Raw genomic sequence first — 72,089 nt, 5'->3', positions numbered from 1 at the left:
ACAATTTAACGGATTCTTCTTAATTTAATCCCAATAAAAAATGTTTTCTTACCTCTCGTTAGGAATACTCTAAGTTTGTTCTAACGCCAATTGAAATTGAAGATGCAATCGTTCTTTTTCATATCAGCTTTTATATATTTTATTCCTAGCGTGCTGTCTTACAATTTGGTAACATATTGCAATCGTATCATTTGATACCGACAACAAATATTATTTATTGTGAATGTTTACGAAATCCAGGAAAATCTGCCAAATTGGCTGTAGATACATGTGCATACTATAAAGTTCTATATATTTTTTTCTGAGTATAAATTGTATAACGTTATGCAGCAAAAATAGACCATTTTCATTGCAACACCACATTTAGAAACAGAAAAAATACTGATATAAAAATGGATTAAAAGATTGTTAAGTGTTAATTTTAACCGCTTTAGGTATATCATTGAATTTTAATATATTTAGTTATCATCATATTTTCTTAATATAGAATAAGCTATAAATCAGAAGTTTTATTTTCCAATGAATTGCTGATCTTCTTGAAAGCAACGGTATTTACAGTCGCCGCAACATCCGGTATTTTTATATAAGTGTAATGAGACAATTCTTGTGATACATATGTCCAATTATCATCCAAAAATCCAGTTAATTCAGGCCTGTGGTATTACATGATTTTCCTTAAATTTTGGCTTTACACCATTTTTAGTAAGTTCTATGAGATTTTTTCTAAAATTTTATCTGAAGTGACCAATCAATTAAGAGCTGAAAATGACATTAAAATGGTAGAGGTTACTTTTTCCACACATTCTATATAACATTTTGCGCATATAAAAACTGAAATGTAGACCAAGAAAAAGGTTTCGAATGAGAACGGTCTGCAGAGAAAAAAAATGCATTGAGAGTATTTACTTTTCAATGCCCAAAACGATTCAGAGAGATAAAATATGCACAGTTAATGTCAATTTGTAATACAGAAAAGAGACGTTGATCATGTGCAGTAAATATTGAACTCTTGTAAAAATATACAAGCATAATCACATGAGGATTTTTCCTGTGTCTAAAACATTTCCAGAATTATGTGCATTGAAAACGCTGTAAATTCAGGTAAATTAGACGGGTTTTGGTCTTTACTTAACTCTAGAGAGAATCGCGTTTCATGAAAGTGTATACATTTAAGAGGGAACGGTCACCGAGAAACAAGGACGTAAATAACGATAGTGCCTGTTGATCAAGTGTCTTTTCTATCTTAGAAAAATTAATCTTTATCATTCTTTTTTATTTTATTGGCAGGTAACGAATCAAACTAAATTTGCCAACTTTAATTTTTAAAAAATGATTGTTGTGATTATATCAATGTCAATTTACAGAGGAAATTTACTCCGTAGATTATTGCTATCTTAAAATGTTGCTATGGTCATAAGTATTGTATTAGTGATTTTCTTGGTGGGAAATTAACCCCGTAAAGTCCTGCTATCATTGCTTTAGCTTTGAAATACTGTATATGATCCGTATCAATGTCATTCAGTTTTGAGAGGAAATTTACTCTGTAGGTTCTAAAGATTTTAACATTATGTCAGTGATTTTTTTATGGGTGGGATTTACCTTAAAGTCTCACTATCATCAGTGTGGTTGCATTAGCTTTGAATTACTGTGTATAAACTGTATCAATGTCATTTTTGAGAAGAAATTTGCCCTGTAAATTTTTGTTATCTTAAAGATGTTGCAAGTCAAAAATACTGTATGAGTGATTGTCTTTGAGGGAAAATTTCCCGTAAAGTCTTGATATTGTTTTATGTAAAATTGTATTGTTAATATTCCCTATAAATGTTTTCAAATCAGTTTTGTTTTGACGTTTGATCGTCTTTTTACTGGAAAAATGCTGAATTTCTTCTAATAAATATCTTACAAAATTCTGTTTTTTTATTTTGTCAATACCTTAGAGCAAATTGCTTAATACAGAAAAAACATCTGTTTTGATTTTGGAATGTGTTCAATGAAGTGAAAAAAAAAATCATTGTGTCATTTAAAACTGTAGTATATTCAACACAAAATTCCGTCCTATCAAAAACTTTTACAATTAATTAGAAATCTATGACTCAGTAATTCATATCGGGAAACTCAATACATGTACGTCTCGTTTCTATGTTTTATGAACACCCATCTTGGTTTGCAGTTCGTGTAACAACTTTTCATAATTTCATTAATCAATGAATATCTTTTTTAAAATGAAAGATGAATTAAATGTTATAACAACTTTTACACTTGTTATAAATGAAGAATTATTGCATCGAAACAATGAAAAAATAATGTCTCGTTTTCCTACGTGCACATTCTAACACAACTACAATTAGATCGGCCACTTCTGCGGCCGATAATGATGTATACTGATGCTGACTTCCATAATGTGTAACATTTTATATTTTTTGTCATTTTGACACAATCATGTCAAATTGCTTGTTCTGTACTTGTCTGCCTTTTTTGGTTGTCATTTTGACACTTTATTTTTAACTTTTGAATCATATAAAGTCACACATTGCACTCAGAATATATGTAGGTAGACTATAAAGCCATATTTTTAACATCATTTAATCATAACATTTTAAAACTCAGTGTGATTTACAACCAGATCAATATTTTAAAAAGCCAATATTTGTAAGTATAACTTATTTCGCATTTAAAAGAAAATTTAATTTGATTATATCTTTGCCAAAAGTGAACATAATTAACAGGAATCTTTGGCCATGACAGATACCTATACAAACCTCAATAAGAAATATTAGTTCATTTTTTTTTTTACAAATAAGTGCTTAAATTAACAATATGCCTATTTTTATCATGAAAACTTTTATAATCTACCGTACAGATGAATCTTTTCTACATGTTGTACAGTAAATTTGATCCATTTATTGATTATCGTATTTTCAATCTTAGACGTAAATTATAGCGCTAATTATTGTGTTTACATGGATATGTCAGTGGGGTCTACAATGCTAGATTATCAATTGTATTAAATTTGATTTCTACATGACTTGAACCGGAGTAAACTTTGAATAAGCAAGCTTACAAAGCTATAGTCAATGGGCAAAAGAATTATATGATTTCTTTCGTTTGAGGAACGAATTAGACAGAAATCAATTTCTACTTGGTGTGATAATGAATTACTTTTTCGGAATTACAAGGTTTTCATTCGAATACCTGGTGTATATCACGTGGTTCTTTAGAACTGGTCTCGTTAGCAAGGCTATATAAGAGGTGAATAGTGGTTTAAATACCAGTTTAGGACGACACGTAGAGCACGATAAAGTTTAAATCTCAGACTCAGAACGAAGTGGCGTAGGGCGTGGTTCATCGACATGTTTAGCCATTGTAGATGATATGAAATCACAGAAAATAGAGCTGGAGATAGATTTGACAGTGTGGAAAACGAGGTCATCAAAGAAAAGCCATCTTAGATCTTGTTTTTATAAGATAAGTATTCATTTGAGAATACAATTGATCAGTTTTTGAATAAGTGATAAATTATTGATAACAAGGTTTGTAATAGAGAGAATTTGAAAACAAATACATGATTGTATTAAATTATGAGATTCGTTAATTCTAGTCAGTATATGATAATAGAAGTTATTTCCAGAAATAGATAATTTGTTTTGTAGAAAGATGGATTTGTTAAAGGAAGAAAACTGGTGTTTCTGAAAAGCAAAACAAATACGTTACGTTAATTTATTTTTATTTTTCAATTAATACAAGTATAGAATTTATAAGATATTATATTTGCACTTATATCCAATTAAATATATTTGCTTATCATTTTAAAACGTACTAAATGCATCAGCATTATAACATGGACATTTCCTGAGTATAGAAAATATCGATAAATTAAAATTGTTTGAATTTATTTTTCAATTTCAGTTTCTTGCCATTTTGTCAAATGTGCTACTAAAATGAAAAGTTTTAGATATGTTGAAGAGAAAACAGTATATTCTTATGTTTCAGGTGGTTACATGTTGGGGTTGGTATCACGATGAGCATAATGAAGAAGGTGATTTTAAGATCTCCAGAGAAGTACGGTAGATTTTTTCTTTGCGTTTTATGCCAATTGAAAGTTAAATTTAATGCGGACTCCATCACAATGGAAAAGAGAAGCATTTCATATTCTGATCTTTGAGTATAGTAATTCGTTTTTCGATTTATTTTAGTAGATCATTCAATCATGAATCCGTATAGTAGAGTATGGGGCATAGATAATTTTTGTTTGGTATCTATTAACCAAGTATATGTATTAATGACACATACATTTTATAGAAGAAAAACGAGTTCTACTTGTCTTATGATTAATGCAGGACAGGTACGGCTTTGCGAAAGAGAATTAAAGGTTTAGAATATTTGCATTTTGATTTTCATTGTAGTTAAACTAAGGTCTCATTTGAATTATCTACTTAGAATTGAAATTTATCAATTGAGTATTAATTTAAAAAAAAAAAAAAAAAAAAAAAAAAAAGATCAAGAAGGTATAAAATATTTATAGGAATGATAATTCTGCAGTATTTGAAGTGTTGTTAATTGGCTTGATTGAGTTATCTAGAAAAAGAGATCTAAGTATTTAGTTTCAATTCTAAAAAGTTTTGATAACGGAAACCGAATTTTTGTCGGTTTTGATTTTCGAGTAAAAAGGAAATTTTGTCAATGAATTCTAATTTTAAAAATAATTCACCAAAATTGAATTAAATTTTTTCTGAATATTAATTTCATGAGCTGTTTTGCACAATTTTTGTGTTTGGTAGTGTTTGGAAGATTTGAATTTTGATAACGTTGATATATTTCATTTTATAATGAAATGATTTAATGAATGTTTATTAATTGGCAACAATTTTTGGAGTATTTACTTTTATTGAAATTAGTTTTCAGTGGAAAGTGATTTTTATAATACTGTAGCTATTTAAAAGCTGTTATTTTTGAATTTAAAACAAAAATAGAATTTGAGGGGAATTCCAACTCTAACCCAGCTTAGCATAAAATATTTTATGGATGTTTATCATAACGCATCTGTGGTGTTTGGGTTTTGGCGGGATTGATTTCAGTAGACAATGAGAAGTACAAAAATAGTCAAATGAAAATTAATATTTCTGTTTGAAATAATATTGAGTTGGGTTTGAATTTGAATAACTTTGGCACAATTTAGCATATCATGCTTTTATGAATGTTTTCTAACCACTTATTTGGTACATGTATTGTCATTTGGCAATTTATTAAAGATTGTTTTCATTATATTGCTGATACTATGAAATAGAAATTGATTGGATTCGAATGCTTTGCACATTTTATCATAAATTGATGTTATGTTATAGATGTTTATCCAACTACATTTGTGGTGTTGCCATTTGGCGAGTTGGTTAAAGTAGAAAGTGGGTTCTTTATCATACGAGTTTGAATTTATGGATGTTTGTCCAACCACATATGTGATGAAGCCATTTAGTCAGACTGGTCTCTGTAGAAAGTGTTTCTTGGTATATATTAAAGAAAAAGTTTATAATTTTCATGAAATCAAAGAAAAATTTGATTGGAACTTGAAGTATTTTGATAAATTTTTCACATAGTATGAATTTATGGATGTTTTTTGAACCGTATTGTGTTGATGCCATTTGGCGAGTTGGTTAAAGTAGAAAGTATTTCTACATATAGAGTACAGGAAAAGTTGATAATTCTGATGAAAATAAAGTAAAATTTGATTGGAATTTGAACTTTTTGATAAATTATATCATAAAATGAATGTATGGATTTGTATCCAACCACATTTGTGGTGATGCCATTTGGCGAGATTTGTTTGTGTAGAAAGTATTTCTACATAAGTAGTAAAAGTAAAGGTTGATAATTCTGATGAAAATAAAGTAAAATTTTTATCACATCCAATTCTATTCGAATTGGAGGCTTTTATCGAAGAAAGTGTTAATTTCCCATATTACAAAATCCATAGATCCGCCTATAATCCCTATAATCAATTAGAGTTATTCCCCCTGAGTCAACTTCCGTTAATCCTTTTTCATTCACAGACTATATGAATGAGGTTGGTGCAATTTTAAAGGATAATTTTTTGCAAATTTAGATATTTAGAAAAATAGTTAATGGGTATAATACATATGGATGTTTTTGTTATCTATTTGGTAGTTGTTTGCTGCAATCAATTTAGGAGTATTTTTTCATGATTTCCCGATGATCCTTGATTTTATAATGATAATTTTTTCTAGCGTCTGTTGTGGCCATTTTGTATTAGCCGACCACGTTGTATCTATATAAGTTTTCATTAAAACAGATTATATGATGTAAGTATGTGATAAGATATAATGATTATTAAGTCAATTATCTTGATCGTTAGGATTTATATCATATTGCTTTTGCTTGATCCGACACGTTTCAGATTTCCATACCAAGGGGAGATAAAAAAAAAAAAAAAAAAAAAATAAAATAAAATAAATAAATAAAAATAATAATAATAATAATAATAAAAAAATAATAATAATAAATAAATAAATAAATAAATAAATAAAAAATTAGGCTAACTTTATAAAAAGAAATAATAAAGCATGTGAGAATGAGGAGATAATTAATTTAAATTTCTTCTTACAAATATAAAAAATAATATATATATATATATAAATAAAGAATTTTCTTTTCTTTTCTGAACACGATGCCACCGAGAGCTAAGAAGCGTAGAATGGCTCAACCAGCAGCGACTGCCACACAGCAGCCAAGTGGTAGTCAGGCTACGGTGTCTGTGAATTCCCAGACGTACTCGTCGACGGCGTCGGCAGGATGTCCAGTACATGTACCAATACCACCGACCCAGGCTCCATCAACTTCCGTTGTGGCGGAAGCGCAACCCATGTTGACAAGTGCAGGGCCATCCTTTGCACCGACCACCTCTGGAGCAACAATCTCAACTCCAACAGATGTTGGTACCACCCCTGCTCCTGTCCCATCAATACATATGATTGGTATGAATGTTTCTAGCACAGTCAAACAACGTATTATTAGTGGGCAGTATATTGATTTGGCCACATTGGTAACACCAAAATCAGGGTCTGATGAAAAGAAATTAGTTATGAATAGTATGGGTGAGATAATTTACAAAAAAGGTAGAAAATATTGAGCAATGGACTGACCTTATGCTCATATTTGCAAGTGTGTACTTGAGTGCACATCCCGCCAAGACTCTTGACCTACTTAAGTACATACAGACCGTAAGAATGGGTGTTAGCAGGGGGGCTATATCTTGGAAAGAATATGATACGCAGTTTAGGCTGCGCAAAGAGCAAAATCCTGTGTCTTCTTGGGGTGAAATTGACTCGGAATTATGGTTGATGTATATGCATTCTGGGCCCGCTTATAACGTAACAAATGCACCCAAAACCAATAATGATAAATGCTTCAATTTCAATTACAAGGGATCTTGTGACAAATTCCCATGCATGTATAAACACAGTTGTATTCGATGTGGTAGTAACCATCCACAGATACATTGCCTTACACAAGCCTCAAACACTGGGTCCGCACAAATATTTCGCCAACAAAATTCAAGTGGTCAATTCTATGGACAGTCAAGTTTTCGTCCACAAACCACCAATGCAAATACCAACTATAAGGGGTATTCAACCAATGCAAATACCAATTATAGGGGGTATTCCAGCAGCAACACCCAGCGCCCCACCTACTCAAGACCAAGATTCCGCACCCCGCAATCTATGGCGTCTAGGTTCAACGCCTATTAATGTACACGCCCTTAAAAAATGTCTCGTCCACTATCCTAACAGAATCATAGCAAATCGCCTAATCCAAGGGTTCTCTCAAGGGTTTAAACTTCATTATCATGGGCCTAGATTACCAATTCAATGTAATAATTTGAAATCCGCGGACGATCATCCTAATGAACTTAAAGAGAAAATCGATAAAGAAATTGAAATGGGGAGGATACAGGGTCCTTTCACGAAAATACCAATTTCTAATCTTAGGTTATCTCCAATTGGGCTAGTGCCGAAGGGGGATAATTTGGGCTGGCGTCTAATAACGCACCTCTCTTTCCCGAAGTTTAGTAGTGTAAATTCATACATAGATCCTTGTGAAACTGCTGTACAATATTCATCCTTTGATTCAGTGATTCAGATGATTGCTAAATTAGGGAAGGGGGCTTTCATAGGTAAGCGAGATATAAAATCCGCATTTCGACTTCTTCCAATATTTCCCGGCGATTTTGATCTCCTGGGTTTTAAATTTCAGGGTAATTATTTCATAGACAAATGTTTACCTATGGGGTGTTCCATTTCGTGTAAGGTTTTCGAGGATTTTTCTACAATTTTGCAGTGGGCTACGATACAGCGTTCTAAAACATCAACAATGGATCATTATCTAGATGATTTTATATTTGCTGGGAGGGATGCCCATTCCTGTCAAGATCTTATGTCGAATTTTCAAGACGTCTGCGATGATATAGGTGTTCCTATTGCCGAGGACAAATCTGAAGGCCCTACTATGGTTATGACATTTTTAGGTTTTGAGATAGATACTTATCATATGCTAGTTAAGATCCCCAATTCAAAATGCTTAGAGCTACAGGGTATTTTACACCATCTCGTTGTTCAACGCAAGATGACACTCCAACAATTACAATCTGTTTTAGGTAAACTGAATTTCTTTACAAGAGCCATAAGACCAGGTAGGGCATTTCTGCGTCGGCTTTATAATGCTACAATAGGAGTTTCAGAATTACATTATCACATAAGGATAACTCAATCAATGCGTCAGGACTTGTACATGTGGATTAATTTTCTTGAATCATTTAATGGGACTGTGTATTTTTTAGATATTGAGTGGACGTCAGACAACAACATTAATTTTTACACAGATAGTTCCGGTTCGTCTTACTTGGGATGTGGTGCTTATTTCAAAGGGGAATGGTGTTTTTACCCTTGGCCAGAGACCTGGGCGTCCAATGACCTACTTAAAGACATGACCTTTTTAGAGTTAGTTCCGGTGGTCTTGGCCGTCTATTTATGGGGTAACAAACTCGCTAATAAAATGATCATTCTCCATATAGACAATCAAGCTGTAGTCGCTATAATAAATAAACTCACTTCTAAATCAGAGCGGGTCATGAAACTACTTAGACCATTTGTCCTTGCTTCTATGAATTATAATATTCTGTTTCGTGCAGTTTACATACCAAGTAAAGACAATGTAGTTGCTGATTCAATTTCTCGTAAGCAGTGGGCCAGATTCCGACAAGCAGCTCCACATGCCAGGGAACACCCTTGCCCAGTGCCCCTATCTTTCCGCAACATCATCTCCAGCCTGAGTTTGCTAAACTTTTAGACGCCTCAGTATCTGAAAACACACATAAATCTCATCGGGCTGGAATGGCAGCATATTACAAAGTATGTAGACTCATTGATTGCACGCCATGGCCCCCTACATTAAACTCAGTCGTGCAATTCGTTTTGCATTCATCATCATCCGGCCTCGCATATGGTACCGTGAGGTCATACTTGTCTGCCATTTCATTTTATTGTAAATTGCAGAGTGTTCACGATCCAACCCCAGAGTTCTTGGTTACAAAGTTATTGCAGGGCATGAAACGTTTGAGACATAAAGTAGATACTAGACTGCCAATAACGAAAACAATTTTGCTAAATATTATTCAAGTTCTGCCCATAATATGTACCAATGCTTTTGAAACAGCTCTTTTCTCGGCTGCATTTTCCCTGGCATTTCATGGATTTTTAAGAGTTGGCGAATTAACAGTTAATACAAGAGAAGGTGATCAACAAAACACAATTCAATTCGACAATTTGTCCATTAATCACGAAACGCAATCTCTCTTACTGACTATCCGGTATTCGAAAACGGACCAGTTAGGTAAGGCACAGTACTTCAAATAGATAAGCAGGGTGGTGTAGCATGTCCATATCAGCTCATTACTAAATACGTCAGCATCCGTCCAGAGGGTTCAGGTACATTATTTCGACACTTCGATTTATCCCCACTCACACGATATCAATTTACGGGGGTACTTTGTAAGGCAGTAAAGCACCTAAATTTGCCTGGTATCTCAGGATACAAATCTCACTCTTTTCGTATCGGCGCGAGTACTGATCTCGCGTTAAAAGGATTTTCAACTCATGACATTCAGAGATCTGGTCGTTGGAAATCTGATTCTTACAAATCCTACATTCGCATACCAAAGTTTTAATCTAATTTTAGATATACAGACAATATGGTTGGTGGGTTCATCAATAATCAAGCACGCCTTTTTGGAAGCTGTATTAAGACCAGGTGGTACAAATTTGACATTAGAAAGAAAACACATCTCACTGTGGTGGCAGGGTTATAGTGGCCTCCAGTTAAGTAAAACTAAACAAAAGATTAGAACTCTTGGAAAGGTGGGCCCTGTACCTAATTTCATCCTTATACATTGTGGGGGGAATGACTTGGGCAATGTATCGATCAGAAAAATAAGGGTGGTTGCAAAGCAGTTGGTTTTATTTCTAAGGAATCACTTTCGAAACAGTAGGATTATATGGTCATTTATACTTCCGCGTCTCCAATGGCGCTATTCAGCAAATTTAAAAGCTATGGAAAATGCACGCAAACGGGTTAATTCTGGTATAGCTGCAATTGTCTTGCAATCTGGGGGCGCAATAATTCGCCATTCAGACATTAAACCTGATCCAGCTTTATTTTTACAGGATGGGGTACACTTATCCTCGTTGGGGAATAACATTTTTCTAAACTCTCTCCAGGGGGGACTTGAGGCTATCGTTGCCCATGGTCAATCCTGCTTTCCCAATTAGCAAGGGTCCTGGGTACGGCTGTTCGTATATGCCGCTCTACCCCCACCATGGTGGCGGAGTTCCCTGGATGAGTTTCATTCTGATCCTCATCTCAGGGAACTTGTGGCGTATAAGCGGCATTTTGGTAATTATATTGTAAGCTTTGACCTCTGCACCTCCCAGGGTCAATGCTTTCTATATATATATATGGTGAACTTTGAACTTTGATGTTGTGAACTTTGAACTTTTGATGTTGTATGAACTTTGACTTACCACTATATGAACTTTGACCTTTGGTAATGACCTTGATATATGATTTGCTTTGATGTTGAATGTTGTTTGTGCATTTGATTGGGGCATGCTCTTGTCTTGGCTGCCCATTGCCCATATGATATTGTTTGTTTTGCATTTGAAACTAAATAACAGCCGTGCCCATAATATCGCCACACTTTAATAAAATTAATTTCAAGTTACCATTTGTTTGCGTTACACTTTTCTGAGATAATATCACATCCAATTCTATTCGAATTGGAGGCTTTTATCGAAGAAAGTGTTAATTTCCCATATTACAAAATCCATAGATCCGCCTATAATCCCTATAATCAATTAGAGTTATTCCCCCTGAGTCAACTTCCGTTAATCCTTTTTCATTCACAGACTATATGAATGAGGTTGGTGCAATTTTAAAGGATAATTTTTTGCAAATTTAGATATTTAGAAAAATACCCTCCTCACCCAACCCTTATTCGAATAGATTTTTGCGCTGTGTTTTTCTTTCTATTGCAGCTGTCCTACAAAAGGATCACTTAATATCAAATGGTACGGCTGTTACAAGAAAAAGTCTACCTGGAGACCAACTTAGATGAACTTTTCGCAAACCTTGGCCACTGCTCCTCCCAGGGCCAATGTTTCCTAAACAGTGACTGATATATAAACGACAAGTAAAGAAGGCACATAAGCGGCATGTAATTCGTAATAAATATATCGTAAATAACACCTCTGGCGTATAAGCGGCATTTTGGTAATTATATTGTAAGCTTTGACCTCTGCACCTCCCAGGGTCAATGCTTTCTATATATATATATGGTGAACTTTGAACTTTGATGTTGTGAACTTTGAACTTTTGATGTTGTATGAACTTTGACTTACCACTATATGAACTTTGACCTTTGGTAATGACCTTGATATATGATTTGCTTTGATGTTGAATGTTGTTTGTGCATTTGATTGGGGCATGCTCTTGTCTTGGCTGCCCATTGCCCATATGATATTGTTTGTTTTGCATTTGAAACTAAATAACAGCCGTGCCCATAATATCGCCACACTTTAATAAAATTAATTTCAAGTTACCATTTGTTTGCGTTACACTTTTCTGAGATAAATTGGAATTTGAACTTTTTGATAAATTATATCATAAAATGATTTTATGGATGTTTATCCAACCACATTTGTTTTGATGCCATTTGGTGAGATTGTTTTCAGTAGGAAGTATTTCTACAAAAAGTAAAGTAAATGTTGATTATTCTGATGAAAATAAGGTTATCATAACTTGATTATCTAATGGATGTTTATACAAACACATTCCTATTTTTCTTAATTTAAAAAAAAAATGATTAGTGCAATTCATAAATTTTGAACTTAATGGTGGAATTTTGATTCATTTTATCATTTAATGATAATATGCATGTTTTTCTAGCCACAATGATGATGACTTTGATTTTTTTTTTATATAGATTAAGAGAGAGAGAAAAAGAGATCCTATACATATTTACTAAAATATCAGAGTTACAAGATATATGTATCTATCAGTTTTCTAACATCAAATTTGTACTTCCAGGTATTATTGGTTATATTCTTCTTACGTTTAATTCAAGCACCATGAGGTATTAATCGGTGTACCAATAATGACAGGAGTTTCAAAGAGGCACATATCCAAGGAATTGAGATGGGATTCAAGATATTTCACAGGAATGTGTATTTTGTGCTATTTTGATATTGGATGATGAATATACTTCTATGTATAACTGTGTCGAATTCATTTGATATATTTGAAGTCTTCTTCCCTGGGACTTCACGATAAATCGTACGGTATACTCAAAACTCAAGTGCAGCAAGCATTTATCGATGTATGGATAGGATGTGTGCATAACATCAAGACTTTTACAATCAGACTCACATGGTGAATTGCGTTATGGATTTTCAAAAGACGGCGGTGTATTGAATTTTTTTAGGATGGATATATATGTATTGATATTTTCTCGCGTTTCGCTAGTATAGCGGGAAAATGATGTATTAATGACAAGATATTTATACGCATGTTGTGTGGATTGGTCAGAGAGTGACCCATAGAAATTGATTTTGAGGTGTAGTAGAGAGCTGGTTTTTAAAGGTTGGTCACTTATAGCCGCCGACTTAAGCGAGCAACAGCTAATTTTTTTTTTAATTTATGTATAAAGGGTATAAGTGAATATATTTATATACATATATTTGATTTTTTTTTCTTAGGGTTTTATTGGTAGGTTGTGAGGTCCGTCGCAACATTTTTTGCATCCAGCGGTACTTGGCAATGGACACAGGTTTCTAGAGTTTTTTAAAAATTATTTTTATCTCTAGTTTTTCCTGGCCGGCCCTGATGCTTTTCATGTTTATCACAAAGAATATTTTAGAATTATAATAGATGCAGCAGTTTTGGGGGATTATGATGTTTTTATTTCTCATACACAATGTCCTGAGTTCTATATATATATATATATTGATGTACTGTTAATGAAATGCGGCGTCCAGCGCACGCACGGCTGCCTGTCATGCATAGAATGTTGTTGTTTGTTTGTATAAAAGTAATGGAGTGAATACATGTATTTTTTTTGGTGATTATTTAATTGTTTTCAAAATTGAATGACTTATGATTTAAATGAATTTTGTTGGATTGAATTTAAAATCAATGATTTTATACTTTCTTTTTCCCGTTCTTTGTATTTAGAGCTACTGCGTGTCGTTGCTATGTCCAAATGGTGTGTTTGTTGTTTATTGTACTTTCATTTGAAAGTAATGAATGGATTTAGAGTAGAAATATAATTTCTTTCGTTTGCGGAACGAATTAGACAGAAATCAATTTCTACTTGGTGTGATAATGAATTACTTTTTCGGAATTACAAGGTTTTCATTCGAATACCTGGTGTATATCACGTGGTTCTTTAGAACTGGTCTCGTTAGCAAGGCTATATAAGAGGTGAATAGTGGTTTAAATACCAGTTTAGGACGACACGTAGAGCACGATAAAGTTTAAATTTTATCATGATTTATTCAATCCAACATAAACTTGTATATGCAAATTTATTTTAATATTTTGCATATGTTATGTACACTGCACAAATAAAGCTACTGCGTGTCGTTGCTATGTCCAAATGGTGTGTTTGTTGTTTATTGTACTTTCATTTGAAAGTAATGAATAGATTTAGAGTAGAACGCCATTTTCCAAATGGCATCGCGTTGCTTACGTTCCCAATGGAAATTGTAAACGGAGAATACTTAGAGTTGAATTCACTTACCTAATATTTGGTCAGATTTCCCTTCATACGGATTATTTCTTTAATCCGGTCTGGAATGGCTGCTTAGAGGATACGGACATAGTCCATGGGGATATAATCCATACTTGTCTTATTGCCTCAAACAGCTGATCGCGATTAATAATTTACATTCCAGTAATAACAAAAAAGAAAAACATTTTATTGTTTATATTTATATCTGTTTAAATAATCAATTAAAGTAGGATTAAAAAGATTAATTATTGTATTAATGATGCTAACGTCTTTGTACGTTTCATTAATGGAACAGCCACTGATTAAGAAATCTGTACCGGCGACATGCCTACTGTAGTTTATGCAGTGATGAACGCAACGGGGTTTCTTAAGAAATAAAGGAGAAAATATTCAGTGGATGTAAATATAATATGATAAACACAAAAGACTACGTTAAGTAATGTTTTTATACTACCTAACCATCAAGGTACCACTCTGCCTTTTACATTTTTCTGACTTCAAAGAAAAGTGATGTTTGATTGACTATTAGCTATGAAAACTACAAGGGCACTGATTTTATCCTTCTTATTTTCTTGAGTTTCTACAGTTTATTTGAAAAGAGAGCACCATGGAAAAGAAAGACTTCCTGTGTATCTTGTACGTTATCCTATTGGTTGCTCCTGGTCCCATCTTCGCCAATGCTAGAATAAAGAAACAGGAGTCAAGAAATAAACGTCAGGCCCAAGTTCTCTTACCGTTGGCGTCTTATGCTGGAATGGCCGTGTCTGGTCCTCTCTTCCTAGCTCTAGTAGCATTTTACGGTGCTGCCGAAGTTGCACGATATGCAATTCGAGGAAGTATTTTTATTTTTTCAAGAATTCGGATCATTGTCAATTAACATGAATAAAGTTTTTGCTATCATATAAACTATTGAAATATAAATCACATTTGAATAACTAAGTCTTAACATAGTTAAAACATAAAAATGCAACATAACTCAAAATTGTATGTTAATTATGTGTTTTGAATCTTTTAAACAGCAAGGAGTACTGCGGTTGCTACTTACGGTACGTATAAGTCAGGAATGAAGCAAAATATCAAATCGGCCGCAAAAATCTAGATACATTAAAAACTGAAAAATTGCGCACTTTGAAAAAAAAAACAAAGTGCGTTAAATTTGGGACAAAATTAAAGGTCTTTGATCAAAAAATATTTCTTCAAAGTGCGTTAATATCAACTAAATTAACACACTTCAAAAAAATGTTTTTTCTTCAAATAAATCTAAGAAGAGGGATGAATAAAAGTGAGCGCAGATTCCTTTTGTACTTAAAGTGCGTTTTAACTATGTTTCTGAAAATAAAATACAAACATGATTAATACATTAAAAGCATGCTTTCTTCTCGAAACGATAAAACATATTTATTACCCTGCTTACATTACATTCCAAATCTCGTCAAATTCAATTATACATAAAAGTTTAAAATTTCATGGAGTCAATTCCCAAATTTCTGTTTTTTTTTTCAAAGATAGACATAATATTGGCATTTGCTAAAATATTGATTGACATTTTTTTAAACTGTACCTTCTTCTTTGCTTAAAATTTATCTACAGCAAAAATCTCCAGATTAACGGTATTCGTCGACAGAGCCATTAGAGGCACAATTGTTGCATGTCTTGTGAATTTGAATTAGCTGCAGTTTCAATACAAATAAAGCCCTACATTTTGCTAAATTATGAAAGTGATATAAGAAATTAAAATTCATTCTTTCTGAATCATTGGAATTCTCGGCAGTAAAAATACACAAATGGTTTTTCTCATATGACCTCCTTAATGCTAATTGTGACGTCATTAACTTGTGCATTTTCCCGTATTTTCTTAAAAAGTTGCAGTAGACATCAGTTTTCAGTAGAATTTTCTTTCAGAAAACATACTCTGCCAACGTCGCCCGGAAAGATTTTGAGATATGTGATTTTTCATTTTTTCATAGCTGTTTGCACAATATATCCAAAAATTAAAGCGGGCGACGGTGGCAGACACTATTTTCTAAAGGAAAATTAGCAGAAAAACGAGTCATTTTGAAGCATTTTTGCATCTAACTCAAAAATATACCAAACTAGAGCAAAGCTCGTTGCAAAGCAACGAGTAGGTCTTCCGTCCTGTTTGACCGGAAGTAGCTTTCATTTTTAACAAAAATAAGAAATAACGCCCAAAAATGCTTTGAATCCTCTAAAGCTATGTTAATTAATGCAAAAATAAGCAATTTTTTGCTACTTCCGACGACGCACGAAAAATTAATTTTTAAGCTCCCAGGGACATATGTTGCCCAAAAACTTGTCAAAAACGACAGAAATACGCATTTTTCGACTACTTCCGGTTTTGCAGGAAGTGACGACGCTGGACGTATTTTGACGACGTCATTAGATTAAGCATGACATTTTCAACAACTTTGCTTCTTTGATGTATAACAAATTCTCAATACTTTTTGAGTTATCTGGAAAAAAATTTTGGCCCCTCTAGATCCCTTAATTTAGGGGTCAGCCCTTTTTCCGACATATCATTTGAAAGATCTAATTCTGCACAAATTATGTTCTATATATTTTAAAATATTTTTAGTCTAGAAGATAAGAAGCAAAATATGAGTAATTTTGGTTCTTTTAAGCGTTCTAATTTTTGACCCCTATATAGCGCCATTTTGAATAGAGAAATCGAAAAATAAAAACCGATGTGCACAACTTCAATCCTTCACTTATCTAAAATCAGTAAAATTTCTGCTCCAGCTTTAGCCGTCTCTGAGCCTTTGTCTGGAAACGAAAGCCTATAAATTTTCATTTAAAGGGAAATAACTCAAAACCGGAAGTGACTTTTTGAAATTTTAGTCAGCATTCTGATAGAGTTTATAAACGTCTATTACCTCTGAAAATTTGAGCAAAATCCGTTGAGAAATGAGTGAGATATGAGGCCTCAAAGTTGGCGTCTAGGAAGTAGAAGAAAAAAAAAGAATAATAATCTTTACCAACAGAATCAGTAGAAGGTCTTCCGTTGGAAACGGAAAACCTTAATTAATGACGTCATATTTGAGAAAAGGCACTTCATCATACCGTATTCTTTTATGATTTATCATATCCATCTACTCAACTATTGTTAAAGCCAATATCATAACTTTTTAAGAAAAATAATTTTTTAGGGCACAATAAAGCTCAAACCGCACCGTCTTCTTTGAGCGTCCATTGTATTCGCCAAAATATTTTCCCTGAAAATAACAATGAAAAATGCGAACAAAATTTTTTGTCTATTTTTAACCCATTGAACAGGTGTTTGTAAGCAGTGGCCATTTAAAGCAACCAGTTTATGCTACAAGCTAATTACATGTAATAATTAGTTGTTGGAAAGTGCTTACACTACAATCAATATTGCCCGATGGTTTTAAAGGCAATACATATGTACGTCTCTTATAAATTATTTCTCACAGTAAATTTATGTTTCACCAGTTTTGTTATGCTTCATTTTTTGTTATTTTTGCCGTCCATTGTGAATGGACAAAACACATGCAAGTTTTTTTTTTTTTGATTGGCGGCAAATGCCTATTTTTAATATGTTAATTTTCTGACGATTTTCGTACGGAGATATACTAAAGTTTTTAATTAGCATCTTGAATTTCCAAAGCTACAGTATATCACAAAACTTTCTTGCAATGTAAAGACCTGAACATTGATAACACATTTTTTCTCATACTCGTGGGTTATGTAGGCCGTTGGATAAACTTATGCTTCATCCACGGGTAGATGCTTTATCAATGGCACTCCCGGTTTTGACACGATCCCTCGCTTCCAGATATTATTTTATTGAAACTTTTATACGTGAAAATTTTTGCCCTAATACAATGAATGAAAAAGAGCGATCTTTAAAAGCCAGAAAAAATTCGTATCTGTCAAAGAAGTGTCTTATTTTATCAAGGAACCTGTATTGGCTACTTGAAGACAGATATTACCCCCCCCCGCTATTTAAATTGTTTTCGGAGAAAGTAAAGCCTAGCAGTTAAGTTGTTGTTATAAGATTCCTTTAAAATCCTCAATAATGTTTTCTTATATTATACTACGTACATGTATCCCTACCTAGTAATGTAGGTGTAAATTACCATGGATCAACAATGAATCTACAAGTAGGCCCCCAGCCTTGCCTTACACTTTTGTACTGCCATCGTCCAAAGAGTGAATTTTCATGATTCCATGGTCCTTACAACTTTCAATCGAAGTTCGTTTGATGTAAAGCTCAAGCAATTGTCACATAATGTTTTCAAAGACGCAGATAGCAAAAATTCTAAATTTTGAATACGATCTTAGAGGCATGTCAACATCAACGGTGCTACGTCATCTAGTTATACGTCATTAATTTGACTTAGCAATCATTCATGAAGTTTCGCAGGGGAAGTCTCAAAGTCCTTTTAAAACGAATGTCGTATGAGATAAATAGAACATCTATAATTGTATGATTTCATATTGGCTTTATCCTCGCGAATATGTACACCATTTCAATTCGTTTGATAAAGCCAATATCAAACCACACAATATAGATATCCTATATTTAAACCGAAGGTTTAAAAATAATTATTAAATTGTGTTTTTTAAGGCCCAAAAATGATCAAGTTTAAACCTTCAAAAATATTACCTATTTTAATCTTATTTTTTTTTATTTGGTTACAAATTTATTTTAATGAAACTCATTTTGATTTATGATTTATTACTTGCAATAATTTACCGGTACTCAACAAACACTGTAAATTATGTATCATTTTTTAGCATAGATTGAATTTAGCGCATTTCGTATTGTTCTTGTTATCGTATATAAGTACAAAACATTAAGTGTTGTACTTAAAATAGCGGAAGTTTCTTTTCGCCAAAAGCGCTAAAAAGAATACACCGCCAAATGTAATACGTTTACGGTATGTATTAAACCTATGCCCTGTTTACATGGCCAGTTTAATTCGCAGTAAATTAATGCGAAGTAAATGCGAAGTAAACTAATGCGAATTAAAATAATGCGAATTAAATTGCGTTCACACGACAGCTAATGCGAAGTAAACTAATACGAATTAAAATTCTACTTCTACGGCCAGGCGTCAGTAAGGCTATTATGACGTCATTTGCAAATCACGTCACAGTGTTACAGTGTCTGTACACATATTTTAGTGATTAACACAATTTTCCTTAGTTTTTCACTCAAAAATAGCACAAATACTTCAAGCTGACCACGGACATGTGGAATTTGACCTAATTTTGCCATTACACATGTCTCAAAATTTAATTCGAATTAGCTTCGCTTAGCGTTCACACGGAGCTAATGCGAAGTAATTTAATGCGCAGTAAACTAATTCGAATTAAACTAATACCCCATTCATACGAACATGATTTGCATACCTCAGTATATTTTACACATGCGTAAATTTACTTACATGTGCAATTTTTGTCGTATGAACTGATATACTCATATGCAAATTCTGCACAGTTGAGTAAATTTCCACCTGGTCAGGACTAGGTGCAAATTAACTTTTGCATATAATTTGTAGCAAATTATATGCTCATGTGTGTAAATTGTGCCGTATGAACACGCAGCAAATTTACTTATGTATGTATTTTGTTTTGTTTATTTTATAAATTTCAATTTTAAGTGTTTATGCATTGACGTGTAAAATATCAGTCTGTAAACATGGCGGCTAGATTGATTGTATATTGTTTAACGTCCCTCTCGAGAATTTTTCACTCATCACTTGCCGGTGGAGAGCTGCAAATTCTGTCTTATACTCGGCACTCAGGGCCATTGTGCAGGGAGAGGTCTTTTTCATGCCAGCACCTACTGCAACACGAGAGCTCGGTTTATATACGGTCTCATCCGATGGACCGGTCTCCACGTCAAACAATGGGATTCAAACCCGCGACGTAAGGATCAACTCCATACTTCGCGACACTATAGCAGACGCTTTAACCACTGCGCCACGCGGGCGACATGGTGGCTAGAAAGCAAAACAATTGAACAGGGAGCCATTATCCCCTCCGAGATAAATTTTCGAATTAGCAAAAACGAGGGCATCTTGCACCCTTTTTGGCAAACCTAAGTTTATGTCTCTAAAGATATAGCTTTTGGTCGCAAACAAGTGCCCTGTAGGATCAATAAGTAATGTCCTTACTATTCAAGTCCTCTTCTTGGGAATGTTCGGGATCAATGATAGGAACATGCATTCCATCATTCGCTCGTGCCCCATTACCGTGTAGCTCTTGATGACTATCTTCTACCTCTCTCTGTATTTAATTCAGGCAAGCTACTCATATAAAAGTTAATGTTTCAGGAATTTCAATAAACTGAGTAACCTACTTACATGTAGCACCTGAACTCATCACGAATGTCCAGGGGTTCGTAATAATTTCCTTTTAACATATTTGTATTGTTCAAGGATTTTTGAGATCTATCACTGTTAGATTTTTTTTTTCATCCTTTTCATTATTCTGAAGAAAAATAATTATTATATAATATTCAAGCAGATGTTTTACAATGTCCTCGCAACTCGATGTACTGTAGATTTCCCAACAGCAAACAAATTTTTAATTGGTTTCATTTCTGCCGAAGACGTCAACTAGTAGATGGCAAGTCCCGTTTTCTTTACACGCTAAGGCTCTTCTACAATCTTTGGGACGGAAGCCAAAATATTTTCCAAATATAAAGCAATATATGAGCTGTGTTTTTGAGAAAATTATTTTGCTATTAAAATGTGTTATTATAATTAATTTGTATTCATCCTTATGATAAAACCAAAATAAATGTTTCAAAATATTTCAAAAGAAATGTTTCTGTACAGTCGAATATATAGCCTTATATAACAAATCAATAATGCACAGGACGACAATAATGTCATTTTGCTTTAATCAAAGCTTATAAAAAGGTTTTTCCGTCGCAAATATGAACTGTAGTTTATAAATGTTAAATGTTCTATTTTTCTATCATTGAAATAGTTGACTACAAATTTGAAATAAAATTTTGCCATGTCAATCTTTCAGCTCATATTGATAATTTTAATAAGTTTTCCTTCTTCGAGTGTATTTTCTTATACAATTTTTTCTCCTTATCAAAGTCATTAATTAAGTTGTACCAAGAAATCAGTGGAACGGTCCCCCTCCCACTAGTTTTTTGAGGAAGATTTAAAAGTTAGTCTTATACAAAACAATAAGGAAATACCCCTTTTCTTTAAAAAATCACAATTGTGAATCTGTTCATCTCCTTAGTTTATATGAAAATATGAGGATTTATTACAGCACATAAATCTCGTCTGAACGCATTGCAAATTAACTTTTACTTACGTGTGTAGATTTACTTATATGTAAATTTGCACACATAAGTAAATTTTCGTCGTATGAATGGGGAATAATTCGCATTAAATTCTCCGTGTGAACGCTAAGCGAAGCTAATTCGCAGTAACTTTACATTTAATTCGAATTAAACTCTCCGTGTGAACAGGGCACTAGAATCATATTAAGTATCAAGAATGATTTAAGGCTTGCAATTATTTGCCTTCATTTCAGAAAATAACCTTCAGATACTATTTGTTCTCATGCTCTTTGATTTTTTTCCCGCAGATTATCGCAATCATAATTGTGGAAATTGGTTCAAAGATGGATGGTGCAGAGAAGAATGTTTTTCGCATGAGTACAATGATCCTATTGCAGCGGAGATCTGTGATGGTTGGAATTGTTGCAAGTCCCGTATTTGAGACGACATATACGTTGCATTTCATTCAATATTACAAAATAATAAATTGCATTTTTTTTATTATTCAACAGCAATGAATATAGTTCGTGTTCTTCATGGTATCATTATATTATCTAGATTGATGAACATTCTTAAATACCTTGACATTGTTTGTGTGTTCCATGAATGTCCTCTTAAATTGAATTTAATAGACAATTTTATCCCTCAAGTATAAATTGATTTATAATTTACAGGAAAATCAATATTGCAATATTGTATTTGTAAAATTAGAAAGTCGTATTAATGAAACATTTCAAATAAATTATACGTTTTATCTTTCTTTTTGTTAATAACGCAATGAAAGCGATATATTTATGATTTGACTGATCCCAGTTTCTCTCGCACACCAGTGACTTTACTTCTTTTTAATATCAAATATCCTCAAAATAATATAAAATACTTTATACCTACATGACTTTAATTCGTAGGAATACCAATAAGATTTGGGGTTATATAGATAAATATGTGGTGTGCAATATATTGCAGTTTAAAATAGAAAATTTCAAAGAATGCCCGATAGACTTCTTTTTTTGTTTTTATGGGGCTATGATTCTCTCCTTTTCCATAAATATGCTCTCAGAACACGGATTGTCACTTTTAATCTTGTCATTTTCTAATTTTTTTGCTTAGCCACAATTACTACATTGTGTATAAAAGATATATAGTTACAATTAAGACATATTCTAAAATGTTCTGATAATATTTTCTGATAGCCGTGATTTACCTTGTTACATCAAAGATTTGATTTGTTTAGTCTTTGTCTACACACTTTTTAAATTATACTTAGTATGCAGAAAAAGTGTGTGTATGCGAGGAAAGATTCTCCCTCCCACGTCCGAAATTAATCCGAGACAGACTGATAGAACAGTTACTTGATTTCTTAGAAAATGATAAACACATATTGTGTGAGAGTAACCCCCCTCCCCACGTCCGAAAATAAAAACTGACTGACTAATTGACGGAGACAGTTGTTTGATTTCTTAGAAAATGATTAGCATATTCTAGAAATGTATATGCATTAATTGTTCCAGGTGCACTTGTCAATCGCTCTTCGTAGTATAACATGTTCGGCTGTTCATGAAGTGTTTTTCATTAAACATTGTGCAGGTTTAGAAAAAGAAATAAACCGTAGAGTAAACAATATAAAATAAATTTAATTTATCAAAAAAGACTGAAAATCTTGAGTTGATAACCTTTGTATGGGAAGTTTTCCCAGAAAATTCCTTATTGATGATTAATACCGAAACCCCAAGGCACTAGCGCCCCTAGTGTTGATTAGGTGTGAAAATCATTGATTTTGTAAAGAATGCATGTTAATATTGTCTTTGGGTGCATGATATCTCAAAATGACCGACTTAATAACAAAATAGCGTCTATTAAATCAATGGCTTTGAAAAGAATCGCCAAACTCATCATTGTGGGTGTAGCGCGGATTCCGGAAGCCTTGTTCTGCTGGCCCTTTGAGTTGTAGGTGTTGCCTCGTCCCTGTGATCTGTAACCTTGCTGAGTGTGCTGATAGTTCTGAGTCTGGTCGTTGGTGGTTCTTGAAACTCTGCTGTGGAGGTTGGAATCTCCATTGTGGTGATTGTGTGTACCCTCGTCTAGCAGGTGCTTACTGTCAGTAAGAAACTTTCCGTTCGTGATACTTCTTGCTAGCTCTGACGTCATCTTTGATTTCTTGAAAAGCATGAAGAAGTGCAATGCATGTATTATGGACTTAAACTTATATTTTGGGGAATATACTTGCTGTGTAGAGCACCTTTTGTTTGCAAGTTCTGTCTAGTGAAGGTTTGGGAGTGTTGAACAATATGAAAGGAAAGCACTTGTAAAAATAATAATTTTGTTTATTCAGGACTCGTTAGGAATGTATATTTACCAGCAAAAGTCACCAGACACAATAAAAAAAACTCGTCTGACTGCTTGAGGCATTACAAGGATGGGTACCCTAACTTACCTAGCATCTGGTGACTGATAGAGTGGTCAAACACTAGCAAAAATACCCATATATAAATATAACCAATGAATAATAAAAGAGAGAATAAGTCCATATTAATACTTTGATAAAATACCAAAGCCGTCGTCAATGAACACAACGTATAATGCGACTGAGTAAATTTGAATTTATTTTTTACATAAAAAAAATGAATCTCGAAATCAAGTAATGAATATCAGAAATGAATTCGACATTGTTAGTTGTCTGTAAATTTTTACTGTTATCTGTAAGATCCAGTTAATGCGTTCTCTTGCTATGTCGGTCTTCCTATATGCTCGTGAGACCTGGACTCTCACTGCTGAACTAGAAAGGAGAATTATGAGCACTGAGATGAGATGCTATAGAAAGATACTAGGCATCAACTACACAGACCATGTGACCATTGTCCAATGCAGAGGTCCGCAGCACAGTCACAGAAGCCATAGGACCTCACGATGACATTCTCACCATCGTCAAAAAGTGGGAACTAAGATGGTACGGCCACGTTTCACGCTCAAGTGGCCTTGCAAAGACTATCCTGCAAGGCACAGTGAAATGAGGACGAAGGTGGGAAGGCAAAAGAAGAGGTAGGAAACAACATCCCTGAGTGGACTGGACTGAGCCTTGCAGAAACCCAGAGAGCGACTGAAAAAAGAGATTTATGGATTAAAGTGGTGTTCAAAAGTGCCCCATCGACATCCACGGAAGTGAAGGGATAGGTGAGGTGAGGTGGTGAGTTATCTGTATGTGTATATATATAAAGCACAATCAATGAAGACTTAATAAAGACATCTATAAAACATAATCCACATTTTCAGAAAGTGCTAATTATTCCCCCCTTTACTATTTTTAATTTCAAGACAATGATTCAGATTCTAGAGGAGTAAAATAATTATCGAGCACAAAGGGCAAAGAGGACACTTTTTTTTGCAAAATCACAGATCGTCCTGACAGAAAAAATAACAATTATTTTAATAAGATTCATCGATTAAATTGATGAAAACTGATTAAGCAGACAAGTTTCTTGTTTACATCTGCTGAAGTCCAAGCCAAACACAATGAGAGAATTGGAGTAAACATAAGTATAACCAGTATTACTTTGCATTTTAAATCTATTTTTGGTGCAATGTAGAAAAAAATAAATGTTAAGGTATTTAATTGAAAGGGGAGATTGTGCATTATAAGAGGCAAAATGACAAATTACCGTAGAAATATCTTTGATAGACCCCTAAAAAGTTTAATATAAGGGGTATTTAGTTTGACTCTACTGTATCAAAATTTTTGGGGGATAGGACAATCAGACTTGCAATGAACATTTTCAAGCAAAAAAAAAAAAAAAAAAAAAATACGTTCCTGAATTTTAAAATAGAAGGAGGAGGACACCTCAGCCCGCTCATGAACCTATAATCCCAAGGGTTTTGATCTGTTCAGCTTCATGTGAAGAGAAACTGATAAAAAAACCATTGACATAGGAAGATGACCATTGACATAGGAAGATTAGAAATGGCTAAAACCTTCTACTGACTACAGACGATAAAGACCCAATGAAAAATAAATTTTCTGCCAGATGGGATGAGTTCACCTTTTTTAATCGTCAACTTTCCTTATTTATAATGTAATATTCTGCCATTATTTGTATATGATGTTTATATCTACCAACGTATTTGATACCCCAGTGCACAATTAAATTTTAAATCGAAGCAGGCTACTGGCAGATATAAGTTAATGTTACAGGGGTTTCAACAACCTTAAAAGTCAGCAATGGTTTTATCTATGACACTGTCATCTATTATAACCTATAAGCGGGTCAACTGTTTGGCCCTTGTTTTTAAACTAAACTCGTTTACCTGTTTTATTCATAGGGCACACGGCGGGTGTGAAGGGTCAAAAGGGGATACTTACTCTTTCTAAGCACCCGATCCCACCTCTTCTATTTTCGGGGTCCGTATTAATGGCATATTAGCAAAACCGATTAACAGAACTATGTGCATTGAAAATTGCTGATAATGACACTTATGAATAAGGTAAATTAGACGAGGTTAAATTCTTATGAATAAATTGACTTAGGATAACCTCATCCAGATATTGTAAGTATACCGTACACGGAAATGGATACAGAGAAGTTTAATTTAATTTAAGTTTAATTAAATACTTTTTTTTTTTTTTAGATTTTATTGGCAATTTACGAACCAGTCTAAATATTTCAAATGTTATTTTATATTAAAAAAAATTAATGTTTTATGATCCCTATAAATTAAACAGACTATAGAGTAAACAATTCACCAAATAACTCTACGAGCTTTTTGATAGCACCTTGTAAATACAAATATACGAGGAAAATAGATTAAAAAAATATTTCTTAGTCGTGGATTATAAACGAGTAAGTAATAAAATGTTTTGGGTGTAGATTTATTTTGGAGGAGAAAAAGGCTGCGCTTCGGACTAAATATTCTAATGTTGGACTAATAGACCGGTTAACAATGAATTGTAAGACCGATAAAAAAAATTACGCTCTTTGACTTAAATTTGTACATAAATACATATGTAAAAAGGATATTTATTATGGTATATATAATATTTTCACAAAATAATATATATGTTTTGAAAATATTTTGTGACCTCTCAGGATCGATCTGTGTAGAAAATTTAAGAGATCTTTTAATTTTATTGTATCAGAATTAGTTTAAAGACTTTAGGCTCAGCATATTAAAAGTTATCTTTTTAGCAACTGTTCGCTTTTAGATCGGTATACAATTAACACCTGATTAAAGGACATATTGAAACTAGAGGTACTATAACTGCAGGTCAGCATTGAGCTTACTTAATGTTACCCCATATATGTTTCCCAGATTATTATAATGACAAATTCTATGTCTTTTACTGGGAGACCAAAATAAGTGTGGGATCGAAAATGGAAATAAGAGGAGCAGAGTGGCAGTATTTGATAAAGGATTTTTTACGGTACCATTAAATTTTATTCAGTGGTATAGTAGGAGCTGCGGATAAGAGATGCGGATAAAAACATATGTCCTAAAAGAAAGCTTTGAAATGAAGACCATCTTCCTTTCAGATCAAATTTTTCATGATCCTCAATATTTCCTCGATTAGTTTAAACGAGTCTTTTGATGTTCTTGTTTCATTAACTTGTTTGTCAATAATTTATGATTTGTTAATGGTCAAAATTTAATTAAAAAAGGAAAATATTGAAATTTAATCCATGTTTTGATTTGTCAATTTGAAACTCGAAATTTGAATTCTGTATTTCGAAACGTGTATATGTTAAATAGGCTTTTTTGCTTCCGTAGCTATCCATCTAGAGATCAGAGCAAGTTATCGTCATTTGTAGTTCGGCAGAACATACATGTATGAATTAAACTGAAATGCCGAACTCACTCAGGTAATTTTCTACTTTTCTCAATGACAGTTAAGGTGAACTGCACTATCAGTTGATACAAGGAACATTTTGAATGCTTTTCATAGATATGTTGAAACCAGTAGGTAAATACAGAGTGAAAAGAATGTTAGTTATATCTGTTTTAAAATTTTAGATATATTTATATCCTTTCCTTCTTTGTTCATACTTTTCTTTTAAAATGGTGATCATGAAATATTACGTGATGGGATTTTTTTTATAATCTACCTGGCAATTTCATGCTCGACTTAAAGTCCCTTTAACACATACAATATCCCTATATTGTTATCAAGTTGGAACATTGTATGCTGTCTCTGTGTCCGACAAGTAGAAGCTCTTAAAAACATATTGTATAAAAAATTAAGGCCGGTATACACGGTAAGATTTGTATTATAAGATTTGTATTATAATACAAAATCTTACTGTGTATACACTCTAAATACAGTGTATCATAAGATTTTTCGAATCTTATAAAACTGTATTAAAAATAGAGCAATGCTCTATTTCCTAATACAAGTCTTAACTTACCTTTCACTTTCGACCAATGAAATGTAATGACACTAGGGGTCATACTATTTTTATCATTACTACAAAAAGCTCTTGGTAAATAATAATGGCCGACTTTACAAGTAAAGACATAGAAAAACTCATGGTTTTATGGGAAGGGGAAGAGGACTTGTGAAATATATCAAGCAGTGCATAGTCCGATAATAGACACTGCTCCATTTTTTTTTATTTTGACAGATAGAGAATTATGGCGGGGGAAAACACTTTGGAATACGTAGTTTATTTACAATATTATAAGATATGTATTAGCGTGAGTACAAGAAAGTATTATAATACAAAAGTATTATAATACTTGTATTATACTACAAATCTCATCGTGTATACCGGCCTTTACTCTCTATCACTAATATTATCTCCTCTGCGTTTGGAATGATTTATCCACGCCCAGTTGTTAGATGCTTCTGAAAGTATGGATTAACTAGCATTTTTTTATGATTGAGTGACCAGTGCAGGTTTTTTGATATTTAATGCCAAAAAAAAAAACTAAATGCAAAAAAATCTGATAATAGTTATAAACCAGTGAGATGGGCATTAATATTATTGAGACAAGGTGCACCAAAATAACATTCATCGAAACTTAAAGGTCAATTTAAGTTAATCTAACAAAACCATAACAATAGTAAAATGCATATTAGAGTAAAACTCAATAAGATAAGGTTGAGATGCACTGCTTTAGGATTTATGGAGAGAACTTAGAAGAATATAGACATGCTCTTGATATTTCATCATCATTATCGTACACTCAATAATGTTACTCATGGATAAAAGACATGTGTTTTAGTGTAAGAAAAGCCATACTTACTAATTGTACTAAGTATGATGTTTTTCGCCGAAGTCGAATTCTTTATTCATATAAAGACGATAGCAAATGCCAATTGGTAGATTTTAGACCTGTTTTCGTTACTTTGTACCATTGAGAAAATAAGGGATCTTTAATTTCCAATACTATCGTAAAACGGGACCCCGGTTTTTAAGGTCTCATCTTAAAGACCCTTGGCTTTCACATTTTATACTTTACGTTTAGTCTTTACCTAATTTTACAGGGGCGAGATCGTTTATCGAACCCGGGTTTCTCAATTATGTAGTGAACGCCCAACCACTAGGCTACCATGACCAGTTCAATGTTAAGAGGGTTTGATATGTACGTATGCATAATTGAAAGACCAACCTTTATACTTTTAATTATTAGGGATTAATTTAAAATATTTCGTGACTTTTCAGAAGGCATACCTTTCTAACGTTTTGGAAAATTAAACGTTTGTTTGTCAAAGTTCGCATATAAGTTTTACAAAAATTTTTCTAAAGTATAGTTCATGTGTTTTGGATGCCTTCGGGAGTTCATAATGGTTTAACGATTGTAAGGAAACAATCATTCAATGTGATTGACCAATATTATCGGTTTACGGAACTAACACATCGCATTTTAATGATTCCCTGTAACGATTTAAATAGCAATCATGGAATGTATTTTTTTTCCATTTTTAGGTCACCTGAGTTACTCAGGTGACCTATTGCTATCCGTTTTCGTCCGTCGTCGTGCGTTGTGTGTTGTGTGTTGTGTGTCGTTCGTCGTGTGTTAACATTTGAACATTTTCAGTTTCTTCTCTGAAACCGCTGCACCAATTTCAACCAATTTTGGCACAAAGCATCTGTGGGTGAAGTTGAACACAAATTGTGAATTTGGTGGTCCCTGATACCCTGGGACCTGAGGGGTGGGGCCAAAACCACAAAAATTAGTGTAATGTTTAAAAATCTTCTTCTATAATCCTGGACATCAAGCAGGCAAACTGTTGGCATGAATGTAACGAGCATTGAGTCCTCTACCAATATTGTGAAATTCATGGCCCCAGGGTCAGGGGTTCTAGTTCCTAGGGCGGGGCTATATAGATCAAATATAGTGAAAATGCATAATTTCTTTGAAAATCTTCTTCTCTGCTCCTGGGTATTTGATAAACTAACCAAGCACATAGTTATGATGAGCAAGAGTGCTTCTTCCAAAATTGTGAATTTTATGACCCCAGGGTCAGGGGTTCTGGTGTTAGGTCGGGGCTCTATTGGTTATATGGTGAAAATGCATTAATTCTTTGAAACTCTTCTCCTCTGCTCCTGGGTATTAAATAAACTAACCAAGCACATAGGTATGTTGATCAAGAGTGCCTCTTCCAAAATTGTGAATTTTATGACCCCAGGGTCAGGGGTTCTGGTGTTAGGGCGGGGCTCTATTGATCATATTGTGAAAATGCATTACTTCTTTTAAAATTTTCTTCTCTGCTCCTGAGTATTAAATAAACTTAGTACATAGTTATGATAAGCAAGACTGCCTCTTCCAAAATTGTGAATTTTATGGCCCCAGGGTCAGGGGTTCTGGTGTTAGGGCGGGGCTCTATTGATTATGTAGTGAAAATACATTAATTCTTTGAAAATCTTTCCTTTGGTCCTGGTTTTTTTGCCAATGATCCAGGTATATATATATTTGATAAATATCTAGCAAAATGGTTATTTTTTATGCCCCCCCCCTCCCTGGGTTAGGGGTGAGGGGGAGGGGGTACAAAGTCTGAAAAAATTCCCATTTTCAGAATATAAATAAATGCTTTGAAATCTGCTCTTTGGTATAAATCAACCATTTTATGATAAAATTTTGAAATATGTGGCCCCAGGATCAGTGGTTCCTTTGGGATGAGGTGCACAACTGGTTATAAAGTGGAAGTGCATTTCTTTTAATGTTACTCTGATCTACCTCTGGGTATTAAGTAAATAGAGTAAGCATGCTAAGTCTATAATTATGAAAAGCAATGGTGCCTCTTTCAAAATTGTGAATTGCGAATATCATGTCCTCTGGTTTAAAACACGAACCAAATTTAATTGTTTGAAAGTTGTTGCACAATACTCAGGTGACCTATAAGGCCCGTGGGCCTCTTGTTATAAATAATAAACAATGAATATAAATGCATGACTTTAAAACCAACATTACACTGGAAACCAAAGTCCATCTGGCGTAATCGAGTTGTCCTAATGTTAATGAGAAACTGATAAATCTTTTTAAAACTTTCACTGCGTAATGATGTAACATTTAAAAAAAAACCACGCGTACGATCAGATTTTTTTTATTTCGAAAATTTACATTTCCATAAGTGCATCTCATTGTGATTTGTATATGTATCTCAGAATAGTCACAAATCAATATTTTTATAAATAAAATAAATGCATAGATCAATGATTTAAACGCAACTAAAGCGAAAGCGAAAGAGATGTTAAAAATCTGTTTTGTCACATGTTCAAGGGAGCCAGTGAAATTAATAATCTGAATACACGGCACAATAACCGCAGTTAGGTAGACGAAAGGAGAAACCTATATTATTAAATGCCGAACTAAGGCAAAACTTCATTCCTCGTTGAGTATAAGGAATGCAACTTTATCGATTAAAGTGGTAAGATTTTAAACGTAATTCATAGATTATATTTAGTTGCTAGTTACTCGATGAAAAGTGTCCATTCTGGTTTTAAAATATCAAGTTATAGTAATTCAAGGTTTTGTAAAAGGTCAAGGTGTCGCAATATTAAATTTTACGATTGTTCCAAACTATGTGAGGTATAAATTTAAAACTCTCACAATTTATAAATAAATCATAGATAGAAAGTATCACTTAAAAACAATTATGTTAAAGTATATATTTCTAAAGAAAAAAAAATGTTTAAAAACATGGGTGTTTAAAAGCAAATTCATCTGTTTAATTCTGTACTTTTCGCATAAACCATCATAATGATTGCATAAAAATTTTATCTGTATCAATGAAGGGCAAGTTGGACGTTACAAATTGTCTCTGAAAGCCTGTTATTGAAAGTATAATATGTAATGTACCCGATAAAGTCCGCCATTTGCAATGTACTTTCGGTTTCATATCTTAATATTCGGACAAAATAAACAGGGAAAACAACTTTCCAGAGTCTATTAAAGTCCAACTGACCCTTCATTGATAAACATTGTATCTGCAATGATGAATTTTAAGTAAAGTGGATAATTAATTAAGGTATTTCACTCGTCAGCTTTTCAGAAAAATTCACGTAGAACGTCTAACTTCAAGTCTTTTTTTTATTACATATTTAATTTCAACAATGTTAATGTTTTTACATTCCGATTCGACGAAAAAAAAAAACTGCTCAAAAAGCTACAAAGAAACAACATTTATGAGGAACTATTTCTGGTGGTGGAAGGATATTAAGCAGAAAATTCTGCAAATCTGCACATATATTAAATTTAATATATTTGAACTTTAGCCTCACATTCTTTTACTCGGAGAATATTTTCCATTATGATATTTCTAGGAATATTCATTATACCTCGGTAGGTCTTGATTTATATTTTTAGTACAAGTTTTACACCATCCTTCAACAAACTTTGCCAAAAAATGAAGATATGTCAAATAAGTCATGATAAAATTTACACCATTTTCGCCTGAAAATCACATAATTTCACCAATATTTTAAAATAAGCATTACTGACCCCACCTTTTTCTTTCATTATTTTAAAGTACTGGATACTTGAGACTGATCAGCACTTAAGTCGTAAAAAGCTTGATTTAAGAAAATGTTTATTGCTTATTTAGATTTTTAATACCAAAAATATGTTACTTTTTATTGCAAAAAGGTCATACAATTATTTATGCGCATTGATTTGCAAGATTTGTTCAATGATAAATATAATTCAAAATATTTTACGTAAAATTAAATCATATGTATTGCCATGGTTACATCTGTTAAAATATGATAAAGGTTAATGTAATTAACCAAAGATTTAAAATTTAAGTGCAAAAAGGTCAACTTCACTGTACCGTACATTGTACCATTGTACTAACATCCTATTTTCTCTGCGATTTTGAGTCACTTTATAATAGTACTTATCCAAAATATAATTCTCAAAAATCCCTAATTTACAAATTTCACGAGAGACATACCTTAAGTGTATTCAAAAAAAAAAAAAAAATATATATATATATATATATGCAAATTTGTATTTTTAAAAATAATTTCTCACCACAAATATTTTTCTTATGTGTTTATCAATTGATACTTTATATGTTTTCATGATATATTTCTAAACTGTAAAAGTTTTGAAATAATATAATATATAATATTATATATAATAATATATAATAATAATAATAATAATGATTGTTTTATATAGCGCTTTTCTAGCATAGATGCTACTCATAGCTCTTTGCAATATATTATGACTTTATAAACTATAAAGTTTTGGAGCTATTGTAAAAATAAATATTTGGACATGTTGACCTTTGTAAAACCTTAAACTAAGCTTTCAATAACATGCTTCTAAACATGATTACATGCATTTTGATTGGGAATGTACTGATTAAGGAAATAACAGGCTTCTGTGATGTAGTATTTGAGATATTGATCAAATTAAACGCTTTTAGGACGCAAAAAAGACGCAAAAAATGTAAATAACATTTAAGATAATGTAATATGTTGCCATATGATATCCAAAATATAACCATCCTAATGGTTTTGTTTACCCTGTTGTTCATGTAATATCATTATTGACGGAATTGAGCGTGCGCATTTATATCCCCCGTTTGTAAACATCTCGAATCAGTTTAGCTAATTTAAAAACACTCAGTTCTAACTATTTTAATAAAACATGATACATATAATCATTCTATTTGTGAATCTATAGTAATATTTTCCAATTTACTTCACACAGAAGCTTGAAAAAAATGCTTTGCAACATTGTATTACTTATCAATACATTTTCGGCTTTTGAGACCAAAAGTCCCATTCTGTTTATTGTCAAAATGGTATTAACTTGAGCAAGAAGGATATGGAGATAACGAATAGTATTCAATATCAAAGTTCATAAAACAATACAAAATAGGAGCAGAGCAAACACGGACCTCCGAAAAATCAGAGGTTGGATCAGGTGCCATGGAGGAGTAAACATCCCTTGCTGACAGGTCACGCCCGCCGTGTGCTCCTTGTCATAATCGGGAAATAGCGGACAAATCCGTCGTCAATTAAGTGTATGAATAATGAATTAACAATTAGTACGAAAAACGGCAGTCAGCATTTGACTCAATGATATATAGTATTTGCTGACAAGGTCATTGTATCGACCATAGTACTTACGAAATGACGACCTTAAAGAGACTGCTGATATTCTTGTTTCATTAACTTTCTCGTCAATAATTTACTTCGTTTAAGAAAATGTTCATACGTAACTCATAGAACTCATGTCACTTTTAAAACATTTTTGTTTTTTGAATGAAGTAAAGAAACGTAGCTCAGATCAAATTAGAAATGAAGGCGATCGCACAATTTCTTATTTTAATTCTATTGTTAAACATTTATTTCTTTTCAGGTAATATCAAATATGTCAGCCTCCGCTTACGCGTCTTCAGAAGAGACGACAAATGCTTGCAGAGCAAGTCGACTTCTCCTGGGCCCATGTGCAGATCAACTACGTGATGTTTTACGTCATCATGTGAAACCTTCAGCATTCGCGCAAGTAATTGTACAAAGACAAAGAAGTGGACAGCTTCCCTCTCTGTCGGTACCACAACGGAATCTTATACTGCCGAAGAATAGTTGTTATAATGGAAACTACGATGATATGGATATTTCTCTATTGTACATACTGCTTAGAAATATTTGTAACATACCGCCTCACAACAAAGGCTGGGGAATTTATCCAGATCTTTCCGACAGATCTCTCTCAGCTAACATTGAGAGAATTCGTTTTGCTAGAAATCAGTGTGGACATTCTACAAGTTCCGTTTTATCAAATGCTGATTTCAACATTATCTGGTCTAATGTTAGATCAGCAGTTGTAGACATTGATGCTTTCCTTAATAATGGAAATAAGTATGAAAGAGAGGTGGATTTTTTGAGATACGAAACAATGGACCCTGTCCGAGACAAATATTACATAAAAGAACTGAGAAAACAGACGACCAGAGAGGACACGGCAATTAGAAATATAGTTCGAGACCTCAAACGTAATTTTGATAATTAGATTTTAGAAAAAAATGAATTGTAGTCATCAAATATTTATAGCCACCTTTTTTGCTACTTGTGCAGTTACATGAACTACTTATTTCTCTTGCAGGTAAAATAGAAAGGAATGAGGCAGACCGATGTGATAATCAAAACAAAGTATTAAAAATGATGGGTAAATACTTACTTAATACTTTTAAGTGTACTAAACTAATTTAACAGCCTTTACGCCAGATGAATATATTTGCAGCATATAATCCGTTTGAAGGATCATTGATATCTGATATTAAAAAAATGCTTCAGTTATTGAAATAGATAAAGTTGTGATTGGTTATTGTTTATTTTCCTCTTGGTTTACTCTTTACTATGACTATTAATATCAACAAAAGGAGCTATTGAAGGTAAGAGTATGTAAATATCATTGTAGCAGTTGTATTTCAATTACTTTATAATATTATTTCAATCATTTCAGCATTACTTGGATTTGAATCTCAGATTTGATCTCAGATTCCAAAAGCGTTGTAAATTAATTTTGGGGTTAAATGAAGAATATTTCGAATCAAATTGTAACAATGCACATCGTTCAGAAATAAAGCACATTTTCGTTGTTATTTTATTCTGCGGTGAACCTTAAGCTAAAGTAAATTTACTTTCAGATGAAATCAAGACACCAACATGTGTCATTCCTCCAAATGTTAAGGGTATGTACGATGCTATTCAACGTTAAGTAGTTTTATTTATTTTGGCACTGCAAAATTTGGTTAGTGTAGCAATGCATAATTATATGGTTCTTCTCATTTTTCTGATAATCTCTGATTGCCTTCAAACGCAATACTCCTAACTAAAAAACTGTCTCCTGGCAGAGCAAAAACTGGAAGGGGGTGTCAAAGTTTACCAGTCTGAGAGGAATATGTAAGAAATATATTCTTCTTCTCAAGAACAGCTAGCCCATTATTAGACATGCTTATATTGTAACAGGAGTGTAAATTCAAGTTTGTTCAAATCATGATTCCTGGGTTATGGCTGACCATAACAGTGTTCAGTGTTAAAATAAGAATATATAAATAATATGATAATGGGACAGTGAGTAAAACGCATTAAAGACTTCAAATACTACTATTAGAATGAACTGTTAATCCTTGGAATGGAATAGCTTAAGGGTATATATGGCAAGGTTTTGGAAAGTCAGGCATTAGGAAGGTAGATGTAGAATTTAGATGCATGATGAATCAGCAATAAAAAAGGTAATATATTCCATCCTAAATGTAATAGCAAAAGATTAAATGAAATTGAATACAGTGAGATCTAATCAATACGAAATAATAACAAATCAAGTTTGCTTAACATAGGGAAACTTTATAAAAAATCTATGATTTTTCGGTTCGAAAACAGCAAAGCTTATTCGGAACTACATGCTTGGATGTCTGAACCACCTACTTACAAAAGTAGATTTTGAAACTGATACGATTACAAGTTTGGATTAATAAACTTACAGGATTGGATTTACAAACTTACAGTTCTGAATTTTTAATACAATTAATTTCCATAGTGAATATCATCCTTAACAGCATTTACCGTGTGGTCGGAAATACTGTAGAAGTCCTTTTTTTCCGCTTGGTATTAATTTACGCTATATACGCGGTCACAAATTCTCGGCGGAAATTTGTCCAAGCGTACTTAATGTATGATAATATATGAAAGGCATATAGTGACAATCTAAGAAATCCGCGTAATTTTCTACCCGCAGATTAAACAGAATTAGAGATACCGCGGAATTATGACCCCGTGGAAAAAAAGTACGTCTACAGTAGTTAAATATTGAACCAGAGTATGACAACTGTAATTGATACAAGATAAGGACAACTAATTGAAAAACAATACAGTCTTTGGTATTTTGTTTTAGATCTCTATGAAAGAGAATTACTAATGTGGAGAGAAGATGACGCAGTTTACTATGAAACTCATAATTTCCATGCAATGCTGGATGAAGTCAGAAAACAACCCTTTATGATATTTGTTGGGGTTCCTGGGTCAGGGAAATCGGTAACGATTCGTCACATAGCCTTGATTCTCCAGAAGGAAGGATATGAGATTGTACCAATTAAAGATGTCAGGAAGATTGAAAATTATTGTGACCCCCGAATCGGACAGGTATTTGTCATCGATGACGTGGTTGGTGTTATAGGTCTTAAAGAACAAAAGTTTGAATTATTGATAGATTATGAAAAAAATGATTTCAAATCCCTATAATAAAAGTACAAAAGTACTTATGTCTTGTAGAAAAACAGTATTTAATGAATGTCCCAAATCATTTTTCTCAAATGAAAAAAATGTAATCAAACTAGACAGTCCTTTGTATACCTTGAACGATGATGACAAACAGGAGATACTTCACAAACACGGCCTAGGTAGAGATTTAATATCTCCTGAAATGCTGCGAGAAACATCAAATATGTTTCCCCTCTCGTGCAAACTATTTTCCAAAAAGGAAAAAAAAAGGAACAATGTCACTAAATTTTTTACTTGCCCTGTTGAATGTATTTTAGAGGAACTAGAACAAATGCAACATCAAAATAGATTACACTACACGACTTTGGTTCTATTGGTCTTATTTAAAAATAAATTATCCAAAGAAATAATAAAAAGCACAGGAAACAAGGATTTATGTGAAATGAAATCAAAAGTACTAGAAATATGTGAGGTGGAGAGTTGCACAGATGCGTTCAAATTTGATAAAGCTTTGTCTGCAATGGAAGGAACTTATACAAAACTCTGTGGTACTGAGTATACCTTTGTACATGACTCAGTCTTTGAAATTGTTGCGTATCATTTTGGATGTCAGTTTCCAGATCTTATTTTGCAATATAGCAGTAGTAGCTATATTGCAAACAAGGTGAAACTTCAGGAACGAGAAAAACATGAATCGAAGGAGGAAAATGAGCGAAATGGGGAAAATGATTTGCTCATTGATGAGAGTGAGGATGATTCGCTCATTGACGAGAGTGACGATGATTTCCTCATTGACGAGAGTGAGGATGAAAAAGGAGATGTTGCATCTAGTGGTGAAAGTAACAATTACAGAACGTCTAATGATCTCTGTATAAGGATGGGAGAGGATCATGTTCCAATGCTAGCAAAGCGCTTGTACAGGGATATACAGAATATGGAACTGTATGATGTTTTTATGAATGATGCTTTAAAACAGCCAAATCTGTGTCAGGCTTTTATTGAGGTATTAAAAACAAAGTCCTACACGGAGCTGAAGTCCTTATTTCTGTCAAAGCAGGATGACGTATCTAAAGTAGTAAGTCAAAAGAAACGTGCGAGGAGGAAATATGAAGGTTTGGGAATGGAATGGCAGGATTTGCTGGTCAATAAGAGGTCAGGAAAATACAGTGTAAGGGTTATCAGTTGGGTGGTTTACTGCGGACACAATCAAATTTTGCAACATATTTTAAAACAGACTGAATTTAACAAAGAAACAAAATCTGAACTATTTTGGAATGCATTTCACGAAAAATTTAAACAGATCAAGTATAACATGGAAGCCAAAGTTGCAGAGGACAGCTCATGTTTATTATACGCAAGAAATGATCCCCGAGGACAAATGAATTATAGAAATGAGCCAAGTTTTGATTACAGTGAAATAAAGTCTGAACAATATCGCTTACTCGTACTTGGTTGTTACAGTGGTAATCTAGAGATTGTTAAAACATTCATTAAATATGTTAATATCGATGACATAAACATTGGTTTCCTAAGTTTAGTTGACGTCTTTGACAATGAGGATGTTTTTCCCATCACACCACTTACTGCAGCATGTGAAGGTGGGCATTTAAGTGTTGTCAAAGAGCTGTTGAACGTTGGATTTTTCGTTGATATACCATGTTTAGAAAATGCACCACTGACTGCAGCGTGTGAGTTCGGACATTTAAGTATAGTGAAAGAGCTAATAAAGTCTGGGGCTGATGTGAATATTGAAAATTGGAGACGAAGAACTCCTCTTCATATGGCAGTTCTAAATTATACAGAGGTACTAATACCTTCCCTACAATTGTTAAATGACCACGGCGCAGATGCCACAATACGTGACCTAGATAATCAATCACCACTATTCTTGGCGTTATTTGAGAACAAAGCTGGTGTTGTGAAACAATTTTTAAAAAATGAGAATAAAAAGCAGTTGAATAAATTAAAAAAACACTTGTTGGACTGTTTGATAAACATAAGGCAGAGTGACGTGATGACCAATAGTAAGGATGATGTGGTTGTGAGAAAAAGAACGTGGGTTTTAAGTGATTGTGAAGAATCGTATGCGACATTAATATCTAGTGAATGTGATGTATTGAAACATTTGTTAGGCTTGGGCCTTGATGTCAATACATTAATACAACTTTATGATTCTCCTCCGTTTGAATCTGATTTGAGACCTCTGTTATTTCTAATGATAGATGAAGAATATATCCACGAGAGAATAAAAAAGCTGAGAATTTTGTTGGAGGCAGGAGCGGACGTCAATATGAGAGTTAAGTACAGAAAGTATAGCTCAGTGATCGAGAGTGGTTCTGTATCTTATATCTTGTCTTATGTTGAAAAAGAAGGGGATTTAGAACTGTCGTCTTTTTCAGACAAAGCGGTTGAATCCGATGATTATGGTGATAATAATGAAAACCGTGATCCATCTGTGAGAAATAAATTAGACAAAATTGGTGTGTCTATTCTAGAGAGGACAAGACAGATGATTTTCAAGTTTAAAAAGATTGACTATAAATGGAAAAGAAGGAAAGAGACCGAGTACAAAAAAGTCCTACGTGAATTAAAAAATCATGTGAGACGATATTCCGTTTGAAAAGGTACTCAATATAATGTCATCAACGTATTGAAAAAAAAAGATGCTTGTGATGCGTTTCTCATTGAGATATATTTTAATTATGCATGTACAAAAATTACGTTCCAACGATTTTCAAATAAAATGGAATACATTTTCATTCTGCATCAATTCTATATATTTAAATGCCATTTGAGAATTTTATCGAATATTTAATCATGAATATGTCATTAACTACTTTTAAAAGATGTATCATTTTTTTTTAATATTTGTTTATTTTAATTAAAATGAAAGCTACAGTACATGTCCTTCATAGAGGAAGATAATTTTACGCTTTGATGGCTAATTATAAAAATAAAAATTGGAGTTTTTGAGTTTGGAACCACATACATTTTCCCTTGGCGAATTTTAATAGTTACATCTTCTATTGTTTAAATGCAATGTTTTAAATATCTTTTATTACATTACTGAAAAGATCTTCTATTAAAATAGTAACAATTCTTAATTAAAAGTTTATGTTATGCCAACTTTACCCGAAATAACAGATTATTTCTCATGATGGCACATGGAACAAACTTTACATATTGGTTTCTTTTGTCCTCTCTGGTCACTGTAGGCTTGAAATAGGCATGGATAGATGTATGTTAAAGAGAATTTTTGCGCTCATTTTTGAAATACGAATTGTGAACTAAAGTACGTATGGTTAAGATATGTATTCTTATTTATTTAAAAATATCAAAAGAAGTGTAAACAATATGTGAAAGAATAAAGTAGTTTTTGATTATCATAATTGATAAAACTTGTATGAATGGTTTAAAAACATTGTGACAGTTTTTTGTAAACCAAAGAATGCATTATTCACATCTTTTTCTATGTCAACTTTTACATTTTTATTTGAGAATGTTCTTTAACTAATTCCATAAATGTATCCAACAAAATGACATCTTGATATACATAACTAACATATAAAGTTTACCCATTTTTGTTTTTAATTATATGTTATTTTATGAACACGAGGTTCTATGTATGTGTGATTTTTTATGAGTTTATTTATTATGAAATTTGTAATTAGAGGAATTTAGAGAAATAATTATTAAGAGGATACTGTGTAAACATTATTCTTCATGGGGGATCAATGCTTGTAGATTTCATCGAAAATCATCATCCACAAATTTACATTCCCACGAACAATCAAACAAACAAACACTGAGCATAGTATAATACTTGACTGAAACCCCACTAAATCCCAAGGCTAACAGAGAAAAAATGACACAGATTATGTTTGAAAAATTCAAAGTTCCATGCTTGTACGTAGAAAAACAAGCTGTACTCTCTTTGTATGCTTCCGGTCGGACAACTGGAATTGTACTCGACTCTGGAGACGGTGCCACGCACACAGTACCAATTTATGAGGGCTTCGCCCTACCTCACACTACTATGAAAATGGATCTTGCTGGACGGGAACTCACCGAATATCTCATGAGAATTTTCACAGAACGTGGTTACGTGTTCACAACCACAGCTGAAAGAGAAATTGTCCGCGACATTAAAGAAAAACTCTGCTATGTTACATTAGATTTTGAAGGCGAAATGCAAATCGCTTCAAAATCCTCATCACTTGAGAAGAAGTACGAGCTTCCTGATGGACAGGTCATCACCATTGGTAACGAAAGATTTCGGTGCCCGGAAGCCCTGTTCCAACCCTTTTTCCTTGGACTGAAATCTGCTGGTGTGCATGAAACCCTCTACAACAGCATCATGAAATGTGATGTTGACCTTCGAAAGGACTTGTTCGCAAATACAGTTTTGTCGGGCGGAACAACCTTGTTTCCGGGTATTGCTGATCGTCTTCGGAAAGAAATTGCAGCATTAGCTCCATCAGAAATGAAGATCAAGATAATCGTTCCACCAGAGAGGAAATACTCCGTCTGGATCGGTGGTTCTATTCTTGCTTCTTTCTCGGACTTTCTACAAAAGTGTATCGACAAACAGGAATATAACGAATTCGGTCCTTCTTTCGTGCACAGAAAGTGCTTTTAAGTTATGTAAGTCTCAAACAACTTTGCTAAATGAGACTTTACAAAAATATTCTCTCTTTGAATTACCAGATTCTTGTCGAAGCAGTGCATCAAATTTTGAAAATCAATTTGATGTCTTTTATATGTGTTTTTCATGCTTAGATTTGATTTATCTATCAATTCTTTTTAGCATATGCTTTATACACAAATAAGATATTCAATCAATTTACTCACCTTACCATTCTTTTCCAAAAAAACATTTTAAAACTAAAATAACTTTTGTTGTATATTCATGTTATGTGGATAAATTATAACCATATTAATCTTTTATACTGCTATGTATTTGCTTCATCATACGCCTTACACAATGTATTGTCAACAGTGTAGATGTAAAATACGCATGTGCCGGTTAGAGCTTTGAATTTTTCATATGTCGTTGCTCTGTTATCTGTTTATTTCAAAATGATTGTTATATTAGAATCAGGCAAACATTTGAACATCTTCACATTTTGTTGAAGATCGCCTTGACTGAAATTTGACATTATCGTTATTTCTTATTTTATGCAAACACAATATTTGCTGAAATATACGATAATATCCTATTTAGTTACTGTGTATAAATGTAATCTTGTAGTTGTTTGTAAGAATTTGCTTTGCTTTGAAGGAGCTTTGGAGGAAAAAAGGTATATTTTGTGTTTTCATTCAATACCAAGATTTGTCGAATATAAAATCTATGTTCAAATAATACAATTAAACTATTCATCGAATATGCGGGATTTAATAACATTTGCCTCCATGTATGCTGTTCTTCCTAGAAATTCCTCTTTATTTGTTCATCCAGAGCAGCTCCTGATGTGAGAACTGTTATCAAGAAAACACTCTTCAGAGTAAAGCTGTCAAGAAGGAGAGAATATCTGTTGGTGTTTAATATTCTGATTTAAACTTTGTGTTTTCTCGATTTCTATGCTGATCTTAGTATTGCGAAATCCCGAATTTCTTCTCTAATTTTAGCTTAGATGTAAGTGTCAGTCCCATTATTTTGTTTTTCATACTACCAAGATACGAAATTATAGTTGAACATTTAAAGTGATTTAATTCGTTTATAAACACTCATTGAAAAAAAGGAGCTAAGACAAACATTTAAAGTAGAAATTCTAATATTTTTGTATAATATAACGATATGCGTCAGTTCCATTGTTTTCTTCCTCATGATAACAAGATAAAAATATTAATTTTCCTCTTCTATGTTGTCTTTTAGGAAAGTTACAATTCGCTTATTGTTCCATATAACTCTCCTTGATTTAACCATTGCTTTAATTCAAAAACCTTATTTTGAATTCACACGAACAGAAACAAATATACATCCTAGTGCCCCGCGATATAAAATATATCAATATGAAATCCATAGTAAAATACTTTGATTTACTATCATGAAAACTTTGATTTACAGTTATTTTGTAGTATTTTTTTTATATAATAGTTTATAGTAAATAATTAGTATTTTTGGGGTAGGTGTTGAAAACAGACTGAACTGTTGAACTCCGACAAATATGATTTTATAGTAAGCTGTTGTAATCATATGAGGATATTTCTCTGTGTGTAAATAAAGCTATTCACAATTTTTTAGGCATTGAAAACTGTTTATTCAGGTAAGTGAGACGGGTTTAACACCTTAACTTACTCCAGGAAAACTCATCCAGATACCGGAAAGTGTATAAGGAATAGACACTGAGAAACAATGGCGTTATCAGTTGTTATCAGACGTAATGATGAAACTAAACGCCGACAGTGCAGGGTGATCATTTGTATTTTCTATCTTCAAATAATGCTTTTATAAAATATTTTTATTCTACTTTATTGGTAATTAACGAATCAAGCTTTTCAAAAAATATATTGTTAGCTATCTAAAAATACATCTATTGTTCTATTTTGTCTATAAACTACGCATAATATACAGTAAAAATTTCACCAGATTATCCAAAGAGTTCTTTGATAACCTCGTGTTTATACAAGGAAAATGTTAAAAAATTAATCTTCAATTATTTTGCAGAAGTGCATGAACTATTCACGAGAAAATCAAAATAAAATGTTTTTGAAGGTAGATTTACTAGGAAGAGAAAAATGCATGCTGCATGAATTGTTGAAAAACAATTATTCTGATGTTGCAGCGACAGATTGGTCAACAATGAAATTGTGAGACCAATGAAAAAAACAAACATTAACGTTGTTGGACTTTTATTTTTTTAAAAAAAGACAAGACAGCTATTGATAAGGGTAGAATAATAACACATTTTTATGTCCTCCCTTCAGTAAGTCCGCCTTCTCATCCATATACCAGTATCACACTATCGAGTATTCTGGATATTAAATTTCCTTGACCAAAATATCAATTTTATACGAAATTTTTATTGATTATTTGATTAATTGTATGTTGTTTTCGAGTTGCAGACTGTTCGAGATTTCTGTACTCCTCTAGAGATGTCACCGAATAAGTGTAGAACGTCAAATCAAAATCAAAATGGCAAAATTCTGCATCTTCTAGGTGTTCATTAAAGAAGAAAATTGTTTTCCAGTAGGTTTATTTATTATATAAAACAATTCACAAGTACTGTTTTGATCATCCCTCTGACATTTAATAAGATAGTGTATGCATTCTCATTTAAAAATAACAGATGAGCTGTTTCTCCATTATTATCATGGATTTAAGGGGCTCAGTTACTTGATGGAGAAAATTACATAAACCCAATATAAACTCACAGTCATTAGAAACGCAACACCCTCGAGCTCATTTTAGGGTGACAATTATATACGGGATATAACCATGAAACAAAAAAGTTAGGACATCTTTTACTTTGCTAGATCAGTTATTTAACTGTTGAATGATTTTCATTCCATTACCAGAAGTTGCTTTTTAGCACTCTGAGCAGAAATCAAAATTTTGCAATTTTAATAAAAGAATTAACAAAATTCTGGGTTTTCAAGTTGAAGCTGTTAATCATAGATATTGTACTAAAATCCCGGGAAGGAATTCTCCTAACTTTTCCGGATGTGAAGCCTATATTTCTTAAAAAATGATTGATAGCAAGGACCCCCTCCTTTTAAGAGTTATGTGTTACTTGCTAAGGTTTAATGATAACAATAAAAATGAGTATATTTAGGTTCAAAAGTAAATTTACAAAAATTTGATGCTTCATTTAAAGGTTAAATATTATTTGTAGACCTTACGAAGTAACAAATAACTCATCCCCCTTCCGACCATTCAATTAAAACGTGCTAGTCCGCCATATAACCAAATGCAGCCCCAAATCTACCAGGTTTATTTCTATTAAGTTTATCAATGTCTTAATTTGAACGAAATTAATATTCTTGGGCATTTTTAAATGCATGTTTTTTCAAATTTTGCGATCGAATTTTCTCTAACTTGGCGTAGTGTAAAAACTCTTGAACTTCCTGTCTAGAAACTGTCACTTATGCTTTTTATACACATGCGCCTGATGAGTCGTTATGTCGAGTATATTTGCATATGCAGCTCTTCTTTTTTCTTTATTTTGAGAATTTCCAGCATAAGCAATGAAAATGCTTGCTATCAGTCAAATATAGGCATCACATCCGAGAAAAAAAGATGGATTTTTCCCCGGGTTGTTAGTACAATATTTATGATTAACAGCCACGACAATGGAAAACCCAAAATATTGCTAAATTTTTTATCAAAATTGAAAAATTTTAATTTCTGTTCAGAGGGCTTAAAAAACTTGTGATGGAACGAAAATTATTCAACCGTTAATTAACTGATTAAGCAAAGTAAAAGATGTCCAAACTTTTTTGGTACATAGATATATCCCGTATATAATTTTCACCCTAAAATTAGAGTGTTGCGTTTTAATGACTGTGAGTATAGATATGTTAAAAAGTTTGTGCATCATATGAATAGAATTCATTAAAAAATAATATTGATGTTTTACTTATTTCTCATATGCGAAATACTTTAATTAAACACTCAGGAAATGAAATTAAGTTCAACCGTTTCATGTCATTTACGTAAGGAAAGCCTTTAAAAAAGGTCATCTTCCTTTCACAGGTATTCATCTCATAATCTTTATAATTCGTTTTTACCTGTTGTCTCAAGTTCATAGCGCCATGATTTGAAAGTGACCAAGAAAGGGTACAACTTATATTTTTGAGGTCTGTGTTTGCTCTGCTCCAATTTTCTTTTGTTTAATGAACTTTTGATGTTGAATACTGTTCGTTATCTCAGTATATTTCACTGAAGATACGATTGTCTCTTTGGAAGTGCCTACTGAGTTCTTACATTTATCTTTATAAACAGATTGAACTCTTTTAAATGTTTAATCTCGTCGACAATTACTAGATGGATTAAAAAAAGATGAACATCAATGTCTTTCATGTTTCAAAATTAAATTATATTATAGAAGTATAATGTTTGTATTTGTATTTCATAGTCTTTTCTAATTTCATTAAATAATGATGGAAGGGCATATTGCTTTGCCGCCGTCTGTCGGTACGTCCATCAACAGTTTCCGTTCATTTTCTTTCTAAAGGTCGCACATACTGAAATAAAATTTGATATACAGATTCAGCAAAAGAATATCTAAGCCAGGTTGTAACTAGATTAGATTATTTAATTGCAAAACTCTGTCGAGAAATCACAAAATATGACCAGAAAAAGAAGAATATTTAGAATAAACTGATGATGTTCCAGAAACGCTATCAATCCATGCCTTATCTCCTGCCTCCATTCTGACGACAGCCATTTTACTGCATGACATATGGATACCATGGCTGTTGTTGGCACAATGGTTATATATGCCCTTCTTTTTCCACTCAAGACAAGAGAGGTATAAGCAGCTTTGTTGATGTACGTGATTATCGTCCAATCAAAGTGGTAAACGCCCGATTTGGGAGCGGTGAAAATTCCTTTAACCGCATTGTATCCACCTCTTATATTCAAATCGACTTCTTCGAACATGAAAATGTTCCCATGACTTACGGATTGAGTGCTTCCTTTCGCGTTGGCATTGAATGCTATTACCAAATTTTCTAAGAACAAATAAAGAATGTATGTAAATGAAAACCATGTGATCAGTGCATATTCATTTTATCAAGGATGCATCTGAATTAGTATCTTACTTCAGTCGAGGTTCTTTTTACAGTGGTCTTTAACATATCCAACAGCCACACATGTTTTAGCGACACTGTCATAGTCGTCTCTGAAGGATTTTAGGCTAGGCCGGGGTGACACTTTGTCAGTGTTTATGATGACAAAAAGTGAAACAAATCCCACAATCAAGACTAAGGAATGCATTCTATAAAATTCATGATAAGCAATGCAAAAAATGAATTGAGTTCCTTAGATTTGATATCTACATTTAGTTATTGAAAGCTCAATGACTATTATTAATCTTTTTTAGCAGCATCACATGCCAATTGTTGGTCAGATATATATTTCATGTAAGTCGGTAGTTTTCAGGAAAAAAAAAGAAATATGAAGAGATTTATGAGAGAAAAAACGTTATCAGACAAAAATCGCTATAACTTTATGATTCCGTTAATTTGTTCATATCTATTATTTTTTTATTTTCATCGGGTATTCTTAAAATGTAGCATTTACAAAAATTAAAAGGGTTTTCAATTCAAAATATTTCTTTCGAAAGTGAAAAAACATTAATGGTAGGGTTTACTTGGTTTTAAGTTAACACCAAAACTTATCACGAATAGCTCTGTAGTAAGTTTTTGTACGCCATACAAAGTAACAAATTCTTTGAGCAAAAAATAATATGTTTTACGGTGTGACCGTTGGGGCGAGCGCAGTTGTACCATCAAAAACACTTGAGATCAGCCACTTCGAACGTCAAGCCGCACGAGATATCTCGACTAGCTGTGACGTCATACGACGTCACAAAGCTCGTCGGAGCTTACGGAGACAGCCGAGCGTCTGTTTGAAACTATAGAACTAGTGCAATTTTTGTCGAAAAACATTGCAGAGTTCTTTCTTGTTTCTTTTAAAGATTTCTACAAACTGAAAGTCTGATATATGCTTTACGTTATTATTTATTTATTTATTCGGCAATATTCGCGCAAAGGACATTGGGTAGTGCAGGAATTCTGGGAATGTTGCACAGAGAAATTTGGCTGACGTATGTACAGATTTCAATCCGAATTTCCTCTGTTCTTACACGTTAGTCTATTGAGCTCGCTTCGCGAGCGTCGCTTCGCGACGCTCGCTGCGCTCGCTATTAACGTAATCTCCTTAGTTTATTCTAAGCATAAAAAGTTTTCTTACCTTTCGTCAGGAATACTTGATTACGTGAAGTGAAGATGCAGCCTTTCCTTTTAGTATCAGTTTTTATTTATTTTAATTCATGCGTGCAACCTTATCATTTGGTAACATATTGCAATCGTATCATTTGATATCAGCATGGAAAAAAGTATTTATTATGAATGTTTCCAAATTCAACGTAAATAATGTCAAAAGTGGCTGTAGCTACATTATATTCCATAAAAAATTCTTTTCTGGGTAAATATTGTATTATCCTTAAGTTTTTCATCAAAAAAAGGGGGGGGGCCTTTTTATAAATTTTGTGATACCAATTTGTCTTTTTTTCACAATAATTCTGGAATAAGTGTGCTGTGAAGCTTACGTCATGAAGTCAGATATACTGTATTTCATTTTTGAGACTTAAGTTTTTTTAAAGACAGATTTTTGACATAAATAGCTTTCTAATATATAGCAAAAAAAGTGAATCAGAAAAACTGTATGTTGCAAAATTAATTTATATCAGCGACCATACTAATTAATATTTCATCTTACTGAATGAAAGAAAAACACACGTACATGTATTTTTTTTTAACTTGGCATTTAGAAACAGGAAAAATAGACTATACGCGTTTTGAATGTTTAGAAGTCTATCGATTTACGAAGGGTTAGAAACAGTCAGAGAAATAGTTCCATGAATTTCCAATATTTATTTTTACCAGAGTGAATTTGAGAAAACGCTATAGATATAAGCAATTGTCATCAAAACATTCCAATTATTCAAGCATGTGGACTGATGTAGTGTCACACAATTTTTCCGTACAAAATTACCATTTCTTCCCTTTCTATGTACCTGATATGAGATTTTATTGTAAATTTTATATGGAATGCCGAAACAATGAAGAGCTTAAAATGACATCATAAATTGGGAGAGTGTTTTTTTTTTTCAAATAGTCTATAATGTTTGCCCAGATGGAAACTGGTATAGATCTAAGATATATTTACACGAGATGCATAGAAAAAAAAATCATTCAAAATTCTTGTTTTCCGTTAGCGCTTGATGAAATATTTTCTACGTGAAAAATCTCTGTGTTTTACACTCCAGGTAAACGCATACTATGGCATCAAACAATTTCTTTATACTGCAAAAAAATGAATTTGATTTGAGATTTTTAACAATGTGAAAGATTTAACAATATTAAAACTTACTACAAATGCTGTTTTGTGAATAGCTTAATCTCACAAAACATAGTATAAACAAATAACTGATCGGCAAAAATTTGTCTAGATATGGTTACCTTTGTAAATGCACGACATAGTTAGTACGCAGTAATATAATTAGGCAAATTAATGAATATTTTCACAGTTAATAATGATATGCACTCTGTAGTTAAATTAAATGTTATTTACAGATATTTAAGACGCTGATAACTTAGATGCATCGTTTTTTTTAATGATTTACTGATATTTTTTTGTACATTTCGTAGTGAACCGATAACTTGGAAAATTTGCCTGCATGTGCATTTGAGGGCAATGTAATGGTCTTGATAAATCGTTCTATTACATACACTCAAAGAAAAGTGGTAAACTTTCACTTAAAAACTCTAGAAAAATTAAGCCACATGAAAAGAGCTGTAATCTCGATGAAACAAATTAAATATTTCTTAAATAATGTGCTTGACCAGTACAAAATGCACCACACATACAAAAAGAATTTTTAACATTTCGGAGTAAAATGAATATAGGATCGCTCTTTTCACAGACTTCAATTATTTTTATAAATATTTCTAGGTTTAACTTTGAAAAAAATATTGGTTTTATCCTTGCACTACTAAAATTTATATGTGACAAATATTGTAAATTTTAACCGCTAAAATGACGTGACTGTCAAATCATGTGATCTAAATAGAAAATATAATTGTCCTCAATAGGTAGCTATTAACATAAAAACATTTGTCAGATATCAGAAAAGTACAAAAAATTGGCATCGCGATTAAGAATGTATATTTTTTTAATTTCAAAAAAGTGCTATTACCTTACATTTATTGGATACCATAACTTTCTTGCAAAGATCATGAACGCCAAACTTTGAAAGTGAAAAAAAGAAGGAGGACAACTTGTCATCGATAATTCTGCATCACTGGAAGTGTATATCAAGGCTATACATGTAACCTATCTGTTATCTTTATAATAAGAAGGAAGTGTTTCATTTCTTTAATCTGCTAGAATAATTAGGTGAAATAATCACATTGTTTTAAGTACAATAACTCCATGACGCAAGAAAATGGCCAATATACTAATTGATGCAGGATTTATATTAGGAAAGTCAATCATGATACTGTCTCTCATGTACATGTATCTCATTTTACGCGAAAGTATAAATAAAAAACAAACATTATAACAGGAAGACAAATCATCATTAAAAAGCCACCATTTATCCAGCTCTTTTGATTTTCATACTTTTGCATTGTTTACCAGTGTCTGATTTATGCAACAGCATAGTTTCAAGTTTCTTAATTTTTCAGGCCACATGGCTTATCAGGGTTCATATGCATAAAAATTCTTATTCTGCTAAGTATATTCTCAAGTGCCGATTTACTTAAGCAGAGTGACGTTTTTTACTTAGTACGTCACTTTACGTTGTAAGTGGATTGCATGACGTTTCTTATTCTTACTTATATGTCTTAGAATATGCTTAAAGTTAAACAACCCCTCACCTTGTCTAAAGTTTTTAAGCATTATGCTTACCACAGCAAAATGGCTGCAAGACAGCAAAGACAACGTCGTGTTTTTAAGCGGAGATTAGATCCCTTTACGGAATACAATGCTGTGGGACTTATCACACGCTACCGTTTTGATAGACAAGGAATTGAACATATCGGGACGCTGATTGACGATTTCGTTTCACCAGCAACAAGTCGAAATTGTAGCATACCAACTAATTTACAAGTCATGATAGCTCTTCGCTATTTCGCAACAGGAAAAATGCAGTTATGTAACGGGGATGACTTCGGAATTCACCAATCCACTGTGTCTAGAATTGTTCAAAGGGTCTCTACAGCCTTAACTCGACCACATATCATTCAAAGATATATAAAATTTCCTACCGACGCTCAGACAATTCACAGGCACCAGACAGACTTTCACGCAATCGCCAATTTTCCGGGAGTGCTTGGCGCTATCGACGGGACCCATGTTAGGATATTGCGTCCTACAGTTAATGAAGAGGAATTTGTTAACAGAAAAAACTTCCACAGTGTTAATGTGCAACTTGTCGTGGACGCACATTGTCATATACTGGACATAGTCGCCAAGTGGCCAGGGTCAACACATGACGCAAGAATTTTGCGAGAAAGTGGCATTAGCCAATTATTTCAAACACCCGGACTAATTCCTGTTAAATGTCACCTTCTCGGTGATAGTGGCTATCCGTGCAAAAACTGGATCCTGACTCCCTTCCTTAACCCTGCAACCCAACAGGAAAGAAGATACAATGGGTAAATATGTCTTATTTAATAATGATGTTATACTGCGAACTTTTTTCTCATTATTTTCTGCATCGACATATTTCCAGGTTGATTTACAGTTAGTTACCGCATTATCGCCATTCGATAAAAAAGAAAACAACCAGAAATAGTATACTTTTTCAAGTAAGAACCTACCCTCCCCCTAATTATTGCATACATCTTCATTAATCAATTATTTCAGGCACCTAGCAACAGGGGGGGGGGCACTTTTTTTCCCAACATTACCTTTACTATAGAAAATGTCCATTGAAAAGATGGTTGCCCCCCCCCCCCCCCCCCGTTTTCTAACACAGTATATTCATAGCAAGGAAATATAGGAAAACATTAGATATATATAGGATTTTCGATGTTTTTTTCCTTTGCCTGTCAACTTTTTTTAAGTAAAAAAAAAATCTCAGGTTGCCCCCCCCCCCCCTTTCAAAAACGATGCTACGTGCCTGTATTTATTTATTTTTCATTCATAGATCACACAAGGTGACGAGGTGCATTGTTGAGAGAACCATAGGACAATGGAAAAGACGTTTTCATGTATTACATTCTGAGATAAGGTTGTGTCCAGAGAGGGCTTGCAAGATTATTATGGCCTGCGCAGTACTTCATAATTTAGCAAAATTGCTCAACACGCCAATCATTGACGAGGATGGAGAAAGTGACGAGGATTCTGATGAGGGCAGTGATGACGATGATGCTGATAACAACAACTGTGTCCCCGACAATCTGGATGGCAGAGCATACAGAAATCACATTACAATGAATCATTTCTAGAGAGGACATTTATTATTTTACATTTATCGAATATAATTTATTTTCAGTATAAAGATTAATAAAAAGTTTTACAAGTGTTTTTTATTGAAGTCTTTCAATTGTTGCTTCAGAAGGGCATTCCTCAGGCGGAGGTTCTCAACTTCGAGTTGAAGTTTCTCTCTAGCTAGGTTACATGTAGCTGTAGTTTCTCTTGGAGAATTTGGCGGCATTGGGAAGGCCGAGATACCCAGTGACACGTCTTCTTGGATAATGGGCTGACTCGTGCACGTTGAGAGCTGTGGGTCGAGCTGAAAATCCTCCACCACTCGTCTGTTTAAAAATAATTTTTAAAGAATTATACTCGTCATTTATGAGCATCAAATTATCGATTTACTATTCAAAAAAAAAAATCAGCCAGAACAGTCAGTATCGAGATTTATAAAGTTGACTGACACTTAAGAAAGCCTTACCCTTGCAGTGAACTCGATGGAATGTCTTCCATGCCCCTGTTGAAATTGTTAAACGTCATCAAAGAGGAATCAAAGGCCCCAGATATTCTGCAGATAGAAACATTTTCCTCACCAATTACCTCCTCAACAGCTTGTGACAGTGCACTTAATGGTTTCTCTGCCGGTCCTCCACCTATGTAAATTGAAGCATTTTGTTATTATTTAAAATTTGTTTTTTGTTGCTTTCAAAAAGATATATCCATTATTTCATGTATATAAAAAAGTTTACATTTTCTTTATCAAAAAATACCGGGGATCACTTTAGCTGAGATAGTAATATTTTTTTCACTATGGCTTGCTTATTTCGAGCTGATTGTAATTCACTATAGTATATGATTTTTTTTGTTTCTGAACAAATCATTATTACATAGATCTAGGCATTTGTTTGGAAAATCTAAAAGTTCTTCGCGGTGTGCACAATCTAATTAAAAGTAGATGTTAGATCCAATGTAAGTGTAGCGTGTATGTGAGAGGATCTAACATCTACTATTTATTAGATTGTGTAAAGTATTTTCGGTAAATGAAATTGCTGGTCGGGGGAGGGGGGGTTATAAAAAATAAAGGTATGGTTATATTCTCGCACGGGCCATTAGGGTAAACACAGTGAGACTATGACCTATAATATACTAATAAATCAAAATAAACAATCTGCATGATTACCAAGGTCGTCCAAATTTCCGTAATCTTTCCGTGCTAAAATAATTTCCAAATTTGACACAGTCTACTCTTTCAGTCTTTGACGCCTGTCTTTTGTCATTCGAATAGTCCTACGGTACATTATTACACATGTAATTTTGGTACTTTATAAAATAAAATTTTAATACATTATGAGTCTCTTGACTTGGAATATCAATTTCAGAATTTCACAGTTAGATCTACCGCTTACATCCCGTTATATATAATGCCTCAATACCGACAATAGAGTTATCACCCTTGTATCACTTGTATCTTAGGTACGGTAAACAACATGGCTGACATAACAAGCATACCAAGCATTTCACGAACCTGTTTTTTGCAAACTTCTTCTAAAATCAGATATTTCTCCCCTCCCCTTCATGTGGATGTTATGCCACTTCTTTTCGACTTCTTCTATAGTCCGGACGGTTGAAGGGTTGGCTGCATTAATTGATTCAGTAATATTTTTCCATACTTCCCTTTTCTTTTGAGTGGTAACTCCGGCGCCGAATTTAGCCCTCAAAATTTTCTTATTATCGTTAAATAAACGCGTTAAATGTAAACATTCTTCCAGTGTCCAGTTTGGTTTACGTTTCTTCTCTGCCATATTCAGACGATGATGATGACGTAAAACGGGAGATTCAATATCGTCAAAACCCGCAATGACGTCACACCATTGTGACGTTTTATTTTAAGCAAGAAGTGATATGCTTTGCTATGATGCACTAAGTAATGCATTTAGAATTTTTATGCATGAAACTTAAAGTATGTTTCTTAGTTAAGCAGTTTGATCTGGGAATAAGTATAATACTTAATAAAAATTCTTAGATTTTTTATGCATATGAACCCAGAATTATACATGGCTTGCTAATAAAAGAAAACTTGAAAATCAGAGTAAAAAAAGACATACATGACAATAGTCTTATTACAGCCCGGAGGACTTGACTGCTCTATACATATAAGTTTAAGGGTTGGTGTATGCAATTGAGCGGAGAGAAGCTAATAAATATTAAAGGTTTTCTAAATATTATAAAGATTGTTAATCACAATGTTCTTTCCTGTTATAAATTACGATATACATAAATATATTTATTCCATAAAGTAAATCGGTAAAAATACGAGTATATATGCTTTTCTCATTTAATATATGAAATTCAGTCTTTTGTTTATGCAGCCAGCATTTACTTGAGAAATTGATAAATTTGAAGAAAAGTGTATCAGTTTTGTTCGATTTTCATCCGACAAAAGTTTTCAAAATATTCTCGACTATCGTCTCCATCATTTAGACGCACGCCCTTTTCACACATCTCAAAGCGATTTGATGATCAAGACCTTTCCCATTGTTTACTTTTTTAATTGATGGTTACATCAATGTATTCTTGTCGATATTTATATTCATTTTTATTTAGAGATGGCTTTCTCAGAGAAAGCCAAAATAGCATAAATTACAAAATGTAATATAGGAGGTGCAAAATAGCATTTTGTAAAAAAATATCTTTGAAATTTAGTATCAAATTTTATAGAGTCGTGTAGGATATGAGTTGGGGATAGGAGATGGGTACCACTAAATGTTAGAGAAAGAATGGCCGTGCCCATGTTTTGCCATGGGAAACCCGAAATATGTGTTCAACCAAATAGTAAATTAGAAAGTCAAAATTGCAAGATTCTGTGAAATTCCATTGAATTTTAATCAATGGTATTAGAGGAGTAGAAAAAGATTCATCTTAGTGCACCCATCAATTTTGAGATCCACGATTTTACATGACAACCCTCAACTATGTGGCCCTATAGAACCTCACAAATTTCAAGCAGGGGGTACATTAAAATGAAATTCATCTTCTTTATGGAGGCTACACAAAATATTCATAATAGAAAAATCTTAGGTACATGATAGTTACTGTGTGCACCTGTTTAAATGTTCAACGTATAACATAATAGCCTCAATTTTGTTTATGGTTGTCTATAATGACACTAAAGGCACTGTGAGCACTGAGCTCAATAATAAATGTATGAATTTTTTTAAAAGATTCATTGCAATTGTCTATAAAAGCAAAAGCACACTGGTCAATACCCCTCCCCCACAACAAAAACCCCGCCCACACACGAATGTTTCTAATTTGCTACACCTATAACTATAACTTGACTACATGTTTCAAACTGATTTTTAATACTTAAAGCTTGATCAATACTAAGTATATGATAAAATACATTATTTGTTAGAAAGTACTGAGAACGATAGTATTGTTCTCCCGCCTACCTCCAATTCAATTACATGATGAGTAAGTACTGGTCCCTGCCGACAAAGCAGGTAACAACATTGTCTTCGTTTGTAAGGCTCAATATATAAATTGTATTTTAGAAAAAACTTTGATTTAAGGATATCTGATCCTCAGCCAAGAAGGATAGCTTAAAACATTAATATTTAATTTGAAATGCATCAAAATAATGCTTGAAAATAAATTCTTTTCATGCAACAATTATCATTTTATTCATCTCTTCAGATTCAAGGTTTTTGGAAGGCTTAGAAAATGTGTTATAAAAGTTGACATTTCTACCCTATGAAAGAAAAAAATTAATACTTTTTTAGAGAAATAAGATTTTCTTGGATCCATCCTTAAATACCAAAGCTTTTAAGCATGATATGAAATAAGAAGTGATTTGTGGTGTCTTGCAATGATAGCAAAAGCAAAACAAAAAAAAAAGCACAAAAAAACACACAATCATGTATTATAGAATACATGACGGAGATAAAAAAAAACAAAACAAAGTAAGTATAAAAATCATGACAATTTCTCTGAATGCATGTATATCTATCGTTTTTTAATCTAAACTATATTTGGTCAGTTGGTCAATTTGCATTTTGAAAATGCATTGCTGATATTCCAATTCGTTTTTTCTTCAAAAATATTGGAGATTTGACAATTTTCCTTATATAATATGATTAACTTTAATCTTTCACACTAAAGAAATATGAAGTTAGATTTACATAACTCTGTGGATTTAGACTTTTGTGAGTACTTTTGAGTACGTACATGTAACTGCTAATTTTATAAACCTGAGGATCGTACTACCTTAATTCTACAAATTGTATTCGTACTTATACTCATACTTTCCTTTCTAAAAAAGAAATTCTTCAAAGAAGGATATAGAGATAACGAACAGTGTTCAATATCAAATCCATAAAACAATACATAATAGGAGCAGAGGAAACACGGACCTCCGAAACATCAGAGGTGGGATCAGGTGCCATTGAGGAGTGAGCATCCCCTGCTGACAGGTCACACTTGCCGTGTGCTCTTCGTCATGATCAAGAAATAACGGAAAAATCCGTTGTCAATTCACGATTTCAGTGTAAAAATAATAATAGACTAACAATTAGTATGAAAAACGTCAGTCGGCATTTGACTCAATGATAAATTGTATTTGCTGACAAGGTCACCGTATCGACCATAGAACATCATATGTCAGTTTTTAAAATTTTTTTTTAATTCCACAGATCCAAAATGAATTTGAGCTACACTATAGATAGATTGGATTCTGTAACTTCATGAAAATCCTTAAAATCAAAGATAAATTCCAGTGAATGTTAAACCAAGCCTCTTTCGTTACTCTTCACTAAGATATTGACAGTAGCGAGGGAAAAACTTCAAGAGTACTGTGCAACAATATATTCAAGAAATGACGTGAATCAGATGTTGATACTAAAAAAAAATCCAAAAAACTTTTGGACAATTTAAGATCACAGGAATTTACTTAAATCAACAGCTTAAAAACGTTCGACTTTTCAACTTTATACACAACTATTGTCCACGATTAATTAAAGTCCAGGCTTTTTGATATCATTGACAGCTGCTTTTTCAATAAAAATGGAACTTGTAAATTTACTTACACATGTTTCTGGTCATTTGCAAAATTATTTTGTTTAAACACATTCTAAATGCACACACAAGTACTCTGAAGTTGACATCAAAGAGATGCTTGAGTTTCTGATTGACAATATCTATGTGGTTTTTGGAGACCAGGAATTCCAACAATCTATTGGAATTCTCATGTGTATCAAATGCGCTCCGTAATTAGGAGACCTATTTTTATTTTCATATGAAGCAAAATTTGTGTTAAATCTTATGCGTGAAAAGAAGAAAACAGTTGCTGTGGCCTTCAACTCGACATTAAGATATATCGACGACATATTGTCGATTAACAATAGTCTTTTCCATTCCTACGTCGATACGATATAACCTGGTGAGCTTGAGATAAAAGACACCACGTAGTCTGACAAATTAATGGTAACCTAACAACCTAGCTATATGATAAACGTGTTTACTTTTACTTTTCTATCGTCAACATCCCTTACTTATGCAGCAATCATCTCCTGCATACGGAGTGTATATATCTCAGTTGATTTGATACGCAAGAGCATGCTCTAAGTATAAACAATTTCTAATACGAGTTAAATTATTGTCAAGCAAGTTGATGAAACAAGAATATCAAAGTCTCGTTTAAAGTCATCATTTCGTAAATTCTATGGTCGATACAAGGTCCTTTTCAGCAAATACAATTTATCATTGAGACAAATGTTGACTGACTTTTTCTCTTACTAATTGTTAGTCCATTGTTTAGTTCTACACAGAATTGGCGGCGGATTTTTCTGTTATTTTATAACAAGGAGCACACAGCAGGTGTGACAGGGGATGCTTACTCCTCCATGTCACCTGATCCCGCCTCTGATGTTTCGGAGGTCCGTGTTTGCTTTGCTCCTATTTTGCATTTTATGGACTTTGATACTGAATACTGTTCGTAATCTCCATATCCTTCTTTGGAAAACAAAACGAGATACGTGTTACTCTAAAATTTTGGTAAAACTTGTGCTTTTCACCTTAGAAATCAACGGAAAATATTTTTTAAACATCCCCCGTGACACAAAATTCGTTTTACAGGTAATATGGACTGTTATTACACAAACTCATACCAAAGACTTTTTGTCTATCACGGGGTGAAACATAATGTTTATTGACCAAAAAAAAAAAAATGAAATAAAAGAAACGCTCATTTCCCCCAATTTCACAACTGAAATATTATATTTTATAAATATATGAGCATTTATGTTTCATTTATTTATCTAAAACATAAGAAAAGATAATAGGAACATTAAATAACATCCAAGATAACTTCAAAATATGGTGATGCTTAAAAGTCCTATTTCAAAGGAAAATATCGTCTACCCCGTTTTTTCTAGAACTGGAGTTAGGGATAATTATCACCTAGCGCTATAACAAGTTGTTGCCAAATTGCCATTTGTATTGAATTAAATGGTTGCAAAATGTACTCGGGAATCAAGAGTTAGCGTGCGTATTTCTCGCACATATCTATTTTTTCCTTTTGTTTTATTGTCTTTTCATTGGTCACTACTTTGTTGTAAATTGTACTCAATCTGGCTGACCAAAAAGGGTGTTATTTTATTTCTATTGCATGATAGTGAGGAAAATATGAAGACTTATTCAGACATGAAATATCTTATTCCCGAGGGCTTTGCCCTCGGGGAATATGATATTTCTTGTCTGAATAAGTCTTCTTGTTTCCCGCACATTCATGCAATGAATTGTTTTTTATACAGAAACAAGCAAAACCTTTGAAATAAACATAAACTTTCAAATTCGGCATCACTCTCAAATTCACTTTCATTTTTTACTATAAAACCCTTTGGTCAACACATTATCGTCAATTTTGAGACGTAAGCCAAGCTATTGTGACGTTTACTACTCTCGGGAGTTTTCGTTCAACGAACGAGAACGATATTGCCGGAAAATACAACAGGTGTTCCGAAGAGGTGGAATTTGATAAAAAGCCCGCCGACGGCTGTGAAATATGAAGTTTTACATGCTGATCACGTGATAATCTAGAACCAATCAAATAACGCGTTGTGTAGAATATTTATGAGGTATTTATCAGGTATAATAATACATTTTGCGTTCTTGTCTTTTGCTTAATCACGAAGCAAAATGTAACAACGCAAAATGTAATAATATAAAAAACTAAGTTAATATAATTTGGGAAATTACATTCTGCGTTGATTTCGACGCAAAATGTAAGGACACAAAATGTAATAATCCAGGTTTATTACATTTCAAGCTGTATTTACGTTTCGTGTTGTAACAAAGCAGATAAATGTCTTTCAATATTTTATGTTATGTCTCTTATCTACTAGACATAACAATATGTTTTTATTTATTCGTGCAAAATTCGACGTTTCATTCTCTTTTTTTTAAATCAATAAAGTGAAAAGGACTAATTTTTAACTTTAACTTTCACTTTCATGTTCATACTGTTAAATTTATGTTACACCTTAATTACACTTACAATAACTAATGCATTTTCCTAGTTTACTTAGCTTTGACCAAGCATCTTTATAACCAAGATACTGTAGGTGATTGTTTACCAAAATAATATTATTACTCTATCGACTTCAAAAATTCTGCAATAACTTGTCCTGAAAGGAGACTTTTGCTCTGCTCAGAAAAATCATGTATTTATATGGCAGTTTGTCATGTTTTCCAACACATATAATTTTTGAAAAATATCTTTGATGAATGTCACACATCATGGTTGTCACAAGTGACATTGTGTCAATGTTTGATATTAGCTAGTTAATTGTACAGGTATTTGTAAAAGTTATCTTTATTTTGGCATTAGGAGTTATCGTTTATTTCATTTACGCACTATTGGTCACTGAGTTGTATTTGTTCTATTTTTATCAACGTATACTCGTCGAACCCGTTTGAGTAGTTTGGTCAGTTATTTATACTGGGTGTTGGCTAGTGTGTGTCAGATGAGGTCTGGACGCCGTGAGTTATACTTTACCCATGCTTAGTGATCTTGGGTGTGCCTTTTATGTAACCCATGCTGTGTGAACTTGGGTGTGTTTAGCTGTTTCCCCTGCTGTGTGATCTTGGGATTCAGGGATGTTTTGTAGCGGCCTTGAGAGCAAGACCTGGGGGCCGACAGTATGGTTTTTATGTATAAAATGCCACAGCTCAGTAAGTTTTATACTTTACAATATTTTTGTTGTTAGCTTTAAAGAGCAATTTTCTTTGTAAAACTGTAAGCAATATAGTGAGATTGTATATATTTACGCTGTAATTCATTTACTTGTTAAACGGCAAATACATGTTTTCTTTCGTTATTTGTTTGTAAAATCTAGTATATTGAACAGATATGTGTTTCGAACATTTTATTAGAAACCCTATGAAAATTGTAGGTGACCAAAATTGTATATTAAGCTTTTGTTCTGGACGGGAGGATTGGTGTACGTGTGAGGCTACTTAGGATATGGTGGACCGGACGGGACACTATGGTGGACAATATGGTGGACCATGCACGTGGTGTGAAGTGTGAATCTGTCCAGTGATGACCATGATTGAACTTTTGGCCGTTTTCATGTTTATTGTACATATGTAGATAAATTTATTGTTAATTTTTATAAATCTTTTTGTTTCTTGGTATACAGGAGGTCTTACAAAATATTATTTATTTTGGTTTGTAAATTCTGATTTAACGAATCCATCACAACTTGAGGTCAGTTGTGACATTTTTGGTGGCAGCGGTGGGATAGACTTCCTGTTACCAAGTATACCTACATTATTTTCACGTTTTGTAGAAAAGGCTTTAGTTGAAAAAGATTTCTATTGTTTGAATTATTTTTTTTTCGCAGGTTTTGTACAAACTATTTTTTTTCATATGCATTTTGTTATTTTCTTATTTTCACATTTGTTGTTTGTTGTTGCGTTGCATATTGTAACAATGGAGTATGTACAATTAGGAGAAAAGTTAGGTTTGCAAGGAACTGAGTTACAAGAGTTTGTTGACAGAAAAGAGAGAGAATATTTTGAAAGGATGGAAAGGGCAGCAGAGAGAGAAGCGAGAAAGATTGAGAGCGAAATTGAATTAGAAAAACTTAAGAAAGAAACTGAATTACAAAAATTAAAAGCTGGAGAATTAGCTGTAGGTCCATTAGGTCTTGCTTCTCAATCGCTTGCTAAGTTGCCAAAGTTACCTCCGTTTGATGAATCTAAAGATTGTATTGATTCATATTTACAGAGATTCGAAAGGTTTGCTTCGTGTGCTAAGTGGGAACAGTCTTCATGGGCGATTAATCTTAGTGCTCTCCTGAAATTAAAGCTCTTGAGGTGTATTCTAGACTTCCAGTTTCAGAGGCTCTGAATTATGGTACTTTGAAGCAAGAGTTGTTAAGGCGTTTTCAACTGACAGAAGAAGGGTTTCGTGTCAAGTTCCGTTCCAGCAGACCAGAACAGGGTGAGAATCCTTCACAATTCTTTGCTAGGCTGAACAATTATGTAGAGAAATGGTTGTCTTTAGCAGATAGTCCTAAAACATATGACGGTCTTAAAGATTTGTGTTTAAGAGAACAGTTTTTAAACAGTTGTAGTAAGCAGTTGGGAATGTATCTTAAAGAAAGACATCCGAAAAGCGTAGAAGAAATGTCAAATCTCGCAGATCAATTTATTGAAGCTCATGGTTATACTTCATTCACTAAAGACCTACAAGTTTTTCAGAAGCAACCTTCGAGCACTTCTAGCGTTCAGAGTAACAGCAGTGGATCCATTCAAAAGCAACAGGCGTACCAAGGATCACCACAGCAAAAAGGTGAGAGAAAATGTTACATCTGTTGGAAAAGTGGACATTATGCAAGAAACTGTTTGTCCAAGCAGAAAATTCATCGTGCAGTTACTACTTCGCACAATACTCAAAAGGCTGCGATGTTATAGAGTCAACATAAATGTGAATTGAATTGCATAAAATCTAATGACAATTCTAGTTCCAGCTTACAGAATTCTGCTGAAGTCAAGACGGACAATGCTATATCGCATCAAAATCAGCCTCACATAGGATCAGCATGCATTCTCAAACATAAACTGTTGCAGTGTTGTGTCACAGATGGACTTGTAAAACTCGCATGTGGACACATATTACCTGTTATTGGAGGCGTCTGCAAGGTTTGTGAAAAGATGCCCGTTGCTATGGGTTATGTCGGTGAAAACTTTGTTAGAGTGTTAAGAGACTCGGGTTGTAGTGGTGTTGTTGTGAAGAGAGATTTGGTTACAGATGATCAGCTGACTGGACAAGTGCAGAAATGTGTTCTGATAGACGGCACAGTTCGTACAGTAGAGGAGGCTTCCATCTATGTCGACACTCCCTACTTCACAGGTAATATCAATGCTTTATGTATGAAAGAACCTGTTTACGATCTTATTATAGGTAACATCGATGGTGCCAGGAATCAGACGGATCCTGATCCACAGTGGTGTAGAAAGGACGAAAGAGAAGAGTGTAGTCAAGTTCTTCAAGCTGTACAGACAAGGAATCAAAAGAAAAAAGAAGACAAAGGTATGAAAAAGCTAAAAGTTACAGATTTAGTGGATACTGATATGACAATTGATCAGATGAAACAACTGCAGATGGATGATTCTTCCTTGAAAGTGTATCGTGAGCATGCAGCGACTGGCAGAAAGAAGAACATTGGCGAAAATATAGAGACATGGTTTAGTGTTGAAAGAGGACTGTTGTACAGACATTATCATTCAAGAAAGGTTAGTGATGAAAAACTGTATAAACAACTTGTTGTTCCAGAACCTTTACTACAGAAAGTTATGAAGATTGCGCACGACAGTATCTTAGGCGGACATCTTGGTACAAAGAAGACTCTAGACCGCATCATGTCGAATTTCTATTGGCCTGGAATCCAGGGTGACGTGACGAGATATTGCCAATTATGTGACATATGCCAAAGAACATTTCCTAAAGGCAAAGTGACGAAGGTTCCGTTGGAGAAAATGCCACTTATTGATACACCATTTGAACGGGTAGCCGTAGATTTGGTAGGTCCGCTTTCTCCAATTACTGACAAAGGCAATAGATATATTTTGACTGTTGTAGATTACAGTACTAGGTATCCAGAGGCGGTTGCATTAAAGAACATCGATACAGAGGCGGTGGCAGAAGCGTTGGTAGAGATATTCAGCAGACTTGGCATTCCAAAAGAAGTACTGTCAGACATGGGTACGCAATTTACCTCCAACATTATGAAAGAGGTGGGTCGACTTTTATCATTTAAGCAATTAGTAACAACTCCATACCATCCAGCATGTAATGGACTAGTAGAAAAGTTCAATGGTACTTTGAAGTCAATGTTAAGGAAAATGAGTTCTGAAAGACCAAAAGACTGGGATAGATATTTACCAGCATTGTTATTTGCTTATCGAGAAGTTCCACAAGAAAGCACTGAATTTTCTCCATTTGATCTAGTTTATGCACGTAATGTTAGGGGACCTATGGCAGTTTTGAAAGAACTGTGGACAAAGGAGGAGAAGGACCCGGAAGTGAAAACTACTTACCAGTATGTGCTTGACCTTAAGGAGCGACTAACAAGAACGTGTGAGCTGGCTCAGAAAGAACTTCAGAAGTCTAAAGACCATTACAAGAAACAGTACGATAAAAGGACAAAGCCGAGATCTTTCAAGGTTGGTGATTTCGTTCTTCTTTTGCTTCCAACAGACCATAACAAACTTTTAATGCAGTGGAAAGGACCTTTCAAAGTAGTTGATAGAAAAGGACAAAATGATTACCAGATAGATATGAATGGACAAGTTCGTTTGTTTCATGCAAATTTATTGAAGAAATACAATGTTCGAGAGGAAAAGGATACAGACTCGCCGACAACTTTAGCCTCTTGTGTCGTTTTGGAATCGGAGGAAATGGAGGACTCAAGTAATGAACATTTGTTACATCTTCTCCCGATGAAGGCAACAGAATCATTCACAGATGTTAAGGTAAATCATTCACTGTCATCAGAACAGCTTGAATCCATTAATGATGTCTTACATGAATTTCAGGAAGTTTTAACAGATCTACCTGGTAGAACGAATGTGATCCAGCATGAAGTTCATCTCACTACCAAAGAACCAATCAGAAAAAGACCATATCAGATACCGTATGCAGTCAGAAGTGCAGTCCGAGAAGAAATACAGCATATGATTGACATGGATATCATCGAACCATCAGAATCACCGTATGCTAGTTCGATTGTCGTGGCAAAGAAGTCCGATGGTAGCCAGAGAATATGTGTGGATTTTCGTAACTTGAATAAGGTAACAGTTTTTGATCCAGAACCAATGCCGATACAGATGAAATCATGACTAAAATTTGTAATAGTCGTTTCTTTTCTAAACTTGATTTATGTAAGGGATATTGGCAGATTCCAATGAGAGAAGAAGGCAGAGATTTCACATCATTTTTAACACCAGATGGTTTGTACAGGTTTAAAGTAATGCCCTTCGGTATGAAGAGCAGCCCAGCTACTTTTAACAGGCTAATGCGGAAAATTCTCAAAGGTTTAGAGCATACTGATAGTTTTGTTGATGACATTCTCATTCATACAGAAACTTTTGAAGAACATATTACAGAACTGAGAAAAGTGCTGGAGAGACTTCAGAGAGCGCAATTAACAGCAAAACCATCCAAATGTGAGCTAGCGCAGACGAAACTCGAGTACTTGGGTCATGTTATTGGAGGAGGAATCTTACAGCCAACCAACAAGAAGTTAAGAGCTATCCAAGAAGCACCAAGGCCAGAGACAAAGAAGCAGGTTAGATCTTTCCTTGGTTTGATTGGCTATTATAGAAAATTTGTGCCAAACTTTTCCACTATTGCTGCTCCTTTAACTGACTTAACCAAGAAAGGTGTTCCAAACAAATTTGACTGGAAACAAGAACATGATAATTCATTTAAGAGTTTAAAATCCATGTTGCTCTACAGTCCAATTCTCAGATTACCAGATTTGACGAAGCCATTTATCTTAAAAACCGATGCATCTAATCATGGAGTTGGTGCAGTGTTGATGCAGAAGCATGATGGACGTACATTTCCTGTTGCGTACGCAAGCCGGAAGCTGCTAGACAGAGAACAACGTTATTCGGTTGTGGAGAAAGAGTGTCTTGCAGTCGTATGGGCTATACAGAAATTTCAGTCTTACTTGTATGGAAGAGCGTTTGTTGTGGAGACAGATCATAGACCACTACTTCATTTACAAAAGACTAAAGTTTCAAACAGCAGATTGATGAGATGGTCTCTTTTTCTACAAGCGTTCAACTTTAGAACTGAAGTTATTAGAGGTGTAGATAACATTGGAGCTGATTTTCTCAGTCGTGTTGTTCCTGAGTAAGTTCTTGTTCATAAAGACTTTGTTGTGTACATAGTTTTTCATTTATGTCACAAAATTGCATTTTGTGTCTTAAGAAGGGAGGTATTGTCACAAGTGACATTGTGTCAATGTTTGATGTTAGCTAATTAATTGTACAGGTATTGGTAAAAGTTATCTTTATTTTGGCATTAGGAGTTATCGTTTATTTCATTTACGCACTATTGGTCACTGAGTTGTATTTGTTCTATTTTTATCAACGTATACTCGTCGAACCCGTTTGAGTAGTTTGGTCAGTTATTTATACTGGGTGTTGGCTAGTGTGTGTCAGATGAGGTCTGGACGCCGTGAGTTATACTTTACCCATGCTTAGTGATCTTGGGTGTGCCTTTTATGTAACCCATGCTGTGTGAACTTGGGTGTGTTTAGCTGTTTCCCCTGCTGTGTGATCTTGGGATTCAGGGATGTTTTGTAGCGGCGTTGAGAGCAAGACCTGGGGGCCGACAGTATGGTTTTTATGTATAAAATGCCACAGCTCAGTAAGTTTTATACTTTACAATATTTTTGTTGTTAGCTTTAAATAGCAATTTTCTTTGTAAAACTGTAAGCAATATAGTGAAATTGTATATATTTACGCTGTAATTCATTTACTTGTTAAACGGCAAATACATGTTTTCTTTCGTTATTTGTTTGTAAAATCTAGTATATTGAACAGATATGTGTTTCGAACATTTTATTAGAAAACCCTATGAAAATTGTAGGTGACCAAAATTGTATATTAAGCTTTTGTTCTGGACGGGAGGATTGGTGTACGTGTGAGGCTACTTAGGATATGGTGGACCGGACGGGACACTATGGTGGACAATATGGTGGACCATGCACGTGGTGTGAAGTGTGAATCTGTCCAGTGATGACCATGATTGAACTTTTGGCCGTTTTCATGTTTATTGTACATATGTAGATAAATCTATTGTTAATTTTTATAAATCTTGTTGTTTCTTGATATACAGGAGGTCTTACAATATATTATTTATTTTGGTTTGTAAATTCTGATTTAACGAATCCATCACAACTTGAGGTCAATTGTGACAATGGTATTCAGTTATAAATAATTAATTTTAAATCTTTAACAATATATGGAATAGAAAAGACTATGAAGATAACTATAATACAGAATTTTACATCACTTTTAATAAATGTTACAGGGAGGGTTTTCATTATGAATGACTACCTTATGGTAAAATATAAGTATTATAGAAAGAAATCTACATGTATCTTCTGCAATACGATAGTTCTATGTAGTTTAATACTGGATCAATGAAATAAAAATGAGAATAATTATAGTTAACTGATTTTGAGTTCCCCCCCCCCCCGAAAAAAAAAAAGTCATTCAAAAACTTACAATAAAGAATATAATGTAATTACTCTTTTCATATCACATTTTGTGTCAACCCGAGAAATGGAATGTGTGATGTAAAATACATCGTCTCAAGCCACGGTTTGGGGTCTGCATATAGCTCTGTCCTACCCCACCAGAATGGGAGAGGATCGTATATTTTGGCCGTTGTTTCCGTCTTTGTGTAAAATATTACGATGAATTTTTTGCAACGTAAAGTTTCTTCACCTTCGTATTTCATGTATCTCTAAGCTAAACCCGGATAAGTCAAAATGTTCAAGCTTATCATGCATATTTAATGAATATTTTTAGCCTCTTTTGACATTGCAAAAAATACTTTAGACAGCATACTTTCCTTGTGCAATGGAATCAAAATATATACATGGATATTACAAATACATTCACAGTCATACACAAAATATGCATATTATACTCTTCTAGAACCTAAGATAGACAACACATCTGTTACTTAATTACATTTTAATTTCTCAATGCATATCTCTATTGAGCGTTTACAACATGTAGCCAGAAAATGAAGAGTATGTGTGATAAACAGATGATGCTCCAGAAAAGCTATCTATCCAAGCCTTATCTCCTGCTTCCATTCTGACGACAGCCATTTTACTACAAGACATGTTGATAGAATGGCTGTTGTTGTTACAATGGTTATATGCCCTTCTTTTACCATTAAAGACCAGAGAAGTATAAGCAATTTTGTTAGTGTACGTCATTGTTGTCCAATCAAAGACGTACACTCCGGATTTGGGGGCGGTGAAAATTCCTTTTACCGCATTGTAACCACCTCAAACATTTAGATCTACCTCTCCAAACATGACAATGTTCCCAGTACTTACTGATTGAACACTTCCTTTGGCTTTGGCGTTTAATGCTATTACCGTATTTTCTAAGAACAAATAAAGTACATATTGAAATGAAAAATATGTGAGTTCACTGCATATTCATTATATCAAGGATGTAGATGGGTAAGTATCTTACTTCTGTCTCGGTTGTTTTTACAGTGATCCTTAACATATCCAACAGCCACACATGTTTTAGCGACACTGTCATAGTCGTCTCTGAAGGATTTAAGACTCGGCCGTGTTGACACTTTGTCAGTGTTAATGATGCCAAAAAAGGAAATTAACCCCACAATCAAAACTAGGGAAGGCATTCTATAAAATTCATGATAAATAATGGAGAACAAATTTTGAGTGAGGTCTTCAAACTCGATTATTCTGTTTTTAAATTCAGAAAAGCTCCATGATTATGAAAAGTTTTTTTTTTTATAAACCTACTGATATGTCATTTAGCCGTCATACAATTAAGTGTGGTAGTTTTCAGTATGAAGGAATATTATCAGAGAAAAACTTAATCAGACAAATATAGCGATAACGTTATAATTCCATCACTTTTCATTTAAGTTTTGTAATTTTATTCGGGGATTCAAAAATAAAATGCTTTAAAAAAAAAAAAAACGTTAAAGGCTTTTGGATTTATATACTTCTTTTAAAAGTAAAAAAAAAAAAAAATTATAGGTAAATATGTTTTCCTCACTTGTTTTGAATAATTTAATTGTTGATCAGTGATGAAAGTTCTTCAATAAATGAGTTATGATATAATAATTAAGTTATTCTATAGTAACAAATTGTGTTTTTCCTTAACATATAGTTCTCAATATATTTTCAGTAAAACAAAAATATCTTACGTCTCGTGAGGAATAAGTGACCATTTGTTTTAACCCCGACTAAAGATACTATCGTTCTTATTACATGTAGTATCAGCTTTTATATATTTTATTCCTAGCGTGCTGTCTTACTATTTGGTAACATATTGCAATCGTATCATTTGATACTAGCAACGAAAATTATTTATTGTGAACGTTTACGAAATCCAGGACAATTTACCAAAAGTGACTCCAGACGCATAATTAACATTTATTGTCTGAGTAAACATTGTGTAATATGTTATTTAATAAAATAATATAATGTACTAAAACACAAATGATAACAAAACACTTATGTTTTCATAATCCCTTTAATTCAGGCATGTGGTATTGTGTAAAAAGACATTCGAAAGACTATGAATCAATACGGACCAAATAACGTCGACTTTCGTTGTATAAATCGGTGATGCACGATGTTAAGTCAACCTGATAAATGTATATTTATTGTAGGTGGGAAACGGCAAATATTTTATTTATTAATTTATTTATAATTATTTGTTGTAGACTCATTTAAGTAAAAAGTTTGATTTTTTTAATGTTTTACGTACTAAAGGAGAATGAAGAGTTAAACGGATGTGACCAGTCAGCAGGGGAGGCTCACTCCTCCATGGTACCTGATACCAACGCTGATGTTTCGGAGGTCCGTGTTTGCTCTGTTCCTATATTGTTTTGTTTTATGGCCTTTGATATTGAATACTGTTCATTATCTCCACATCCTTCTTTCAGCTCTTTCATATGCAAAGACATATATTCAAGTGACTTGAATTTCAAATGACGTAGCGATGTTGTCCCAGTTCAATAGACATATGCATATTTATAATTCGATTCTTTCATCGGAAAATATTGAATTGTCATATAATTTAGAAATACATTGTGCATATTTAATCAATTTCTTCTTTATAAATTGTTGATGAATTTTCATGAATGTATCTCCGTCCTTTATGGAGTAAAACAGTTCGTCTTCATAATTTCAAAACAATTTTTTATAGTAATGGACTTTCCACTTATTAAAGCATTATTAACCATCCACATATCAAATGATACAATACATGTAGCCTAACAAAATGTGTTTGTATTTTTACTTCCCTAATATGCTGAAAAGAAGCTGACAATATTGTAGGAATTTGAGGAGGTACAGTACACAACAATGAAGACAGTTCGAAGACCTTTGACTGAAAAAATGATGGTTTAGCTTAGCCTTAAAAATGTGTGAACCTTTCAATTCAAATATTGTATTAATAAAAATAAATAAGAATTATTAATATATATTTATTTTTAAAAAATACTTTCTTTGTGAAGCTGCATATGTAGTTCTCAAAATTATCTTGATAATGACCAGTTAAATGACTCGTGTGAAAATTTATAGCACATCCTTTCTCGCTATGTCATAAGCGCATACTAGTAGCCTTACAATGCAATTTAAAAGTAAATTTGTAGGCATTCTTTTTGAAATTTTTAATCTCCAACCCTTCTTATTTTCTTGCGACATTTGTTTCTCGATCTTGTAGGAACATTTGTTACATGTAGATCTATCGAAAATGTATAATTATTTAGTTTGTCGAATTCCTGAAATATTCGTTTAAAATCACTGACCATTAACTGACAATATTGGGAATATGCGTCGTACATAATCGTTAAAGTATGTTCTGTTATCTTAAATTTTTTCTAATTATTTAGTAAACGGTAGGAAAATCAGACAATCTTAGATATGTCGCTTCCAACTGAAATGTAAAGAAATATTTTGGCAAAACATGTTATTGAAGATTGAAAAAAAAAAACGTTTAAAGTCAGCGATGCGGAGTATACGGGGGATACAAAAATATACGAAAAGTGTTCCCGACAACTTCCTATCGATTCCTTCTGATGTGCTAGTATGGTCATAACAACTACAGGTGCGCTGCAGATTGATTAATTCGTCGACCCAAACAAAAACTGTTAATCATTTGTAAGTACTGGTGTATCATATTGATGTCTTTTGTGTGTATGTATTTTTAAGAAAAAAATAAATCAAGTACAATAAATCATTTTTGTTGGACTCGATGTTTTTAAACATGCACTCAAAACGTAATAAAAAATTGGGGTTTAACAGACTTTTAACAGCGTTTAAAAAAATTAACAGACATATTCACATTTTTACCGAGTACCAGGGTACTCGATCGGAAAAACTACCGAGTATATGATTATCAAATATTGACCGATTTGACATTCCTAGTACATAATATTGTTTTAGAATGCTTTTTTACGATTTTAATTTATTATGGATGATATGTTCATTACTATATTGCATTTATATTATTTGGGGCTGTATTTTACATATATGTCCCACCCTTATTCTTGCACAACAACATGCATACTTCTTCTCATATATCAGTCTTAATTTGATCAAATTACATGAATTAAAAAATTAATATGATAGACGTTTTAAATTTTCAGTCTTACACATAAATATTTTACAGTTTTTATATCAGTATTTAAATAAATTGACAACTTGCCTGACTATATATATGGGGTGAATATATAAAATCGTTCGCGTTAAAATAATTTTTTTCATTACCTGATGTCTTGGACGCCCCACGATTGAAGGAAACACGGCTCTGGAAGCATCATCCCCGGCAAATCCAGCTTTACACATTTCAGATCCATTGTCAATAACTAATGGTGCAACGTTTTCGTCACCCATTTTGCATTTCCAAATTAAAAGTATGTATTGCTTATATAGCAAGGGTAGGCGTTCCTGGAAAACTGAATCAGATAAATTTAAGTACAAAAGATCGCTTTATATTACAGAAGCAACACTGTAACGTTAGAATTAAACAATTTAAAATAATAAAATATACAAGTGAGACACGAAAAGCCAATCTAAAATGAAAGCAGATTAACTTACATATTCATACGAAAACACGCATGAATATCTAACCATGCATTTCCTACATGTAGTTATGATAAGGAAATCATTTAAAACTTCTGTTCAGATCCCTGTTGTTCCCCGTTTTCGCGAAAGCAGGGGGACTTTAAATCTTATTCATCTGCCCGTCTGTCCGTCTGTCTGTCAGTCTGTCCATCACAAAAACAATTACTTTGGTCATCTTTTTAAATAC

The 72,089-nt window shown here is 33.3% G+C and overlaps 6 protein-coding genes across 6 annotated transcripts; 5 read left to right on the top strand and 1 right to left on the bottom strand.

Moving 5' to 3' along the window:
- Positions 1 to 2,572: 2,572 nt before the first annotated feature.
- On the top strand, positions 2,573 to 22,306 carry LOC134266943 (big defensin-like). Its single transcript, XM_062749153.1, has 4 exons — positions 2,573 to 2,649; positions 14,931 to 15,189; positions 15,373 to 15,399; positions 21,956 to 22,306. The coding sequence occupies exons 2-4, from the start codon at positions 14,961 to 14,963 to the stop codon at positions 22,087 to 22,089; spliced, it is 390 nt and encodes a 129-aa protein (XP_062605137.1). The 5' UTR covers positions 2,573 to 2,649; positions 14,931 to 14,960; the 3' UTR covers positions 22,090 to 22,306.
- On the top strand, positions 9,921 to 12,164 carry LOC134266958 (uncharacterized). Its single transcript, XM_062749165.1, has one exon. It carries the CDS (start codon positions 10,164 to 10,166, stop codon positions 10,833 to 10,835), a length of 672 nt encoding a protein of 223 aa, XP_062605149.1. The 5' UTR covers positions 9,921 to 10,163; the 3' UTR covers positions 10,836 to 12,164.
- An 18,644-nt stretch (positions 22,307 to 40,950) lies between the features above and the next one.
- Positions 40,951 to 42,037, top strand: LOC134266942 (actin, adductor muscle-like). The gene has a single exon (XM_062749152.1). It carries the CDS (start codon positions 41,181 to 41,183, stop codon positions 41,952 to 41,954), a length of 774 nt encoding a protein of 257 aa, XP_062605136.1. The 5' UTR covers positions 40,951 to 41,180; the 3' UTR covers positions 41,955 to 42,037.
- An 8,926-nt stretch (positions 42,038 to 50,963) lies between these two features.
- Positions 50,964 to 52,498, top strand: LOC134266940 (putative nuclease HARBI1). The gene is made up of 2 exons (XM_062749151.1): positions 50,964 to 51,703; positions 52,198 to 52,498. The coding sequence occupies exons 1-2, from the start codon at positions 50,964 to 50,966 to the stop codon at positions 52,496 to 52,498; spliced, it is 1,041 nt and encodes a 346-aa protein (XP_062605135.1).
- A 68-nt stretch (positions 52,499 to 52,566) lies between these two features.
- On the bottom strand, positions 52,567 to 54,503 carry LOC134266952 (uncharacterized). The gene is made up of 3 exons (XM_062749161.1): positions 53,992 to 54,503; positions 52,948 to 53,119; positions 52,567 to 52,807 (listed from the first exon to the last, which is right to left on the bottom strand). The coding sequence occupies exons 1-3, from the start codon at positions 54,266 to 54,268 to the stop codon at positions 52,567 to 52,569; spliced, it is 690 nt and encodes a 229-aa protein (XP_062605145.1). The 5' UTR covers positions 54,269 to 54,503.
- A 7,687-nt stretch (positions 54,504 to 62,190) lies between these two features.
- Positions 62,191 to 64,871, top strand: LOC134266951 (uncharacterized). The gene is made up of 2 exons (XM_062749160.1): positions 62,191 to 62,322; positions 62,508 to 64,871. Exons 1-2 carry the CDS (start codon positions 62,191 to 62,193, stop codon positions 64,869 to 64,871), a joined length of 2,496 nt encoding a protein of 831 aa, XP_062605144.1.
- The last annotated feature ends 7,218 nt before the right edge of the window (positions 64,872 to 72,089 follow it).

Source organism: Saccostrea cucullata, unplaced genomic scaffold (genome assembly GCF_032062105.1).
Source record: "Saccostrea cucullata isolate Sc308-1 unplaced genomic scaffold, CSIRO_AGI_Scuc_v1 ctg3084, whole genome shotgun sequence".
NCBI lineage: Eukaryota > Metazoa > Mollusca > Bivalvia > Ostreida > Ostreidae > Saccostrea > Saccostrea cuccullata.
This window is presented reverse-complemented; position numbering and strand designations above follow the sequence as displayed.

What these genes read in the sequence shown, in the direction of transcription:
- LOC134266951 (XM_062749160.1), top strand. Translation starts at nt 62,191, where the DNA reads ATGGTTATACTTCATTCACTAAAGACCTACAAGTTTTTCAGAAGCAAC. An exon ending in AGGATCACCACAGCAAAAAG is followed by an intron (nt 62,323 to 62,507) that starts GTGAGAGAAAAT and finishes TCCAGCTTACAG; the next exon opens with AATTCTGCTGAAGTCAAGAC.
- LOC134266940 (XM_062749151.1), top strand. Translation starts at nt 50,964, where the DNA reads ATGGCTGCAAGACAGCAAAGACAACGTCGTGTTTTTAAGCGGAGATTA. An exon ending in CAGGAAAGAAGATACAATGG is followed by an intron (nt 51,704 to 52,197) that starts GTAAATATGTCT and finishes TTTCATTCATAG; the next exon opens with ATCACACAAGGTGACGAGGT.
- LOC134266958 (XM_062749165.1), top strand. Translation starts at nt 10,164, where the DNA reads ATGACATTCAGAGATCTGGTCGTTGGAAATCTGATTCTTACAAATCCT.
- LOC134266952 (XM_062749161.1), bottom strand. Translation starts at nt 54,268, where the DNA reads ATGGCAGAGAAGAAACGTAAACCAAACTGGACACTGGAAGAATGTTTA. An exon ending in AAGAAGTTTGCAAAAAACAG is followed by an intron (nt 53,120 to 53,991) that starts GTTCGTGAAATG and finishes CAATTTACATAG; the next exon opens with GTGGAGGACCGGCAGAGAAA. An exon ending in CCATCGAGTTCACTGCAAGG is followed by an intron (nt 52,808 to 52,947) that starts GTAAGGCTTTCT and finishes ATTTTTAAACAG; the next exon opens with ACGAGTGGTGGAGGATTTTC.
- LOC134266943 (XM_062749153.1), top strand. Translation starts at nt 14,961, where the DNA reads ATGGAAAAGAAAGACTTCCTGTGTATCTTGTACGTTATCCTATTGGTT. An exon ending in ACGATATGCAATTCGAGGAA is followed by an intron (nt 15,190 to 15,372) that starts GTATTTTTATTT and finishes TCTTTTAAACAG; the next exon opens with CAAGGAGTACTGCGGTTGCT. An exon ending in TACTGCGGTTGCTACTTACG is followed by an intron (nt 15,400 to 21,955) that starts GTACGTATAAGT and finishes TTTTTCCCGCAG; the next exon opens with ATTATCGCAATCATAATTGT.
- LOC134266942 (XM_062749152.1), top strand. Translation starts at nt 41,181, where the DNA reads ATGACACAGATTATGTTTGAAAAATTCAAAGTTCCATGCTTGTACGTA.